We start from the raw sequence: 59,364 nt of genomic DNA, 5'->3' as shown, positions 1-59,364 counted from the left end.
CCTAGCTGGGAGGACATGCTGCAATTGATCTCGGTCAAGCTAAGCCAAAGGTATCGTCAACCGATGTCATTTGCAGATCTGCTGCACACCTAGTTGTAGTGCAACCCCTCTATGGGAGAAGCTCACTGTTGTGAGCGAAAGAATGAGAATCTAGTAGAATACTAGGGGCAAGAGCCCATAACTTCCTGTTTATCCATCAACCACCCAGGGGAGGGATAAAAAAAGAAGAAAGATTGAACAATAGAGAGATGTGCACTGAGAGAAAAAGTGAGGAAAATGGCTTTTTCAGAAAACAAGAGATTGAGTGCCAGAGTGATGTGAGGATCAAAAATAAGAAAGGGTGAGAAACAATACCCAAAGAAACTGGCTCCCCGTCAACCGAGAGGTCTCTCGCCTTTGGAACACATCTGAGTGTCGTGTGTTGTTTTGTTTGTCTCGATTCTTGTTTTGAGTCGTTTCATGTGTCAAGAGATGTGTTTGTGCTGCTTGTACCTTGTTTCTCCCTTTGTTGAGTCGTGGTGCGCTGTGTTCAGTCGTAGGCGTAATACCCGGTTAAAAACTCATTTTTTTCAATTTCAAAAATAAATCGTTTTGTGCTCAGAGTGTTGTGCCGTTCTCTGCATATGTGCAAAACAGGATTTCTTTCGTTCATAAAACTACAGGGTTCAACCCAGTTCATGTGAGAACAGTAAAACAAGGACCTATCTGAAGCTACATAGGTTCTAGACTACAAAGCAAAAGAAAGAGCGAAAATTTGGAGTATCTTAGCGTGTTTCGACTTCAGCAAATTCTGAGATTGCATTCCGGATATACCTCCTCGGGCCTTGTCAATGCTCCGATGTATGAGTGTGCCTCTACCTCAAGCTCAAGATCAAGTCTGCTTCAAGCCAGAATGGCGATTAGAAGTGCTATCCCCGAAACACCATTTCCTGCCAGGGGCATCTTGGTTGTGCTTTGCAATGAGTTCCTAGGAGACCAACTGCGACGGTGGAAACTAGAGTTTGAATGGTCGATGCCTAGAACGCAAAGGTTCGGGATTTCTGAGACTAAAGTCTGGTTTAAATATCTAGAGATGTGTCCCCAGCTTGAAATCTATATGGAAGCCCCATAGGTTGAGGTAGCGTGTATGCGCCCCAATTATGGATACTGAACCAACCTAGTCTGTCACCCCGTTGGAGAATAGGGAAAGTTGTGATCAGGAAGAAAAGTGGCATCCGTGGCTTCTACATGCAGAGGTTACCCCTTGTTAGCATTTCAGAACCTTTGAACTGTGACTTGAAGGTAAGTGTTCGAAGAACACAAGATAGGAGTTTGAAGAACGAAGGGGAGATCCCCGTCAGAGCAGAGCGGTTCATCGCCACTCACCCCATGAGGTGCTTTTTAAAGCACCGCTTTATTTGTTTATTACATTCCCTAAATATCATACACTACATTTCTTGTAACGTATATCATATCATCGCACTTATTGCATTTGTTTGCATCTGGTGTTATCTTGTATCATTTATCTTTTCACGCTGTGCAGCGTTTAGATCTTTATCCCCCAGGGCTTTCTCAGGTTGCGTCGAGCGCGCTCCTGATTGCTTGTTTTTAGTCCTCTTCCCACGAGTTCAGCGTGGTTAGAGTGTGCCCTTTCTCACACGATTTCGGCGTGTTTGGAATTTATCTCAGGTCGCGTGGAACGCGCTCTTGATTGCTTTTCAGACCTCTTCTCACGCTTTCAGCGTGGTTAGAGTGTTCTTTTCCTCACATGATTTCAGCATGTTTGGAATTTATCTTAGGTTGCACGGAATGCGCTCCTGATTGATTGGTTTTTCTTCGAACCTCTTCTCACGATTTCAGCGTGGTTAGAGTGTTCTTTTCCTCACATGATTTCAGTATGTTTGGAATTTATCTCAGGTTGCGCGGAATGCGCTCTTGTTTAATTGGTTTTTCTTCGAACCTCTTCTCACGATTTCAGCGTGGTTAAAGTGTTCTTTTCCTCACATTATTTCAGCATGTTTGAAATTTATCTCAAGTTATGCGGAATGCGCTCCTGATTGATTGGTTTTTCTTCGAACCTCTTCTCACAATTTCAGCGTGGTTAGAGTGTTTTTTTCCTCACATGATTCCAGCATGTTTGGAGTTTATCTCAGGTTGCATCGAGCGCGCTCCTGATTGCTTTTCTTCAGACCTCTTCTCACGGTTTCTTCGTGGTTAGAGTGTGTCCTTTCTCACACGATTTCAGCGTGTTTTGAACCTGCCTTTCTTCCTCTCGCGATTTTAGCATTTTTGGAATTTATCTTAGGCCGCGTGGAACGCGCCCCTGAGTGGTTGTTCTCAGACCTCTTCTCACAATTTCAGCGTGGTTAGAGTGTGCCCTTTCTCACACGATTTCAGTGTGTTTGGAATTTGTTTTCCTCTTCTCACGATTTCAGCGTGGTTAGAGTGTGCCCCTCCTCACACGATTTCAGCGTGTTTGGAATTTGCTTTCCACTTCTCACGATTTCAGCATGATTAGAGTGTGCCCTTCCTCACATGATTTCTGCGTGTTTGGAATTTGTTTTCCTCTTCTCACGATTTCCGCATGGTTAGAGTTTGTCCTTTCTCACACGATTTCAGCGTGTTTGGAATTTTCCTTTCATATTCTCACAATTTCAGCGTGATTAGAGTATCTCAGGATGCGTGAAACGTAACCTCGTACGGTTTTCGATTCTTAGTTTACCCTGAGCGGTGTTTTTTTTCCTCGTCATGTGTTTTGGTATGGTTAGAGTGCTCTTTTCCTCACACGGTTTCCCCGTGTTTGAAATCTATCTCAGGTTGCGTGGAACGCGCCCCTGATTGGCTTTTCTTAGGACCTTTTCTTACGATTTCGTCGTGGTTCGAGTGTTCCTTTCCTCACACGATTTCAGCGTGTTTGGAATTTGTTCTTCCTCCTCTCACGATTCCGGCGTGGTTGGAGTATGTTCTCCTTTTCCATCTACTGTACTATCTATTGCATCCATTGCATTGTACTTTGTCTTGTTGCATTCAGCATGTAGGATCATGATCTTTCCTCAGCAGATCATTCCTCACTTATATCATCCCACCCAATTAATTGTACTCTTCATTCTTTCTACGAAACACACAGTTCTGCATGTGCACACGCCTATTCCACTAAGAGAATTGTGGTTTGAGGGCTCCGGCATCTTTTCTGTGTTAAACGTAGTTTGATTTTGCATCTCCATCCCTTTATGATATTTGTGTGGTTTTGCCCTACTTGTGGTTTGATTATTTCATTACACTGTCTATCATTTACACTGTTTTGTTTCATATCATTTGCATCCTGCCCCTGAACTACGCTGGTTTGATTCCTTGCAAAGAGATACATAGGCAGTTTGCGAGCGCAACCATTTATTTATCTGTTTCTGCATTTACATTTTGTTTGTTTTGTCCAAGTCTTCGGCCTTGTCAAAAATGGGACATCTTTGGGCTTTGACATTCACTCACATCATTTCATGACTCTAAGCTCTGTCAAAGAGGGGCAACTGTAGACACCCCATTTTTGACCACCCTTAAGACTTGGGCGCTACTGATGGTTTACTTGGTGATGAAAGGTGTGCAATGCAAGGGTTCAATTTCTTCGGCAAGGAGAGAGTCAAATCCAAACCTTACACCCCATTTTTTGACTAAAACTATTTTGACCAAAGATTTTAGACCTTAAAACCCACTCTTTCAAAATATGTTTTGAAACAAAGTTCTTACGATGTTCCGACGCTCACATTTTGTTAAATGTTGCGCTTTTCGGTAAATCGAGCAAGGACAAAGTGGAAATGACTGAAAGAGAGGTGAACTCTTCGATAAAATCTTTAAAACATCTTGTTTAGAGGTTTGGGTTTGAAGAAAATGGGAGAGGAGAGAAGAAACCCAGTTGGGGGAGAAGATGGGCATGAACCTTTAAGAGAGAGTCGAGCAGCCCTTACTAAATCAGGCGTATCCTTTTGTATATTTTGATTTCAGTTATGAGACCACCACCATTGGAAAGAGGACTTATGGGGCTTCATTTTTCACTCAAGAATATCTTAAAGCTCAGTTCAGATGGGGGAGATATGGTTGGTTGAAGTTAGGCATCAATCCGGTTAGACCGAAACTGAGCAGTCTTCACTAAAAGAGAGATATCTCTTAGCACACTTTGAATTTTGATGTGAGGCTTCCACCATTGGAAATACGACTTTCGGGGCTTTAGTTTAGACACAAGAATGACTTGAAAAGGACTCTAGATAATGGAATTATGCCTGGTTGAAGTCGGGACAAGGGGCTAGTTTTTGCTGCCGACCCCTATGGGAGTGTGCTGGCCACAAATGGAGCGTGCCGGCCATATGCCGGCCAAAAATGATCCTTGCCGGCCATTTGAAGTGGCCGGTGAGTGAGAAATTTCTAGGAAGCCCAGAATTGATAGATATTTCCTCTCTAGTTGTTACACACTGCTTCAGATATTTCAAAATTGATATTTTCGACCAAGGCTCTTCTTTTTGCTATATATGAAGGCCATTCTCAAATATTGAAAAGGTTAACAAGTTTGAGAGCTTCTCACACTAAGATCCCTCTCTCTCTACAAAATTTTGGAACAAAATTTCAGCCTCTTTCTTTAGGAGCCTCTCTCTCCTCTTGTTTTTGAGCCTTAAGCTTAGAATTCTCTACACTTTTGCAAAGAGACCCTTAACCAAAGTTGATCATCTTTGGGCAGAGGTAGCTTGGGACTTTATTTGAGCTCCAAAAGGTGGTTTTAGCTCAAAATTAGGGGCTGTTTTGCTGCTGTGCTACAAAGGTCATCACTTATCCCTTTTAGCTTGTTTTGCATACTAGCTTCGCCATAGTTTTCAACTACTTTGGGGCTCTTTTTGGGGTGGTTTTGAACTGAAAAAAACTCTGTTTTTCAGTCCTGAAAATGGTAGTTTGAGCCCCTTTTGTGTTAGGGGGTTGTCTCTCTCTTTGCTCTTTGGTTTGCAAAGCCTTTTGAGCCACTTTTCAAAGCTTTTGAAACTATCTCTTTTTGGCCCTTTAACCACTAAATTCCAGAGGAATTTCAGTGGTGGAAAGGTGGTTTTAAGGTCCCAAATAGGAGGGAGTGGTCCCCCCTCCTCTTGTCTTGTTTGCATGTACTAATGGCCTATCAAATGAGCATGCTTTTCTACCCTTTTGAAGCTTGGTTTAAGCATGGTTTTGCGACTGATTTTCCATGTTATAACTCTGTTTGTGGCTGGTTTGGTCATCTCTTGCATGCATCTTGCACTTGTAGTGTAAACTTGCTCACTAGCCTAGTGTACTTGATAGTTTAGCCTATTAATCTGGCATGTGTATGCTCCACTCTAACATGTTTTTGGCTTTGATTTAGCATGCTTTAGAACTGTTTTGAGTGGTCTTGGTCTTTTGAGGCTTGCCTTGTATAGCCATAGTGTAGTTGGCCTTCACTAGCTTTGTGTTTAAGGCTCTTAGCATGCTTTGCTTGAGTGATTTGCATGATATGGCATCATTTTACATCTGATTTCAAAGCATAATCCTCTGTCACACACTCACATATTTCACTCTTTACATGCTTTCAAGAGTCATGCCTTATGCCTTGCTTGTGAGCCAATTTGTGTGCATGTTTGTCTAGTCTTTTGAGCTTCATTTCAAGCATGTTTAGGCTATTGTTTTGGCATGATTAAGCTCTGTTCATAGCTCTGTTCATGGCTGGTTTGGTTGTTTGAGCCTTGTATGGCATGCCTTTAGTGTAATGCTTATCACTAGTTTCAATGCCTTTGACCTTAACATGCTGTGCATGGGTTGCTTGCATGGTTTAGTGTCTTTAGCATCTTATTTCAGCACTGAAATGTTTGCCATATCACTCCATTCTTCACTTGTTGCTTTGTGTTGAAAGAGGTCTTTGGCCCCTTGTTGGCTTGAGCATGGAATTGAGGCTCTCATGTCTAATGGTTTTAACCTTCTCTTGAGGGTTTCTACTAACCAAAAGCATGAGGCTTCTTTCATGTTCAAGGTGCTTGTGGCTGAGGCCATCTTTCCCATTAGAGCGCACTCACATTACACTTAACCGGTTAAGGAATGGTTTGGTAATGTAAATGTGTAAACAAAATCAACCAAGTAAAACATGCCAAGGTAACACATGTTGTTTGCATTGCATTGTGTTTCGATCGGGCGTTAATCCAAACACAAGAAATGTGAGACGTTTCATACTTCAAGTGATGAAACGTGTCACATTTCTTGGTCGCCGACCCTCTTGACCATGCATGATAAAGGTGGAGGCCCTTCAAGTCTTGTTTTTGCATTCACCAACATTGTGCAAGCTTGGCTCTTTGGCCATCATGCATTGAGATGCGTGATTGGTGGCTTGAGAGCGGAGTACTACGTTCCTTTGAGCTTGAGAAATGATAAGGAGAGTAGTTGCACACACATTTCCATGCAAATGCATTGTTGTGCCTTTATTGATCTCTGTTGCAGCAAAGTTGGGATTCTGGAAAGGGAAGTGGCCGGCCGGCCACTTGCACTAGCCTACCGACCACTTGTACTAGCCAGCCGGCCAGTTGAGGTAGCCTACCGACCAGTTGAGGTGGCCGACCGGCCACCTGTGGCAAAATTTTCCAAAATGCTCCTGTTTTGGGGCAGATTCAACCTGAAAGTGCGTTTGATGCTCTGTGGTCACCGTAAGTGCAAACGGAGACAACTCACGGCAAGGCAATGCATTTTCGGGCGAAACAAACCAAGCATACATCTCTCCCTCGCCCTCGAGGCCATTTTACTGCTTTACTTAGTAAATTTGCCAGTTTTTTAATTAATTAGTTAATGCGCTTAACTAATTTGATTCATCTCTGTAATATTCTAATTAGCTTAGATTAGCTAGTCATTCAATTTCAATTGTGTTGTAATAATTAATTAGCTTAGCTTAGCTAGTTAGCTTATTATTCGTACCCTCTGTCGAGAGGGCAAATGTTGTACTAAGTGTTCATGCGTGTGTGAATGTCTTGCAACCCCACGTCTTTCTCCCTTTTATTTACCCGCTTTCAGTGGTTAGATTAGGGCATATTTCGATTAGCATACCTTATGTTTGCATGCGTGCATCATTCATTCGTCTTGCATGCACCGGGCTTGGCGCATCATTCAAACTGCATTGTATTTGAATACACTTTCTTGAATACGTGTTTCAAAGCATGTTATCAAGTGTTGCATTCATATGCCATTCTAGATAGCCGAGCCTATTTTAGTTGCATTTTTGCATGTGTTGCATTAGGCATTTTAACATAGCTAGGATCATGCATTGATTTCTAACTAGTTTTTTGTTTTGGCTCGGAGTATACTGTAAGTGTTTATGCTTTAGCATCCTTGCATGTGTGTAAGTGACTACCATGATAGCATGCTTGCCATGAGGCTATGTGCTTAAATGATTAACTGCATGAATGCCTGTGGATGAAGGCTTTATTACTTGAATTGGAACAATTCATCAAAATGTGAATTTTGAGCCCACTTGAAGTGGCAAATCATCATGTTTTAAGCCCACCTTGTTTGGTGGCAAATCTGCGTTTTAGCCTACTTGCGAGTAGCATCTTCAAACCACTTTCGAAAAACTAACATGAGTTGTTTTGTTCCAAATCGTGCGATTTAGTCTATACTTGTGCGTTGTGCGCATCACATAGTAAGTTAGCTAATAATCAGGTAAGAACACATGTGTTTTCAAAACAACATATCATGCTTAGTAGAGGCCGATCCTTTGATCGGGCGAGCAGGGGTGCTCATTTCATGACCTTCTCCCCTTGTACCGAAGTTCCCGAGCCGAGGAAACTTTGGTGATGATGGACACGTGGCCTTTGGCGCGAGTCAGGGTTTCCTAAATTTCCCCAAAAAAAAAAAACATTTAGGTGGCGACTCTGAAATATGGCAAAGCAGTCCATGTTTGGTGCTTTTTGATTAAAATCGATTTTCTAAAATGATTTGCCAGATTTGGACTCTTTGGTGATTTATCAGTCTTACATTGCACTTTGTGAGATTAGATTCAGAACCGCGACAGGAGTCCGAACTGTAGTAGCTAGAACCCAATTTGCGCCCTCTCCGAAAGGGGGGCTACACGGAGAGAGTTTCAGGTGGTCTATAGGTTGAGCACTTAAAGTAAACAATGTAACACCCCCTTTCGAACTCATTCAATTGTAATTCAAACTAGCCGACTTCACCCAACATAGCCCACTCCCGAATGGCCACACTCGCCAAATTACTCACGGTTTTTCGACTCAAGGCGTTGGCCACTACATTGGCCTTCCCCGGGTGGTAATGTACCTCAAAATCGTAGTCTTCTAAAAATTCCATCCACCTCCGTTGACATAAATTCAAGCCCTTTTGGAAAAACAAATACTTCAAGCTCTTATGGTCAGAGAAAACCTCGAACTTTTCACCATATAGGTAATGCCTCCAAATTTTCAAGGCAAACACTACTGCGGCTAATTCTAATTCGTGGGTAGGATAATTTTCTCATGGGTCTTCAACTGCCGTGAACCGTAGGCTATGACCTTTCCCTCTTGCATCAAGACACAACCAAGCCCATCCCGAGACACACCACAATAAACGGTGTAACCCAAGCCTCTTTCCGGAATGATCAACACCGATGTCGTGGTCAACCTAGTCTTGAGTTCTTGGAAGGACTTCTCACAAGCCTCACTCTATACAAACTTAACTCCCTTTCTAGTCAACCTAGTCAAAGGTGCGGCTAATCTAGAGAAGTCCCTCACGAAACGCCGATAGGACCCTGCTAATCCCAAGAAACTCCAGATCTCAAAAACGTTCTTAGGTTGTTCCCAATCTTGCACAGAATTTATCTTCGAAGAGTCTACAGTTACTCCCTCTCTTGACACAACATGTCCCAAAAACTTCACCTTGGCGAGCCAAAATTCATACTTCTCAAATTTGGCATACAACTGATGCTCCCTAAGCAAGTCAAACACTATCCTCAAGTGAGTCTCATGTTCCTCCTCCGAAGTCGAATAGATTAGGATATCATCCACAAAGACGACCACAAAGTGATCCAAGTACTCCCTAAAAATTTGGTTCATCAAGTCTATGAAAGAAGCTGGTGCGTTGGTCAACCCAAAGGGCATCACAAGGAACTCATAGTGGCCATAACGCGTATGAAAGGCCATTTTCTGGATGTCCTCCTCCTGAACTCTCAACTGGTGGTACCCCGACCTCAAATCTATCTTCGAGAAGCAGCAAGACCCTCTAAGTTGGTCAAACAAGTAATCTATTCGGGGTAAAGGGTATTTGTTTTTTACGATAACTCAATTTAATTTACAGTAGTCAATACCTAATCACAATGACCCATCCTTCTACTTTGCAAAGAGAGTCGGCGCCCCCCAAGATGATGTACTAAGGCGAATGAAACCCTTGTCTAGAAGCTCTTGGAGTTGAATCTTCAACTCATGGAACTTCGCAAGTGCAAATCTATACGGCGCCATAGAAATTGGTGTCGTTCCAAGCACTAAGTCCATGGTGAACTCAATCTCCCGGTGGGGTGGCAAACTAATAAGGTCCTCGGGAAACACGTCCGGGTATTCACACACTACCCTTGGCAACTCAACGCGAGTTCCGCCACTCTTATTATCCAGGAGAGTAGCAAGAAGACCACTAAGCTCATTCCTACTACGAGGATCAAAGACTGGTGCTAGAACCCGATCAACCCGGTCTCCCAGAAAGTCAAAATAGTCCCCACTCGAGGTGCACACTGTGACCCTCCGATAAGAACAGTCAATCACTACCCGATGCGAAGTTAACCAATCCATTCCTAGAATGACGTCGAAACTCAACATGTCTAGCAATACAAAACCAAATGGGAGTCTACGCCTGGCAACCTCTATCTCACAACCCTGACAACCCTGATCTAGATGAACTGTACCCCCAACTGGAGACTCTACTCTGAGTGGAGGCGTTAACTGAGCCACTTTTAGCCTCAATGCAAATGCGAATACAGCAGATATGAATGAATGAGACGCACTCGTATCTATCAACATGCTGGCTAAAGAATTACACACAATAAAAATACCTCTCACTACCGAGGATCCTGGCAACTGCTCTGGCGCGGTAACTGCATACACGCGCCCCTATGGCCTCTGCTCAACCTGCTCATCCCTTGGAGCATAGGCCTGCTGTACTGACTGAGCCAAAGCGGCTCCTTGATGAACTCGTGATGCCTGAACTGAGTGAGCCTACTGGTGGCTCTGTGTCTGCCTAGACCCTGAAGTGCCAGACGTGCCTCCCAACTAAGGGCAAGCTCTCTTCATATGCCCTGACTAACTGCACTAAAAGCAAGTAGGCCCCTGACCCCTACTCTGAGACTGACTTTGAGATCGGTTAGGTGGTGGTGATGGAAACATCTGTTGTCTTCCTTCCTTTTGTGAACAAGCAAAGGCCTTGTGACCCGGTTGGCCACACTTGAAACAAGAAAACCCGCTCGGTGCACCCTTTCCCGAGCCTGCGCTAGGCAAAGGATAAATAAATCTAGACTGCTGTGACTGGGACTGGGATGAAAAGGTACTCTTACTCTTCTTGTTGGGCCTAAAGTCCCCCTATGACCCTTGGCCCCTAGACCTCGAATTCCGAAGTAGCCTCCACAATAATCTCCACATGTGTGACTGCCTACACAAGGCGATCATAATCTCGGATCATGTTCCCGGCAACCTTGAATAGGATCTTAGTTCTCAATCTCTGCTCAAACTCGACGCAACGGCGCTCTTCCGTGGCTACCAATTCCGGTGCAAATCGGGACAAGCTAGAAAAGGCCATATCGAACTCGGCCACTGACATGTTAAGCTGCTTAAGGTCCTTGAACTCCTGTCGCAACCTCTCTCTAGTGGTAGGAGGTAGGTACTTGTCTTGGAAGGCCACTACAAATGCCTCCCATGTTGGTGCTATCCGACCCTTGGCGTACTTCCACCATTGCCCTGCACCCCCTTTGAGGTAATAACTCGTAAGAGTCACCCTCGACTCACTATCTTCTATATGAAGCATCTCAAAAGTATTCATTGTTTGCTCTAGCCATTCATCTACCTTCTTTGGCTCGGGGCCACCATGGAATTCATCCGGCTTGGCCCGCAAGAACTCCCTCTTGAGGAAGCTCGCCCTTGTTTCTGTAAATTCTCCCTTGTTTGGGTCTCCGCCCTAAGCATGTTCATGGACTCTATCAATGCCCCCGCCATCTCCCGGGCTAAGGCCCCCGTTGCGGCTTGGCCGACTTGCCCTGGCACTTCCGCTTGCCCCACTTGTTCGGCCATGTTAGCTTGGCCTAATCCCTCTTCTTGTACCGGGACCTTGTGGACCGGTATCTCATGTACACTCCGACGACCTCGTCCTCGCCTTCCACTCCTTCCATCTCGAGTTCGAATTCTTCTCGACATCCAATTAAGGAACAAAATAGATGACTTACACATGATTCCAAATGTGCTCGCAACTTGCCTCGCACGTTAAACTAATACAATTATATACATTCTAACACACAAACAATTTAGTTCACTCCACATAAGCAAGTAGTCACGTAAACACATACGAATTATCCTTTAGTGATGAGATTTATCCCTCAAGAAATTGAGAATTCTTAGTAGAATGAGTATTGATCAGGTACCCTTCTAATAAGACCTCAAGGAATCTAATAGGCGCAAATAGCATCCCAAAAGTTTAATCCCATACCCACATAGTCACATAAGCATGCTATCACATTATCACATAGACAAAACATTTCCTAATCATGCGAAATGAACCCATTGTGGTACAACAACCACTTCCCGCGAGCTCTAAGTATTCAAACCAGGTAGCTCTGATACCAAGTCGTAACGCCCCTAAATTTTTCAACATGAACTACCCATATTTAAAAGCATTCACTAAACAATGATAGTAATCCTTCCATCTCTAAATATTAGACATGAGAGTTTATACAAAAGTTTCACATGCGGATATACATTCAATGATCAAAATACACATGAATCTATAGCATGTGAAACACCTAATCTCGAAACAATAAAATGCCCTTAAGGGCTTACATCTTCCAAGGCAATAGCCCAGTTACACAAAAGTGGTCTTTCGGACCCATACATGTTAGCCCTTGGCTTTACAAAAGAAATCACAATACAAGAAGAGCCATGTGCCCTTTACAATTATCCGCACCCTTAACTTGGCAAGATCACCACGTCTTTACCTGCACCAAATCCCATAGGGGTGAGCATAAAGCCCAGTAGAGAAATATCAAACAAAATATATACATGTATGTTAGATGGCCAAAATTGAATGCAAGTGCATATGCGATGCAATACTCTTTTCAAAATATTAATCATGTCTTTCTTGAGAAACACCATGCATTTCATTTACAATTGCAATCTCATTAATTTTCCAAATTTCAACTTTTTAACCACAAGGGGCGGTAAATACGACATTGGTAATCCCTACGTTGGTGTCTGCAAATAGACTTTACGAGTACTACCAAACTGTCATTTTTACCGGTATTAACAGGAAGGCTCGACACCTATCCGTGCGGTTTTCTAGTCTTTCACCAAGGACACTCAGGCCAACTTATCAAGTTCAACTATACCCCCTATCCGGACTTACCACATATTTACCCCATACACATTACCACTATTCTCATTACAATCCTTTCTCATTTATGGAATAAACATCTTCAATCCAAGTTTACATTGCATAAAATTAAATAATAAACAAATGGATATGCAACATCAAGATTTTCTTCATGCCATACAACATTTATCATTTCTTCTCTTTAATGCTCTTTCACAAGATAGTTTACATGTTATCAACTCATAGTAACAACACTTTCCCATCATGCACAATTATTTGTTATTTCATAACAATACACATTCAAAGGTTTAACAATAATGTTGAAACAACACCTCATTCCTCATGTATCAAATAATTTTCCATTCTTGCTAAACATATGATGAAAATTCACTTTCTTAATACAAAACACGTGATACTCAAACATATTCATCTTTATCAAAAATCCCCAAAAAAAAATTCTCTAGGGTTTTATGTCAAACACCAAGACAAATCTTCCCCTCTATTTTGAGAGGGTTTTCCTTCAAGATGACATCCTCCTATTGTGTGAGTAAAATCCTCTAGAAGATAGTTTAGGAAGAGAGAGATCAAAACCCATCTTGAACTCTAGCATTTATGAGACAAGACTAAACTTTCAACATCATTAATGGAGCTTTAAAATCAACCAAAATTAGCATAAATATATATATATATAGCTCAAGGAAATTTCCCTACCTCAATGTTTTGGAGAAGATTGGAAGAAGAAACCCTAGAATCAAAAGATGAGAGAGCTTGACTTCCACCACACCAAATGGAGCTCTAACCCTTGATCTTCAAGATTAGAGAGAGAAGATGATGATTCTTAACTCAAGATTTGCAAAGATCAAAATCTATGGGTGTTTGAGGAGGTTTTATAAAGAGAAGGTGGAGAAAAATAGGGTTTAGAGTGAGAGAGATATGTGTGGAATGGGTGATACATTCGGACCAAAAAGATACAAAAAACAGAGTTTCGACTGCCTAGATTGCCGCACGTGCGGCGCCCATCCCCGCACGTGCAGAACGCCATTCCCGCACGTGCGGCCGTCACCCCCGCACGTGCGGTGACTCTGCCGCACCTCAGCTTGCACGTGCATTTTAGGCAATGTGCAAACCTCAGGACCTCCCCTCTCCCCGCATGTGCGGCCCCCACCCTGCACGTGCGGACCTGGCCCAGCAGTCCAAATTCTCTGGTTCGATTCCCGGTGCCCCGAACTCAACCGCGCCCTCCCCGGAACGGGTGAAATTCGATCATCGATCAAAACATGAAAGAGAACTTTATTTGAAACAAATTTTCCGACGTTTTCAAATTCAACGAGAGCAAAAGAACGAAATGAAGGAGAAGTAAGAGAAAAAGAGAGAGGGAAGCCAAGACCCGATCGTCACAGGCCTCCATTTCTTTTTCTCTTGATAATTACGTCACCATTACAATGCCTCATAATTTGGAGTCTGGATTGTCTGTCACGGTTGCTTGTGGCGCTTTCTGCGACGGTCCAAAACAACGTCGTTTTGGACTCTCTTTTTTTTTTTTTTTTTTTTTCCTTTTTTTGCTTTTCAGCTTCTTTTCACTTCATCATTTTTACTTCATCCCGATGACCGACTCATCTTTTCGATTTTGCTTAAAGTTCTGTGGTATTTTGGCCCTGTGAGCTTTCTTCCCCTCTCTCTTTAAGTTAGGGCTTTGATTTTGCAAAGAAAGTTACCTCCTTTTCTGATGAGCAGGTTGTTGGAGCTGAAATTGAGGGTCTATAATGGGTTTGTGATTTGCAAATTGTAGGGTTTTGGGTTTGGTTTGGTTGGTATGCGTTTGTGTTTTTCGAATTTGCGGATTGCTTGTGAGCTTTTTTGACTATGGTGACATGATGGTGTGTGGAGCTCTTATTGAGGAGGGGGGGAGTATTTTGAAGACAAAAAAAGTTGCTTTTGAACAACAGTTTAGGGCTCAAGATTATGACTGATACAGTAAAGGGTCGAGCAAAGAGACAGAAAGAGAGTCTGGTTTTGCTTAAAGTTCTGTAGTGTTTTGGCTACTTGTGAAGTAAAAATATGTTGGAAAATTTGATTTTTTTATAGGCTTATTTTGGGCCAACTTTGAGCCCAAAATTGAGTGGGGTCCACACGTCTTTTGAGGTGGGTCCAAAGAGGTGACGTGTTCTTTGCCACGTAACAAGTCACACGGTGAAGACGGTTTGTCAAAACCATTTATGAGTGAATGGGAACTTGACGTCATTTTTGGGTTCGTGAAATGAACAATTAAAGAATTAAATGTGGGTTTCCTTGTAAGGCTTGTCCCACATTGAAACTTTAAGAGAGCTTGTGTATGTATATAAGCTCTAGGTGACAACACGTGAGTTGAGCCCCAAGGGGCACCTCAAGTTTGTAGAAGGGAGGAGTTATGGACAAAGTGAACCTTAGCCCAAACCACCACACATGCGCACACGCACCGCCGCTGTCGTCATCAAGCCGAGCCGTGCCGGCTGTGGGTCGGGTCGGTTCTAACTTTAATTTTTTGGACAAAATGTATTTGAATTTTTTCAAATTCTTGCAAGAAATTATTTGAATTTCAAAATGGAAATTTAAATTCAAATTTTTGTCCAAAAATTGTGCCAACTAGATTAATCTGTCACCGGACAGATTTTGTTCTTCCCTTAACAGATTTATAACTACCAGCAGTTTCCAACAGATAGAAACTGCCTAGCAGTTATCTGTTCTTCAGTTACTGCATCTGTTCATTCAAAATTCAGATATGTTCATTTGAAATTGAACCTGTTCGGACAGCCACAATTTGCCTATAAATACTAGCCATTTCCAACAGTCTTTGGCATCCAAAAAATATCCATAAAAATTCTTTCCTTCCCAGTTTTGCTCTTTGATTGCATTGTTCTTCATATTATTTTTTAGTAAAAAAATAAGAGAGTTTAGAACGCAGGTTTTGTTCGCCATACAAATTGTTTGGAGTGCTACTACAATTTGTGAAGACCATTGTATCCTAAGAAATAGATGCCTTTTATCCGTAAGTACCGTAGCGGGGCGAATCTGTCTTAAGGACAAAGTGTCACACACTCTACTTGATCTTTTAAAGTTTTGTTCGGTTCGGTAAAATAAATTTTGTAAGTTATATATTTTTATTTATTTGATTTGGTTTCAAATTATTTATTTTACACGGAAGATTGTTCCAACAATCTTAAGATAGATTTGAATAATTTTGTTTATATAGAATTTTTCGTTTGTTTCCTTTTTTCTTTCTTCTTCTTACAGAAATTATTTTTTGTGGTTTTACAAAATAATATTCTGGTTGAAAAAACAAATAGTTGCAATATATTGTTTGACAGATAGTAGTAATATACTGTCTATTTTCTTTGATAACTAGTAGTAATATACTGGTGTCATTAACAATTCAGAATATTTATTTGTGAAGTTTGTTAGAAATTAATTTTGGTTTTCAGAAATAATTTCTGAGTGTTCATTAATTAAAATTCTGTTTTCAGTATTTTAATTTTTGAAGTGTTATAGAAATATTTTTCTGTGTGGAATTAATTTGTTTAAATCAAATTTTATTTTATTTTTAAATTAATTGGAAATGAAAGTTACAATTCTTGTTTCTTTTATTTTTACAAAATTTAATTTTGTGATTTTGGTTTAAATTTTATGTGCAGTATACAATTCTAATTATAATTTTATTTTATAATTTATAATTCATGACTGCTAAAACTAATGCTCAAACAAGTACTGGTGTGGTGGCTGCCATTGCTCCAACTCCTTCTCCAGTTATGACTGTACCAGTTAATCACGGCGAAAAGTCAGAGAAGTTCTCACGAACTGATTTTAAAAGATGGCAGTAGAAAATGTCGTTCTATCTTACTATTCTCAACCTCGCACATTTTCTTCGTGAGGATGCTCCGGCAAGTGGTTACTGCGGTCGATGTTTGAAAACATGCAGATTTCCTTTGCCAGAACTACATCTTGAACAGACTTGACAACACATTATATAATGTCTACAGTCCTATCAAAACGACAAAGGAACTTTGGGAGTCTTTGGAAAAAAAAGTACAAAACAGAAGATGTTGGCTTAAAGAAATTTGTGGTTGGCAAATTCCTAGATTTTGTGATGGTTGATTCTAAGATTGTGATCAGCCAAGTTCAAGATCTCCAACTCATTCTGCATGACATTCATGCAGAAGGCATGTCTCTTAGTAAATCCTTTCAAGTTGCTATCTTAATTGAAAATTACCACAAGGCTAGAAGGAATTCAAGAACTACCTCAAACACAAGCGTAAAGAAATGTCTTTAGAGGAATTGATTGTGCGCTTGAAGATTGAGAAAGACAACTGTAATTCAGAGAAGCAGACTGGTAAGCATCCAATGGAGTCAAAGCAAATATGGTGGAACATGCTCAAAAAGCCAAGAAACAGAAGTATTCTGGAGAAACTTCCACACAAGGCTCTAAAGAAGGAGAAACTAAGAAGTACAAGTTTAATGGCAAGTGTTATATCTGTGATAAAGAGGGACATCGGGCCAAAGATTGTCGTAGCAAAGGCAAAAGCAAAAGAAGAACAAGCAAGAAGCCTGCTCAAAGCCTATATGACCGAAGTGGACAAAATTCCCAATGGTGTTGATGACATAAATCTTTCTGTAGTTGTTTTCAATGCAAATCTTGTCGGAAATCCTAAAGAATGGTGGGTGGACATTAGTACTACTCGCCATATCTGTGCCGACAAAAAGATGTTCACATCTTATTTTACAGTGGACAACAATGAACAACTTTTTATGGGCAACTCCTCAACTTCTAAAGTTGAAGGACAATGAAAGATTATTTTGAAGATGACATCTAGAAAGGAACTCACTCTCAACAATGTGCTGTATGTGCCGGACATTCGCAAGAACCTTGTTTCTGAATCTTTGTTGAGTAAAAATAGGTTTTGGCTAGTTTTTGAAAGTGACAAGCTTGTGCTTATAAAAAACGGGATGTATCTTGGAAAATGTTACATGTCTGATGGCTTTTTCAAAATAAATGTAATGACTGTTGTACCTTCTGTTATTAATAAAAATACATCTTCTTCTTACTTGCTTGAGTCTTCCAATTTATGGCATGGTAGACTTAGACATGTTAATTATGGATCTTTGCATAGATTAATTAACATGGAATGTTTATCTAAATTTGACATTGATTTAAACCATAAATATGAAATTTGTGTTGAGGCAAAATTATCTAAATCTCCTTTTCATGTAATTAAAAGAAGAACGGAACCACTTGAATTAATTCATAGTGACATTTGTGATTTTAAATCAATTCAAACTAGAGGTAGGAAAAAAATATTTTATCACTTTCATAGATGACTATACTAGATATAGTTATGTTTATTTAATTCGAACCAAGGATGAAGTTTTGGAAACTTTCATTCAATAAAAAAATGAAGTTGAAAATCAACTTGGTAAGAAAATTAAGAAACTTAGAAGTGATAGAGGTGGTGAATATGAATCACCTTTTGGTGAGTTTTGTAAAGAACATGGAATAATTCATCAAACAACAAAATGGAATTGTTGAAAGGAAAAATAGGGCTTTAAAAGAAATGATGAATGCCATGTTAATAAGTTCTGGATTACCTCAGAACTTGTGGGGAGAAGCAATACTTTCTACTAATTATATACTTAATAAAGTACCCCCGAAAGAAAGTGAATCAAACACCTTACGAAATGTGGCATAGGAGAGTATCATCCTACAAATACTTAAAAGTGTGGGGGTGTTTGGCTAAAATGGCTATTCCTAGTCCTAAAAAGACTAAGATAGGTCTTAAAACAGTTGATTACATTTTCATTGGTTATACCAAGAATAATAGTGCATATAAGTTTTTGATTCATAAATCAGAATATTCTGAAATGCATGTAAATACTATTATTGAATCTCGGAATGCATCTTTCTTTGAACATGTATTTCCAAATAAAACTGGATAAGAGACTAGTACTAACAAAAGATCCCATGATGCCATTACTAGTCAAGATCATGAACATGATCAAGAACAAGAGCAAGAGATAAATCAAAATGAGGAAGAGGAACCTAGGCGTAGTAAATGTGCTAAAACCTCAAAACCTTTTGGTCCAGATTTCCTAATATTTTTGTTAGAAAATGAGCCTTTAACTTCCAAAGAAACTATCTCCAGTCCTGAAGCTCCTTTATGGAAAAAAGTTGTAAACAGCGAAGTTGAATCCATCCTGCAAAATCACGCTTAGGAATTAGGCCTTGTTTGGCAAGTTAACATTTTTAGTCAAAAATCCAAAAAGTTACTAAAAAAGCCAAAAAGCCTATAACCTATATCAAAAAGTCAAAGATTCCCTTTTCTCTCTACTTTTTGCACATCTTTTCATAAAAAGCCAAAAAGTCACCCCAAACATACTAGTTTTTTTTATCTCATATTTTAGCCAAAAAGTCAAAAAGTTACTAAAATAGCATATTCCCAAACGAGGCCTTAGTGGATTTGCCACTAGGTTGTAAACCTCGTGGGTACAAGTGGATTTTCAAAAGAAAAATAAAAGCGGATGGATCAATTGACAAATACAAGGCAAGACTTGTGGTCAAAGGTTTTAGACAAAAAGAAGATTTTGATTACTTTGACACATACTCACCGATTACTAGAATAACATCCATTAGAATGCTAATTGCTATTGCATCATTGTACAATCTAGAAATTCATCAAATGGATGTGAAAATCGCTTTGTTATATGGTGAGTTAGATGAAGAAATTTACATGGAACAACTAGAAGGATTTTCTATTCTAGGAAAAGAAAAGAAAAGAAAGTGTGTAAATTGGTTAAATCATTATATGATTTAAAACAAGCGCCAAAGCAATGGCATGAGAAATTTGACGAGGCAATGATGTCAAATGGATTCAAAATTAATGAATATGACAAATGTGTTTATATTAAAAATACAAACAAAGACTATGTTATAGTATGTCTTTATGTGGATGATATGCTCATCATAGGTAGTAATAATGACATAATTAAAACTGCCAAGAAAATGTTGAATAAACATTTTGACATGAAAGATATGGGGATTGCTGATATAATTCTTGGTATGAAAATTACCAAAACATCATAAGGTTATGCTTTGTCACAATCACATTACATTGAGAAAATACTTTACAAGTTTAGCAATGATGATGATCATCTTGCTAGAACACCTATGGATGTTAATTTGTTTCTTTCTAAGACTGTACAAGAAAGTATTTCTCAATTAGAGTATGCCCAAATTATTGGAAATTTAATGTACTTGATGAACTGCACTTGCCCAGATATAGCTTATGCAGTAAGTAAATTAAGTAGATATATAAGTAATCTAGGAGTAGAACACTGGAAAGCAATTATAAGGGTTCTAAGATATCTCCGATTTACTCGTAACATTGGGCTGAATTATACTAGATATCCAGCAGTACTGGCAGGATACTATGATGCAAACTAGATATCGGATACTAGAGACTCAAAATCCACCAGTGGGTATGTCTTTACTCTTGGTGAGGTGGTTGTATCTTGGAAATCTTCCAAACAGACTTGCATTGCTAGGTCTACTATGGAATTAGAATTCATAGCTTTAGATGAAGTTGGGGAAGCAGCAGAATGGCTTCACCACTTTCTTCAAGATATTCAAATGTGGTCAAAACCGGTGCCTGCTATATGCATACATTGTGATAGTCAATCAACAATTGGTAGAGCACAGAGTCATATGTACAATGGTAAGTCACGACACATTCATCGTCGACATAACACCGTGAGACAACTACTCTCTAATTATAGCGATCCTGGGTTTTACCCTTGTTGTGCAGTGATCCGGACATGTGTCCGTGGGTGCTGGTGGTTGTTTATTATCTCGTTTGCATCCTTTTACTTTGTATATTGAGTTACAGGATGTGTTGGGCAGGTTTGTTACAGGTTGGTTGTGTTTGGGAGCCTAGTGTTGCTACCCAGATTTTTGGACCTTAGCTCGAGCGAGGAGTTGGTCGCTCGAGCGAGAGTGAGGTTCGTGTCTGGTGGGTCGAGCCAGGATGGCTTCGCTCGAGCGAGTGTTGCGTCTGGTTCTGGACCTGAGAGTTGCCATTCTTGGCTCGAGCGAGCTTCCTTCGCTCGAGCGGTCTGGGTTTTTCCTCGCTCGATCGAGAACATCTTGGCTCGAGCGAGAGTTTTCTGTGTCTGGTCGCTCGAGCGACGAAGGCTTCGCTCGAGCGAGCGTGTTTTATATCAGCGGACAGTAGCGATTTTGAACTTCAGTTTTTCATTTCTCTTTTTGGTCAAACCTAGATCCGAGACCCTCTCTCTCTACACTTGCACTCTCTCTAAGATTTGATCTCCCTAGAGTGTGAATCTAGCCTAGAGCCTTTGTTAAAAAGATAGAGGGCGTTGAGAGCTTTGATTTAATCTGAAAAAGTTTGGATTTGGAGCACGTTGATCTTCGAGTCTTCATCTCCTTTTTGGCTCAAACTTCAAGGTAGGGATATCCTACTCCTCTCTATGGATTTTGTCTTTAAATTTTAGTATTTTGAGATGTTGGGGTTGGTTTCGTAATTTTGTAAAAGTTTGGGGCTTTTGTGCAATTTTACAAAGGTTGGGGGTTTTATTTATAATAAACCTAGATGCATGTTTGGCATAGAGAAATGGAATAAATGTTGAATCATTGATGAAAATGGGACCTAAGGGTTGAAATGGTAATTATGGATAACGACCTAATTACATTGTTTGATTAATTGGGATAATTAATTGTGAGAATTGAGGAAATGAAATGTTGATTGAATATCCATTGTGCATTTATTTTCTGTTTAGAAATAACTGCTTTGGGCTATCGGTGGAGGATAGTCGTGATTGTTGTAGACAATGCATGATGATTAGGCAAACTGAAACTAATCAATGGAATGTGTCATGGAATTTGACGGATTGATAGAATACATTAAGTGCATGTATTGAGTGATTGTATATAGAACCAATGTGTTTGTATACGTTATGTGTAGAGGAGGAGATGGGGGATGTACTCCGCGGTTTAGGGGAAGATGGGGGATGTACCTCTAAACCGGATAGGATTGGGAGGAGATGGGGGATGAACTCCGTAGATACAGCTCATATGCTTGTCTAGTGAAGTGTGGATACAGCTTATATGCTTATCTGTTGACGTGTGATATGCTTATCTGTGAACATGGGATATTGTTGTTATACATATCTGTTGAGAATGTGGATAGAGCTTATATGTCTATCTGTTGAAAAAGGGAAAATGAAAAGTAACTTGGACTCATAAGTCGTATGACATAAATATGTGATTTATGTGAATGTATCAGTATTGACCATCTATCAATTGCTAATCTTTTAGTCATTGTTCATGGTTGGTTTAGTATATTTCTGCTGGGCTGTGGCTCACCCTATATGGGAATATCATTTTCAGGTACAGGTAGCATGCCACCTCCAAGGACATAGCTTGGGAGGCTAGAGGCGGGCACACTTTCGTTAATTAACTTTTGATGTATTACATGTAAACTCAAGCCAAGGGCTTAACGTGTACGAGTTAGTGCTCTTTTGATGTAACCAAGTGTTAACTTGGAAAGCTGTAAGCCCGTAGGGCATTTTGTTTTGATGTTAACATGTAATACTTATGTAATGAGACGCTAATGAATAAAAGAATGTGGTTCGTTTATATGTCAATGCATGTCTTATTTGATGGGTTTAATGTTATTATTTTGAGGGCGTTACAACTTGGTATCAGAGCGTACCGGGTTCGAATACTTTGGGTACGTGGGAAGTGATTAGTATCACAATGGGTTTGTCTCGCTTGATAGAGACTTAGATGTAGTATCATATGCTATGTGCTTAATTGATAACATGCTTATGTGACTATGTGGGTATGGGATTTAATTTCTAGGATGTTGATTGGATCCTTTAGTTTCTGGAAGTCTTGTTGGAAAAGCACTTGATCAATGCTGTTTCTAACCGGAACTCTAGTAACGTCTCGGGACTATCATTATCCGGAAATGAAATTCGTAAGTGCTTATGTGTTTATGTGCTTATGTGGAGTGAATTACAGTTGTCCATGCATTAGGACGTGAGTGTTTAGCTTCGGCACATTTATGAATGTGCTAACGTTCTGTGTTGCCTATATTAGGATGTCAGGACGAGGAAGAGGAGCTAGGCGTGGTAGACCTGCGAGGCAGGAGGTACCATTACCGGAGGAAGTTCCGGCAGTGCAGGAGGGAGTTGGGCAGGCCAATGTGGTCGAGCCAGTGGGTCAGCAGACTATGGGTGCCTTGGCCAGAGAGATAGCAGGAGCTTTGGGTATTCTTAGAGCTGGGAATCAGGCAGCTGAGGCAGGGCCTTCTTTCTTGAAGAGGGAGTTTTTCCGGTCTAATCCGGATGAGTTTATCGGGGATCCGGAGGAGCCACTGAAGGTTGATGAGTGGCTAGAGCAAATGTGTAAGATGTTCGAGATGCTTGGCATCGAGGACGGAGCACTGAAAGTGACCTTGGCATCCTTCCAACTGAAGGGAGATGCGGGTCAATGGTGGAAGTATGAGAAGGCTCGTGTTGGTGGTACCTGGGAGGCGTTTGTGAATGCTTTTCAGGAGAGGTTTTTGTCTGCAGCAGCTAGGGAGAAGCTGAGGGATCAGTTCAGCCGGCTTAAACAGCAGGGCTTGTCAGTGGCCGAGTTTGAGGCTACTTTTACCAGTCTGTCCAGGTTTGCACCGGAACTGGTGGCGTCCGAGGAACGCCGTTGCTATGAGTTTGAGCGGAAGTTGAGGCGGGGCCTCAAGTTGAGAGTTGGTGGGTCTTACATCCGAGAGTATAGACACCTGGTAGATGCCGCTGCTCATATGGAAATTATGATGCAGGAAGAGGAGGAAGAACAGAGGGGCTCCAAGAGAAGCCAGGATAGTCAGAGTGATGGCAGGAGGCAGAGGGGTTATAACCCTCAGCAGTCTCAGGGTGCAGTCTCTAGATCGACCTTTCCAGTGCCGAGTGCAGGCTCGGGGAGAGGCAGTCAGGGAGAGTTTACTTGTTATAAGTGTGGCCAGCTGGGTCACAAGGTTTCAGTTTGCCCGCAGAAGGGTGGGGGTCAGAAAGCTGCTTCATCTTCAGCTAGACCGCAGAGTCAGAGTTTGGGCAGGGGGCAGCCCTTGTCTTGTTATCAGTGTGGACAGCCTGGGCACCTGAAGAGGTTTTGCCCGCAGTTGAGTGCCACTTCGGGAGCGTCTGGTTCTAAGCAGACGCAGGGTTTTCAGTCAGCTCAGTCTGTGCAGGCCTCGAGGGCCAATCCGGGAGCTTCGTCATCCTAGTCTGTGCAGCAATCTTTTGCTCCGAGAGGTGAGCAGGTAGACCAGGGGCCTACGGGGCGCGTGTATGCTGTTACCACGCAGGATTTAGTACCGGCTCCATCAGTGGTGAGAGGTACTTTTCTGTTTTGCAACTCGGTTGCTAATGTGTTGATAGACACGGGTGCATCTCATTCTTTTGTATCTGCTGCATTTGCATCTGTTTTGGAATTGGAGTTAGCACAGTTAGCATCTCCTATTTGTGTGGTATTGCCTTTGAGTGGTGAGTTGATTCTGAAACTAGGTGTTAGAGGCTGTGATATAGAGGTCGCCGACTATAGGGTTCCTTTTCCGTTTGTTGTCATGCCCATGAAGGGTTTTGATGTTATTTTGGGTATGGACTGGCTATCGTCATACCGGGCTGTTATCGATTGCTACCGCCAGAGGGTCACGTTATGTACCTTGAGCGGGGAGTGGTTCCATTTCTTGGGAGACCGGGTTGGTAGTATTTTGCCACCGGGGTATGATTCGCGAGGGCGAAGTGAGCTTAGTAGTCTACTTGCCAGCTTTGAGAGTGGTGAGACCCAGCTTGTGTTGCCGAGGGTGGTTTGTGAGTATTCGGATGTTTTTCCCGAAGATCTTGTTAGTTTGCCACCTCACCGAGAGATAGAGTTCTCTATTGATTTAGTGCCTGGTACGGCGCCGATTTCTATGGCACCTTACCGTTTCGCTCCAGCAGAGTTGGTTGAGTTGAAAGTTCAACTCCAGGAATTGCTCGATAGGGGTTTTGTTCGCCCTAGTGTTTCACCGTGGGGAGCGCCGGCCCTCTTTGTTAAAAAGAAAGATGGTGCCTTGAGATTGTGTATTGACTACCGGAAGTTGAATCGGGCTACGGTTAAGAATAAGTACCCTATGCCCCGTATAGATGACCTGTTTGACCAGTTGAAGGGTTCCCGTTGTTTCTCTAAGATAGACTTGAGATCGGGTTACCACCAGTTGAGGGTCAGGGAAGAGGATATTCCTAAGACGGCATTCCGTACGCGGTATGGCCATTACGAGTTTCTGGTGATGCCATTCGGGCTTACCAATGCACCGGCACTCTTTATGGACTTGATGAACCGGATTTTCCGGGAGTTCTTAGATCGGTTTGTGGTCGTCTTTGTGGACGACATCCTTATCTATTCGTCTTCTGAGGAGGAGCATGAGGCACACTTAAGAGTGGTGCTTGAGTTACTTAGAGCCCATAGGCTGTATGCCAAGTTTGGGAAGTGTGAGTTCTAGCTGAGGGAAGTCAAATTCTTAGGCCACGTGGTATCCGGGGAAGGGGTGTCAGTTGATACATCCAAGGTTGAGGCAGTGCAAGATTGGGCACAGCCTAAGAGTGTGTTTGAGATCCGCAGTTTTCTGGGATTGGCTGGGTATTACCGTCGGTTTGTGAAAGATTTCTCCAGGTTAGCGTCATCATTGACTAGACTGACTCGGAAGGGAGTCAAGTTTGTGTGGAGTGAGACTTGTGAAAAGTCGTTCCAAGAGCTGAAAGTTAGATTGACCACCGCTCCGGTGTTGATTATTCCGGAGAGAGGGTTGGGTTACGCGGTTTATTGTGATGCCTCACGAGAGGGTTTAGGTTGTGTGTTGATGCAAGAGGGGAAAGTGGTAGCTTATGGCTCACGTCAGTTGAAAATACACGAGAAGAATTACCCTACACACGATCTAGAGTTAGCAGCAGTGATCTTTGCCTTGAAAATCTGGAGGCACTACCTTTATGGTGAGAGGTTCGAGGTATTTTCGGATCATAAGAGTTTGAAGTATCTGTTTACACAGAGAGACTTGAATTTGAGGCAGAGGAGATGGATGGAGTTCATCGAGGATTATGATTTTGAGTTGCATTATCATCTGGGAAAGGCCAATGTTGTGGCCGATGCCCTTAGTAGGAAATCCATTAGTGATGTAGCTTGTATAACCATCCGGGAATGGGAGATGTTGGGAGCACTTGGCGAGTTTGATTTGCTACTGGGCGAATCTGTTGAGGCTACGGCCTTGTTTTCTGTTGTTGCGCAGCCTACACTTGTGACACGAGTGTTAGAGGCACAGGGAGGTGACCTTGAGGTAGAATCCCTCCGAGAGAAGATCTCCAGTGGAAAAGTTGAGAAGGGTTTGACGGTGTATCCCGATCTGAGTGTGAGATACCGAGACCGTCTGTTTGTACCGGAGTCTTGCCGAGAGGAGGTACTCTGAGAGTTTCACCATTCGCGCCTTGCGGTGCATCCGGGAGGTACTAAGATGTATCAGGATTTGGGTCGCCAGTTTTGGTGGCGGGGTATGAAGAGAGATGTGGCTGTTTTCGTATCGAAGTGCCTTACTTGCCAGCAAGTGAAGGCCGAGCATCAGAGGCCAGCGGGTTTGTTGCAACCCTTGCCTATTGCCGAGTGGAAGTGAGAGCATGTCACTATGGACTTCGTTGTAGGTCTTCCGAGGACTCAGCGGGGTAGTGATGCTATTTGGGTGGTTGTAGACCGGTTAACAAAGTCGGCGCACTTTATTCCTATGCGCGTGGGAGATTCGGTAGATCATCTTGCCGATTTGTATATTCGGGACGTAGTGAGATTGCACGGGGTCCCAATGGCGATCGTCTCAGATAGAGATCCTCGTTTTACTGCTAGGTTGTGGCAGAGTTTGCAGAGTGCCTTGTGCACTAAGTTGACCTTTAGTACGGCCTATCATCCTCAGACTGACGGGCAGTCCGAGCGTACTATTCAGATCCTCGAGGATATGCTTCGGGGTTGTGTCCTGGACTTCAGTGGGACGTGGGAGAGGCACTTGCCATTGGTAGAGTTTGCCTACAACAACAGCTTTCAGTCTAGTATCGGTATGGCACCGTTTGAGGCCTTGTATGGCCGACCGTGTAGATCTCCAGTTTGTTGGGCCGAGGTGGGTGATGCACCTTTGTTGGGTCCGGAGTTGGTTAGGGAGACGACGGAGAAAGTTGAACTTATCCGTAGGAGGCTCGTTACAGCCCAGAGTCGACAAAAGAGTTATGCCGACCGTAGGAAGAGACCTTTGGCGTTTGAGGTAGGTGATCATGTCTTTCTGAAGATATTACCTAGGCGAGGTTTAATGAGGTTTGGGAAGAGTGGGAAGTTATCCCCTCGGTTTATTGGTCCTTTTGAGATCCTTGAGAGGATTGGCGAGGTTGCTTATCGGTTAGCCTTACCGCCGCAGTTGTCCGGAGTGCATGACGTATTTCATGTGAGTATGCTTCGGAAGTATGAGCCAAATCCATCACATGTGTTGGATTGGACCGATTTAGAGGTAGATGAGGATACCTCGTATGAGGAGAGACCGGTTCGGGTCTTGGATAGGCGGGATCAGGTCCTGCGTGGCAAGACCATTCCTTTGGTGAAAGTCTTGTGGAAACATCACGGAGTGGAGGAGGCCACTTGGGAACGTGAGTTGGAAGTCCGTGAGAAATATCCGGACTTGTTTGTTGATATGTAATCTTGTATTTAGATTTTGAACTATTGTTGAACTTAAGAGCTTTTATATATGTCTTAAGTTGTGAAACATTGAAAATGTTTTGGTTTATTGGAAGTATGTTTTGGGAACTTGCCTCATATGGAAGTTGAATGTAACATAATATATGTTGAATATATTGTTGAAATTGGAAAGGATAGTGCATAATGTTAATGCATATTGAAAGTACATATGTTGTTTACATATTGTGAAATGTCTCTTGTTAAAGGGATGAGATGACCGGTAATGGGTCGAATTGTTGAATGCTAGAATTGTAACATTGTCTAAAATGAAGGAAAACTTGTTTTTGAAAACTTGTGCTTAATTTCGGGGACGAAATTCTTTAAGGGGGGGAGGTTATAGCGATCCCGGGTTTTACCCTTGTTGTGTAGTGATCCGGACATGTGTCCGTGGGTGTTGGTGGTTGTTTATTATCTCGTTTGCATCCTTTTACTTTGTATATTGAGTTACAGGATGGGTTGGGCAGGTTTGTTACAGGTTGGTTGTGTTTGGGAGCCTAGTGTTGCTGCCTAGATTTTTGGACCTTAGCTCGAGCGAGGAGTTGGTCGCTCGAGCGAGAGTGAGGTTCGTGTCTGGTGGGTCGAGCCAGGGTGGCTTCGCTCGAGCGAGTGTTGCGTCTGGTTCTGGACCTGAGAGTTGCCATTCTTGGCTCGAGCGAGCTTCCTTCGCTCGAGCGGTCTGGGTTTTTCCTCGCTCGATCGAGAACATCTTGGCTCGAGCGAGAGTTTTCTGTGTCTGGTCGCTCGAGCGACGAAGGCTTCGCTCGAGCGAGCGTGTTTTATATCAGCGGACAGTAGCGATTTTGAACTTCAGTTTTCATTTCTTTTTTTGGTCAAACCTAGATCCGAGACCCTCTCTCTCTACACTTGCACTCTCTCTAAGATTTGATCTCCCTAGAGTGTGAATCTAGCCTAGAGCCTTTGTTAAAAAGATAGAGGGCGTTGAGAGCTTTGATTTAATCTGAAAAAGTTTGGATTTGGAGCACGTTGATCTTCGAGTCTTCATCTCCTTTTTGGCTCAAACTTCAAGGTAGGGATATCCTACTCCTCTCTATGGATTTTGTCTTTAAATTTTAGTATTTTGAGATGTTGGGGTTGGTTTGGTAATTTTGTAAAAGTTTGGGGCTTTTGTGCAATTTTACAAAGGTTGGGGGTTTTATTCATAATAAACCTAGATGCATGTTTGGCATAGAGAAATGGAATAAATGTTGAATCATTGATGAAAATGGGACCTAAGGGTTGAAATGGTAATTATGGATAACGACCTAATTACATTGTTTGATTAATTGGGATAATTAATTGTGAGAATTGAGGAAATGAAATGTTGATTGAATATCCATTGTGCATTTATTTTCTGTTTAGAAATAACTGCTTTGGGCTATCGGTGGAGGATAGTCGTGATTGTTGTAGACAATGCATGATGATTAGGCAAACTGAAACTAATCAATGGAATGTGTCATGGAATTTGACGGATTGATAGAATACATTAAGTGCATGTATTGAGTGATTGTATATAGAACCAATGTGTTTGTATACGTTATGTGTAGAGGAGGAGATGGGGGATGTACTCCGCGGTTTAGGGGAAGATGGGGGATGTACCTCTAAACCGGATAGGATTGGGAGGAGATGGGGGATGAACTCCGTAGATACAGCTCATATGCTTGTCTAGTGAAGTGTGGATACAGCTCATATGCTTGTCTAGTGAAGTGTGGATACAGCTTATATGCTTATCTGTTGACGTGTGATATGCTTATCTGTGAATATGGGATATTGTTGTTATACATATCTGTTGAGAATGTGGATAGAGCTTATATGTCTATCTGTTGAAAAAGGGAAAATGAAAAGTAACTTGGACTCATAAGTCGTATGACATAAATATGTGATTTATGTGAATGTATCAGTATTGACCATCTATCAATTGCTAATCTTTTAGTCATTGTTCATGGTTGGTTTAGTATATTTCTGCTAGGCTGTGGCTCACCCTATATGGGAATATCATTTTCAGGTACAGGTAGCATGCCACCTCCAAGGACATAGCTTGGGAGGCTAGAGGCGGGCACACTTTCGTTAATTTACTTTTGATGTATTACATGTAAACTCAAGCCAATGGCTTAACGTGTACGAGTTAGTGCTCTTTTGATGTAACCAAGTGTTAACTTGGAAAGCTGTAAGCCCGTAGGGCATTTTGTTTTGATGTTAACATGTAATACTTATGTAATGAGACGCTAATGAATAAAAGAATGTGGTTCGTTTATATGTCAATGCATGTCTTATTTGATGGGTTTAATGTTATTATTTTGAGGGCGTTACACTAATGGAATTATTTCCTTTGAATATGTGAAGTCTAAAGACAACATAGCGGATCCACTAAAGGGTTAGCAAGAGAGTTAGTTAAAAATTCATCGAGGGGAATGGTACTTAAGCCTATTAAATAAGAGTTACCACAACGGTAACCCAACCTAGTTGACTGGAGATCCCAAGATCTAGGTTCAAAGGGACAACCGAGTTGTGTATAACTCATAAAGATCACCGGGGAGTCAAACTCCTACCCACTTCTATGATGAAATAGTGATGTCTGCAGCGTTTTAAGTTAAGTAAAATTTTAATGATTCTTATACATAGGTAAACCTAGTAGAGTATGGCAGGATACTCTTCATAAGAATCACCTATGTAAGTGTGAACTAGGCCGGCTCTATGAGATTTGTGAAGGGCTACAATTCTCTAGAGCACTCATGAAAGAGCAGGTTGTTCAGGGCCAAAATGAACACAATAGTGAGAACTAAACTGTGTCTGGTGATATACTGTGTGAGTTTTATTGTCTTGGTTTACACAAACGGATGAACAATTCATGACATCATGTTCACTGGTTAACTAGTAAATCCGATAGTGTCTTACAAGGGAAGGTTCGAAGCCAAAAACTACCTATCATTTGCAGAATATTTTAAATTTCTCTACTCTCTATAATTAGATCATGTTGTTGCATTTTCTCTTCGTCAAATTCAATTCATGTGGGGGATTGTTAGAAAATTTGATTTTTTTAGGCTTATTTTGGGCCAACTTTGAGCCCAAAATTGAGTGGGGTCCACACGTCTTATGAGGTGGATCCAAAGAGGTGACATGTTCCTTGCCGCATAACAAGTCACAGATGAAGACGATTCGTCAAAACCATTTATGAGTGAATGGGAACTTGGCGTCATTTTCGGATTCGTGAAATGAACAATTAAAAAATTAAATGTGGGTTTCCTTGTAAGGCTTGTTCTACATTAAAACTTTAAGAGAACTTGTGTATGTATATAAGCTCTAGGTGACAACACTTGGATTCGGCCTCAAAGGGCACCCCAAGTTTGTAGAACGGAGGAGTTATAGACAAAGTGAACCTTAGCCCAAACCACCACACACGCGCGCGCCGCCATCCGGCCGAGCCAAGCCATACCAGCTGTGGGTGGGGTCGGTTCTAACTTTAAGTTTTTGGACAAAATTTATTTAAATTTTTTCAAATTCTTGCAAGAAATTATTTGACTTTCAAAATGAAAATTTAAATTCAAAATTTTGTCCAAAAATTGTGCCAACCAGATTAATTTGTCACTAGACAGATTTTGTTCTTCCCTTAACAGATTTATAACTGTCAGCAGTTTCCAACAGATAGAAATTGCCTAGTAGTTATCTGTTCTTCAGTTACTGCATCTGTTCATTCAAAATTCAGATCTATTCATTTGAAATTGAACCTGATCGGACAACCACAATTTGCCTATAAATACCAGCCCTTTCCAACAGTCTTTGGCATCAAAAAAATATCCAGAAAAATTATTTCCTTCCCGGTTTTGCTCTTTGGTTGCATTATTTTTCATATTATTTTTTAATAAAAAATTAAGAGAGTATAGAACACAGGTTTCTTCACCGTACAAATTGTTTGGAGTGCTACTTCAATTTGTGAAGATCATTGTATCCTGGGAAATATATGCCTTTTATCCGTAAGCACCGTAGCGGGGCGAATCTGTCTTGAGGGCAGAGTGTCACACACTCGACTTGATCTTTTAAAGTTTTGTTTGGTTCGGTAAAATAAATTATGTTACTGATTTATTTTTATTTATTTGATTTGGTTTCAAATTACTTATTTTACACAGAAGATTGTTTTAACAAAATAATGAAGTGAAAAAGAAGCTGAAAAGCAAAGGGAGGGGAAAAACAAAAAAAAATATCTAAAATGACGTTGTTTTGGACCACCGTTGAAAGTGCCACAGGCGACTGCGGCAGACGATCCGGACTCCATAATTTGCAAGTGTCAGTTTGTTGAGCAAGAAAACCAACAATTACGTAATAATTTGATACTTCACATTTAAATTTTTATTAAGAAAATTTTATTCTTACATAAAATTTATATTAAAAAAAGGATAATGTTCGAGATATTAATTTTTTTACTAAATAAATGACCAAAAGTTTCGCATGGGTGTAGGTTCCACACCCATATGAAACATTTAGTTATATATATGATAAAAAATTTGGAACCTATAACATTTTCTATTAAAAAATTAATAAAAATAATGTAACAATACCATATTAAATCACATCATTACATATGAATTTTTTATTTATATGATATTACACTTTTTATTATCAGAAATGATACATTCTTCTAATTTGAGAGTTTTAAAAGAGTACAGATGATGTGAAAAATAAAATAAAAAATTAAGACCAAAACGTCATATCAAATAGGAATCACACACCAATTAAAGTTATTAGAGCTGGTAATTTAAACCTCCCAATATTTTTTCTTTTAAAATTATATTATAAAATTTTAGATCAATCAGCTATGGGAGAGAGAGAGAGAGAGATCGATGCGACGAGCTTCACTATTGATGAATTCACAATCTTGGCTCAACAACAAGAACATTCTCCAGAAAGAAAAAACAAAAACAATCGAATGCAGCTTTTTGCAGATGACGAGATTCTCACAATGTTTGAGTACGACAAGAATGTAGGAAAACAAACAAACAAAAATTACAATTCAGTAGTATTTTTAAAAAATAACGATAAATTTACATAAAAAAATTATGATTTTAATTATTAATATTTATAAAATTTATACTAATCTAAATTTTTTTTTAGTTAAACATACACTAATTTGTAATTTTCTTTAATTTTAGTCTAACCAAGTTCTCTTTGGGTTGGAAAAATGCTTTAGCACTCTAAAATATCACTTATAAATTTATTTTGAATAAGGTAGGTTATTAGATGTAATTATTTCATGTTGAGATCTCACCATGACAGAATTTGAGGGGTCTCAACATCACAGAACTAATTTTTCAGGGCCTACCATGGGTTCTATTTCGATGATTTGAATCATCCATTTTGTATGGTCTGCAATATATAATATCTATGAAAAAAATTAATTTGATCCGATAATCATAACATTTTTTATTTTATTGCATTTGTGTTTGAAAAAATAAATAACAAATATATTTTTGAAATAGACTATCTAGTTTTTTTATAGACAAATACGATAAAATGAAAAAAGTTGCGATTATCTGATTGCCATATATTTTTTCATGAATAATATACATTGCAGGCCCTACAAAAGAAACGGTTCGGATTATTGAAACCAAACCTGTGTTGAAACCTATGGGCCCCTCAAGTTCTATCAAATTGAAATCCCAATATAAGAGAAGCTCAACTCCTGTTTAAAAATTAAACAATTAAGACTCAACTCTTACCATATTAGTGTTGATAAATTTATGAATAATATTTAAAAAATTTCTAATATTACTCCTTGAATTAATTGGTCCAGTTTTTTTTTTATTTTTTATTTATTTTTATGGAGAAGGTTCAATAATCTGGTCTAACAGCAAAACTTATTGGAATCAATTATATAATATTTATCATTATACCCTTATTTCTTGCATTGAATTTTGTCGAAGATTGAAGGGATAGATCAAATAGGAAAAGATAGAGAATAATAATAAAATATTATGCACTCGATTCCCATTGAATCGTTTCCTTTTAGACAGATTCATTTTTTGCACATAGCATTATTAATTACGGTTATGCTACAGACCCCCACTGGGGTCGACCCCCACTGACCCCCAGTGGGAGGTGGCAGCCCCTCATTCGTCTAAACATAAAAAAAAAAAAAAAAAAAAAAAAACAATTTTTTTTTTAACCAATGGGAAGCCACCATTCATGACCCCCAGTGACCCCCACTGGGGGTCTGAGGCATTTTTCTATTAATTATTTTACTATTACTCTGTATTGCACTTTTTAAAAATATTATTGCAAAAAATTAAAAAAAAAAAAAAACTCTAAAGAATCTTTTAACGATTGACATAATCCATAATTTTATTTTTGGTAATTTGATAATTAGATTTTTAGATTTGCCTCTGATGTTGGTATAATTAATGTGGAGCAAGCAAAGAATGGAAATCACGGTGACAAGATTATCAAGTAAATTGTTAAATATCAAAATTAGTTCATTATTGTTTTTTATTCAAAAACTATTTAATTTAAAAAATTTTTTAAATGACAAAATTAAGTCTTATATTTTCAACACAAACGTATCAAATATTAATACTTGTCATTTGATAAAAGGATTTTCAAATTGAAAATACAACAGAATATCTAAATGTTTTTTTAATTGAAAATACAAACAGAATATCTAAACAAATTGAAAACGTAAAATCTTAAAAATTACTAGGGGTGCTTGCGGTTTGGTTGCGGCCAAAGGAATCTCAAATCCGTCATCTGTCCAAAATTAGGCCGATTGAAAAAACTAATCTACAACCCTCCATTCATCATCACGTATTTATCTAAAATGCGACAAATTAATTTAATTTGATCAATTTTGACGAATCGAAATATCAACTAAACACCCCACTCTTATATATATATATATATATATATATATATATATATATATATATGTGTGTGTATATATGGTATCCACGGTTGAAACACAAACATTCCAAAAAACCTTCTCTCTCTCTCTCTCTCTCTCTCTCTCCATCTATCTATCACTCTTTCTCCCTCCGGCTCCTGTCTTTCTCTCCTCAAACATCTCTCTCTCCAAACTTCTCAAATCTCAAAATCTCTCTCTCTCTCTTCCTCTTCATCTCCCTCTCTCTCTCTCCCTTCTCTGTCGCCGCCAGAAACAACATCTCTACCACAAACAACAACTCTCCACTATTGTGTAGCGTCCACCGCTGTGCCGTCTCCGATCTGAGAACCTCTCTTTGATCTCAACCAGCCGCTACGCCTCCGTTCTCCATCATCGAGAGCTTTGGCGGCGGATGGCGTAGATCTAAGAAGTGTAGCCACTGCCTTTCACGTCGACCATCCTCTTTCTCAACTAGGGTTTCAATCTCATCAAAACGACTTTCTTCTGACCTATTAGGGCCACAAAGATGTCAATGCTTGGTCCACTTTTCTCTCTGACATTGCAGTGCTAGTGGTGCCGTACAACGATGTTGCTCTTAGCCAGAATCAGGTCGTCGACATTTCTCACAACAATTGTCTTTCTAAGAGTAATCTTGAAAACGTGATAAAGCATATGCCTTGGATGCCAAGGGTAGTTTATAAATTTATTTTTAGTTCCATGCGGAAGCCACTACTACTACTATAGAATATAGTATTATATATTATTTTGAATGCCAGGATCAGGCCGTCAACGTTGCTCATTGCAATTGTCTTTCTAAGAAAGATAAAAGGCCAAATTTGATGATATTGATTTTTCTTTGGATTAGATCTGGATTTGTGGAGATTAAGATCTTTAGTTATATTTTTAAAGTTGTTGATAATGATGATATAAATGTATATGTGATTGTTGTTGATGAGGATGAATAAGTAGAAAAAACATATAAGATCTATGTGTTTTGAATTTAGACAGACCTGTATGATGAATTTCAACAGGTAGGGAAATTAGACCTTGAATTTCAAACAGCTAGGAAAAAATAAGACAATAATTTCAACGGATAAAGTTTTGAATTTTAACAGATAGAAAAAATTAGAACAAGAATTGTAACAAAGATTTGAACATATAAAAAATCAACAAATAGATAGATAGAATTTAGGGGGAAAAACTTGAGTAGTTGGGGAAAAATTGAATAGAAAGTCAAAATATTTGAATAGGTAGACAAAATATTTGAATAGATAGACAAAAAATTTGAACAGATAAAAGAAAAATTTGATAGATAATCAACGAAAAATCAAACAGATAAAAAAAAGTCAAGGAGTAAAATTGAAAACAAAATATGTTTCAGGACTTCTCCCCAAACAATTTCACAAAATGTAGATCTCTTACCAGCAAAAAAAATATGTGCCGGACCTAATGCGTTATACATTTCTTAGATTAGATTTATCACCAATTTTTTCTATTTTATATTGTTTAATATTTTTTATAAGCTTAAATTATGTATTACTAATTATGTAAATAATTAGTTATGAAATTTGGGAAGCACCAAAGACTAAATTAGTTATAGTTTTTATTTATAAGATGAAAAAAATATCAATATTAAATAATGTTCCGACCATGTGGACGATTTTAAATTATTTTATTTTATTTTTGGACGGCTTTGGAAAAAAGGACCAAGTCCAATCCTGAATCGAGTTGGGTTTCGAAAATGATTTCAAATATTAAATATTATTATTTTTTTTGTCTCAAAATAATAGTATTTTTTAGAGAATTTAATTTTTTTTGATAGTACAATTATTACACTTTAAAAGAATTAATTTTTCAAAATTATCTTTTGATGATACATCTTTTGAGAAATATCAATTATCATAATTACATTTTTTATGTTGTTACGAATTTAAAAGAATGACAAAATAAGAAAAATTTATATTATTTTAGTTTTTAATTTTTTAAAAGAGACTAATATTTTAGAATAATAAAAAATAGAATAAAGAACTAATATTTTGAGACAATAAAATATATAGGGCTATTTTAAAAAGATAATTAAAAGTCATCTTGTAATTTTTAATCCATTTTAAATCATATCACCTCTAACATTTTTTATATAATTTATCATCGTCTCAAAACCGTCCATAATATGAGTTTAGCTCAATCTTGCACAAGTTTGAGACCGTCCATAATATGAGTTTAGCTCAATCTTGCACAAGTTCAGCCCATGTCAGGCTAGATATGTTATAATTTATTATTATATTTATGTTTTTTTTTTTTTTTTTTAATGTGGTCGGTTGTGGGAGATCAGTGAAATTTATGCCTGAATAAGGCGATTTCCAGTGATCGTGAGGTGATTTCTGATTATACTCCGACAAAGTTCAAACACTCTCATTCTCATCTTCTCATTTTAGATCCAAACTCTCAAGAGGGAGGGGAAGGTTCCGAATCAGGATCCTTTTTCTACTTGACTTCCTACTTGTTAGGTCGTTGGGCCAACTTTTAGGCATAATTTTGATAATTTGAACTGTTCATATATTAAAATTTGTTGAGTATATCATATTTATAAAAAATCAAGTTGATCGGATATCAGAAAGCACGTGTTCGGAAAACTAACTAAAAATTATTTTTTTTAAAAAATTGATAAACAATTTTTCGAGCACATGCTTTCTGATATCCAATCAATTTGATTTTTTACAAATATAATATATTTAATAAATCTTAAAATGTAAACGATTCAGATTATCAAAATTTGACTTAAAAGTATATCCAATGACTCAACAAGTAGGAAGTCAACTAGAAACCTGATTCGGAGGTTCCGCCGTGGTTTCACACACCGACAGTGTTCTGGATGCCATCGGTTCCCATTTTCGGCGACGAATCTATTTCACTGGCCCTCTCCTCCCGTCTTTTTCTGACCTCTTTACCACACATCCCTTACATGTCCTTTCTTGACTTTCTTAAGTCAAGATCTCACAGTTAACCTCTCACCACTTCAACTTCGTTCTCTGCGGGAGTTTTTTAGTGGGGTTAACCCTTTTTGTTGTTGACCTTTGGATCTGTGCTTGCACGTTCAATTTCTCTTTTTCTAGTCTTGTCTCAAGTTGATTATAACAGTTGTTTTCCATATTCATGCTTGATTTTGGATTTTGAGAATGTTGAAAAAAGGGTTTCCGGGTCCCTCTAACTTTCTAATAAAAAACTATCCAAAGTTGAAAAAGGGGAACGAGTTGTAGAAAGTAGATCATCTTCAGCAAGTTTTTTTTGATGTAGCAAAAGTTGCTTGGGAGGAAAGGGCCAATCACTTGGATCCATTGGGTGTTGAGTTACTTAAATCATCTCTTGGGGAATCTTCTTGGTTAGATACAGATGATTTCAAACACCACTTTCACCAAGTCGTGACTGAGTTAAATGAGGATGTCGATGAGCTTGGATTTGACATGCTCAACAATTTCCTATCGGCACACAAGGAGATGGAGGTGACATCGGAAGAACAGAGTGGGATGGAGTTCACCTCTAGCTCTTTTATAGAGCATCTAGATGAATTAAAGAAGCACATCAATCTTATGCCTCAGAATATGCAGTCTTCATCACACATTGCCAACTCTGTTGGGGCACTAAACATTAGCAATACTGAGGAACATTCATCTACTACTGAAGCACCCTTGCCATCTGATATTTTTTCTTCAATTCCCTCAACTAATTAAAACTCAAATTCAAGTCCTTTTCCTCCCACTAATAAGAAGGTACAATATTGTAAGAGATCTTATTCGCGGCACTCCAAACTAGTTCGTTTGGGTAGGGACTATTTGCTATTACATCGACATACCTCCTCTTGAATTGCAATAGGGCATAGGTTTTAGTTCTTTCATAAATCTGGATTTGCCATGGTGACTGTAAAAATTCAAGACCCAGTTGCAATTCCTCATCATTCGGGAGAGAAGCCAGTTCTGTCATCGCTAGATATTCCAAATTACTAGTCAGATGTACATGCAACGGTGGACGAGGTGATGGATGATGCAAGTAATAAGCTTGACAATCTTCAGATTACGAGTATGGACTTCGGTACTCATATTCTAGCCGCCAATCAAGTCACCAATATTGACACTTTCTAGATTGAAAATCACATCAATGTCCCAAACAACTTTGTCAAGACTGAACAAAATAGCCAAGGCCACTAGGAAAAAGACTTCAGATAGTGATGCCGATTTTAAACGACATCCTATCAAAGCTATGGGCTAAATTAAAGTTATTAGTTTGTTGTTACAAAGCTTTGTGCGTAGAAAGAGGAGAAGGCAACATATCATGGAGAATAATTTTAGCTATCCAACTCTCTTCAGAGCCACACAAAGATGAAATGTTACGGTTTAAGTAAGGGTAGAAAGAGGAGAAGGCAACATATCATCGAGAATAGTTTTAGCTATCCAACTCTTTTCAGAGCTACACAAAGACGGAGTGTTACGGTTTGAGTATGGGTAAAGAGAGGAGAAGACAACATATCATCGAGAATAGTTTTAGCGATCCAACTCTCTTCGAAGCAACACAAAGATGGAAAGTTACGGTCTAAGTAGTTTATTTCATTTCTCTGTCCTAATATTTGCAGGTGATGGTTTTGCAGGTTTGAGTAGTTTTTTTTATCTCTTTAGAGTATTTTTAGGAAGATGGTTAAAAGTTATTTTTTAGTTTTTTTTTTTTTTTATTTTTTTTGTGAGAGAGAGAAGTAAGTTAAAAGCTGGGAAGTGGCTTGTAACCCACTTCCCAAAATAGGCCTTTGGCCTTCTAATCGTTTGTGCTGCTAGGTGTCTGCTAGGGATTTTCATTATTGGTCTTTTTGTAATGTTATATTCTTTTTGCAATATTATGGAATGAAGTTTTTTTTTTCTTTTTGTCCAAAAAAAAAAAATTAATTGTATCCATTTCAATAATAGTTGTGGGTTTGTCAAGAAAAGAAGGAAATGGGGTGTTTGTTGTCCCTCACAGTTATTGCAGTGAAGTTATATGGATCTATTTTGGAAATTGTTTTGATTAGAGTATATTAAGTAAATTATATTTATAAAAAGTTAAATTAATCGGATATCGTTAATTATTTCATCAAATTACATTTATATCTAAAAAATAAATGACAATTGTGATTTAAAGTATAAAAATGAATACAAATATTAGTGGATAAAAAGATTTAACGATATCCGATTAATTTGATTTTTTACAAGTAAATTTCACTTGATATATTTTAAAATATAAACAATTTAAATTATCGAAACAAATTATGCAGTAGGGTCATATTGGCACACAACAGTGAGAAGTGTAGCTTAGTGCAGGGAGAAGTGTAAGTTTAATTGAATTCGGGGATCATCACATTACAAAGGCAAACACCCCTAATTTGATAGAAATATATAATACCCTTAATATTTGATAAAAATACATGAACATTTTTTGAGTTTATGTAATTTTTAAAAATAAATTATTAATTAATTTTATTGATTATAAGAAATGATAACAACATATCAATAAATATTATCAAATTTAAAAATAAAAATAAAAAAACAAATATTATGAAGAATGCTTATTTTTTTTTGTATTTTCCATATTAAAATTTAAATATGCAGGGAAATTAATTGCAATCGAGGTCCGAATGACTCAATTTTAATAACCTGTTTGGTTCATAAATTGATAAGATGTGAATGAACTACAATTATATTTCATAAGAAGTACTATAAATTTATTCTTATCAATTCAAAAATTACCTAGGAATTAATTTTTACTATGAAAAATGTTAGCGATTCCAAATGCTTTATTAACATTTCTATCAAATGTTTTACATAGGTATGAGATCCATACAATGTAGGCCCCACACTTATGTAAGACATTGAGTAAAAATATTGGTAAAATATTTAGGGTTCCTAGTATTACTCACCATCCACTATACTTCACATAGATCCCACTTGGATCCCATACCACAAATTAATTTTCACCACACAATCACTCACCCAAAAAATAATTCTGAATAAATAAATCTGAGGTAGCAGACTACTCCATATTTCACACATCTTTTATTTTTTTCTCTCTAAATCTCTACCTAAATTTATGAACTGAACACAACCGAGATTTATGACATTCATATCTATATAATATATATCTATATATATATATATATATATATATACTAGTGTATCATCCGTGCTATGCATGGGTTGTTTTTATTTGTATATATGTGAATTGCAATTTTTTAATGTTTCTCTTTTTTCTTTTTTTTTTGGCACAGAGAAAAAGAAATATAACAAATGCAGCATATCTTCAATCAATTATTTTATGTTTGTTTTTATTCAAAATTTAAAAATAATGTATGGGCAAAATTTATAACAAAATTAAGAACAAATTTATCCTAACGACATTTTTTTTACTTCTATAAAAATACTTTAAAAAATAAATGTGAAAAATGTAGTCAATATAATATCATACATTAACTAAAAAAAATGTGATTAGCAATTATGCTCTCATAAATTTACTATAGTTTTAATTTCAGATTTAAAAACATTTAAACACACCTGATGTTTTAATTAGAGGTATAACCAAATAAATCGCTATAGAATAGGAAGACAACCTTTATTTTTCATTACAACAATTATGTAACTAAATATATAATTTTAATGTTTCGCAATCTTCCACATGTCCAATTCTCTATCAATATTAAAATTGAATGTATGAACCAAAAAAAGAAAACATTTGAGAAGATAAAGAGATGTGGTTTGAGACCTTTTAATTGCTAAATTCAATTAATCAATAGTTATTAGGTTTCAATGGTCGGGCTTCTAATATTTGTTAGCCTTTAAAACTGAGTTATTTGATTTCATTTATCACTACAAGAATTCACACATTTGCCGACCACTTTTGCCGACTAAAAAAATTTTGGTCGCAAAAAATGACATTCAGCGACCAAATATTAATTAGTCGCGAATGATCATTATTTTTGGCGACCAAATATTATTGGCCGCAGAAGGTTATATTTTGGCGACCAAAAAATGAGTTGGTTGCAGAAAGTGGTATACTTTTGCTGACCAACTACAAATTTGGTCGCGGAAGGTTACATATCTTTTGGCGACCAAAAATTTGGTCGCGAAAAACTTATTTTCAGCAACCCAAAAAAATTAGTCGCCAAATTAGTACTTTTAGCGACTAATATTTTAGTCGCCGTTGATTGAGATTTGGCGACTAAAAAAATTTATCGGCGAAAGAACCTATTTTTGTGACTAATTTGATCATTTGGTCGCCAAAAGTTTGGGGAGAAATTTGAAACGTGGGGCGGGAATTGAATTTCAGAAAAAAAAAAATTAAAGCCTGATCTCCCTTGTCTCTATCTAAAAAAAGCCCTAATCTGTGTCTCTCTATGTTGGCCCGCCCCTCCCTCTTTCTGTGTTCTCTCTCTCAATCGGTGCCCACTCTCTCTAGCTCACCGAAGTCCCTCACCACCATTGCTCACGTCGGTCGCACATCGCCACCGCTACAAATCGCCATCGCCAATAATTTTCTACTTCACACTGTTGATGCATCAATCGAACCCAGATTGGGGTAATTTGGTTTAATATGGTGATATGTAATAAGTTTCTCCTAGATCTAGTAATCAATTTCCTTTGTTGAGAAAGAACCCAGATTGGATGTCTCTCTCTCTTTCCTTTCTCTCCATCGGCATCAATTTTCTTCCCATGAACGAAGATCAATCGAAAACGACGACATCGATTCGCCAGGTAACTAATTCGTACTTCTAGAGAGAAATGAGATAGCAATTTCATATTTGATCGAACAATGGTTTGGAGGAAATTGATTCACTGAACTGCATCATTCTCTCTCTCCTTCAATTTTGTCACAAACTGCATATATATATATATATCAGCTACGTGATCAGAAGGAAGACTACAGATGATTAATCTTCATATATATTAATCTGATAGATTTTACGTGATCAGAAGGAAATTGTTTTCACCGAGTTCGACGTCTTTTTCGTGATACAGATGATCAATTGCTTCTCTTTCAACCTTTTGGCCTCTAACCTAGGTAATAAATTCCCACCTGAACAATTTGATCTCTTGTTCTTGAACTTCACAACGATTTCAATTCGTTTAGGGCTTCACATGTTTATTAAATCAATATTAGTGTTGTTGGAGATATGGGTTTTATTAAATTCGTATCAATTTTGATTGGATTCGATGCTAAATTGAGGTTTGATTGAGTTGTCAAGCTATTACAATTCAAGTATTAATGCACCAAACCAATTGATGGTTTGAAAACACCTATATGGTTCCTGGAATTGTATAATGCATACATACTAATGAAATTTTTTGAAAGAAGTTTATGCCTTGGTTCTAGATGTGTTGAAAGGGTACAGTATAATGGTTCATGATTACGAATGGGTGTGACTCTCTTTTTTATTTTATTTCAATATCTGCATACCATTTGGAGTTTCATAATTCTCTGCGGATGTACTGTCTGTTTGCCTAAAGTACTGAACTTTTATTCTCATGTGTATTGTAGGGGCTTTTTGGTAGATAAAAAGAGGGGGTTTAATTGTTAGGGGCTATGTTAATATATTTAAAGCTCTTCTATGCAATGTGACTCAGCACGTGCACCTGCGCCTGCTGATTGATTGATAAAAAGAGGGGGTTTAATTGTTAAACTTTTGGGGAAATGTATGGAGTGGATTTTTGGCTGTTGGACCAGGTAAAAAGAGGGGGTTTAATTGTTAGTGGATTTTTGGATTAAGGGAAAAAAAGAAAAAATAGATCGGGGCACAATAGACTCCAATCAACTTTGATCGAAGCAACATTGAAGAAGTGAAGCCATTGTCAATTGAGAGAGAGAGAGGCAAGGAGTTTTTGTCGAGAGAGAGAGAGGAAGGAGTTTCTCAGGTGCAAAAAGGCATCATTGATTGAAGAAGAAGCCATTGTTGCTTCTTTTTTTTTTTTTAATCAATCCATTTAGTAGGCTGCTGCAGTCACATGGGGCAGATGGCAAAGATCATTAGGCCCAAAGTATTTGATTTTATTTTAGATAAGAAACATAATGGGCCTGCCCACACTTTATCACTGTGTTTGGGCCTCAATAATTCTATAACGAAAATATATAGTGGGTTTGCTTTGGGAGTTCTTCATATTACCAAACTCTAATCCAACCAGTTTCACATAGTCCAAACCAAAATTCCGCAGTAATATAACAAAAGAAATCAGATTCAGCACCCAAAAAAATACAGGATGAAGAAGGAGAAAAAAAAAATCATAATAGGAAGAGACACTTGTTAACGTTTTTAATACTTTTGTTGTATCCACATACCCATATCTAATTTTTGGATAAATTTTAGCCAAGTCCACGTATCCTTTATTTAGAGATTTGATGTATCCGACCCCGAGATACATATCAGTCAACTTTCCACTAGCTGAGCAAGGTGGTTTTTGATGAACTACAAACCATGTGAATGTGATTTTCAATCAACACTTAAACTGTTATTCTGGTTGAAGGATTCCTTGGAAAAGGTCCAATGAGGTGCTTGTTTTGCTGGCTTTCAAGAGGGTAGCCTGGTTATTGAAAAGGTCTAATTAGGTGTTTGTTTTGCTGGGTAGCCTGGTTATTGTGCCAGTGCTTAGGTAATTTTTTAATGAGAGTAATACTATTGGTTTTGATAAGATGATACTGCATTCCTGTAGGAGGTTCAAATTTTCTTAGACATGTCCAGGGACATATTAAGTTAGGTCCAAACAATTTCTATTTTCCAAGTGTATGCAAGGAACACCGCCTGTTTGTTGGCCTTGTGAGCAGTCCATGGAAACATGGTAATTGAATTGCTGATGTAAAATTATTGATTATAATGCATGGGCATGAACTAGACCTTTGTAAATTCAAAAGTTTGGACTTTTGCAATGTTAAAATTTGCAATCATATAAGGACCAACTGGATCAGTTTACTCGATTAAGTGAATGCAAGAGATCTTGTATTACTTTTGGATTTCCTTGGATGGGTTGGGCAAATGAGGCCCTCCCCTTCTATAGGTTTACAAAGAATATCCCAGAACCCAAAGGATTAAGAGTATTGTAGATACTACTCCCACCTTCTCTAATAGACTATTCTAGAATGTACATGAATACTATCTATATGTTTAGAATTAAGTACAAGTCTTTATATTTGTCTGCAAGACTCTAGGGGACTCTAGAAAGTTCCATTAACCTCTAGAGCCTTCAAGTGCCTTGTAGAGCCTTCTGGTGAGGGATGGCCTCCCAAATTCCAAGGCTGTGATACTAAGGTTGTTCTTTTGTGTCTTTGACAGTTATGACTTATAATAGTAACAATAGTTATCTTGTTCATTATTTACTATTGAAAGTTTATAGATGTTATGTTAAATCTAATGCTTTTCTAACCAATCTTGTTGTTTGGTCAGATCCAATTGAGGCTCGCATGAAAGCATTTTTTGGTAGAGCTTTATCCACCACTCTTGCAAATATAACCTTTGACGCCATGGAAAATGTTGATGAACTTGAGGTATGGTTGTCCTGAGTTGTTTTCTTCCTCTGCATTTCTTTTCAACATATCAAAACATAATTGCAACCTCTTGTTAGATTTTCAACGAAGTAGTCACTTGTAAGTCATAATATAATACACATTTCAGTTGCCTCATCCTATTTGTGCACTCATCTCCATTGGGTTAAGAATTATTCTCTCCATCCCATATTTGTTTTCCACTATAGAAGTCCAAGTTTTTAAGGAGACAACAATTTAATGCATCACTCAAATTGTAAAGCATTAATTTTCTAAACTATCCCTATATTACATACTAGTAGATCCATTCACACTCATCTTAAAGGGATAATTTTATAAAAACATAAGATTATGTACCTTGACCCCCCTTTTTTTGGATAAGTAATTAAAGTACCATGACTGTTCAAATGGACAACTGTTTTGGGACATTGTAAAATGTAAAGGTGGATAAAAATGCAACTTAAAAGTGTATTATACACACCCTTTCATTTTCACGACACTATTTTTGCTCTACATGCAATTTGTTAGTAACTTCAGAGTTTCTTTTCCATTTATTTTGTTGTTCTGTCATGCTGGTCTATTCTTTACCTTTTATGTGCTGAACCATTAAGAGATTTTTACTTAGTTAATGTTTTTCTCGTCGATCATATCTAGCTCTATAAAATTTGCCTTGCCATTTTGATTCACCTCCATAAGATTTAACAAGGAATTCCCACAATCCTCATGATAGGTGTATCCTTCTCGTATTCCAGACCTTTTGTCTGAGAGCCCGTTGATTGTATCAGGCAGATACAAGGGATATTTTCCTGAGACTCTCAAAGCTAGAGGGATTCTTGCAGATATGAGCAATTTTGTTGTAGATCTGAAGGTACAAAAGGCAAAAGACATACAAGGTAAGGTTCTGACTAATGAGATTATTATTTTTGTGTTATCCAATCTTCATTTGTGTTGTAGTTTATTTTATTGTGTTATTTTTGTTTCGAACCTCAATATAATTGATAACTCGTTTCTGGTAAACTAGATACTGTAGAAATTAGTATATAGCTTGGTGGCTGTGGCTTTATTTTTATGTCCCAGTACAATAAGTTATAATACCTGCTTTTGATTATGGGCTAACCTAATCATGTTGATCAATTTTGGAGCCTTCATTTGTTGGATTTCACTTGTATATTTGATTTGGTAATGGTTTAGTTACATATCCCATTCAATCTAATTGATTAGTTCACCAATCTGGGAGGAATAATCTCTCATCATATTGCAGCAGGGACGTTGGACATATTAGCAGGTCTATTCCATCTTATCATTTGCCTGCTCCAAGTGTTTTTGCCAATTAAGTTACTGTTTAGCTTTTTGGGTTCATTAATACTATTAGTTAGGTTGGGTGTTGGAACTGGCTAGTTCCTAGAGCTGTCCACTTCTGTCTTGTCTACTCTGCTATATTGTTCTATTGGGCTCTTTTTGTAGCTGTTATTCTTAGGTGAAAACCCATTCAGTGCTAAATCACAAAACATGTGGACATATATGTTGTTGCATCATTTATGTGCTAATGGGTGTTGCTCTATGTGACAGGTTCTTGCAAAGCAAAAGATCGATTTGCTCACAGCCCAGGCATGGTTCTCAGAGAATAAAGAGCTTGAGGAGAAGGTTCGCTATTTGATGTTATACCAATTCTTTTTGTAATCACAAAATACAGAGCGTTGTTATAGACTTTTTTATGAAATGCCTACCTAGTTCTTTTCCGGTCATTCAAGTGGCGGTGTTGAGTAATGAAATGATTATATGTAGGATTATGATCACCTATTGATCCATGTCTAGTCCTACCTCATGCTACTTGTTATTTAATGCACTGGAAGTCTCCTTGTGTCCCACTAGGTTTGTGTTCTTAAATACAAGGTCAATTGCTTAAGCTATTAGCCTTTGATTTGCAGATAGCAAGAATGAGCGTAAAATATGGTATTGTGTCGGAGTATACCTGTATGATCTTGCTCGAGACCGAGGGAAGAATGACACAGAATCAACTGGAGCACTGGAGGTATGCATTTATCTATGACCTTAGAAAGATATCTCTACTTGCCTATAATCAAAATTGTGGGGGGTTATCCCTTGGGGGTGGGGGAAACACAAGTATTTCACTAAGATATTTTCAATCTATGAAGCACGGACACTTCAAATTAGTCACCATAATCATGTCTGACACTTGCTGCACACCTATGTGCTTCGGACATGCTGCGACACATGTCAAACACGCTGCATGTTTCAATTTGTTATTATTATTTTCCTCATTGGATATATTAGAGACACATCATGGACGCACGTTTCATTTGACTTGTGGTTATTTATTTTTTATGGAGGATCCAATCATTATTAAATTAAATACTCACATTTGTGATGTATTGATTTATGATTGATAAAATAGTGTTTTGTAATCAAAATCTTACGATTCGTGATTCGGTTCACGATTCGACTCGCAATTTTTGCAAAATCGATATGAGGGAAAAAACAACGGCTTCACTCCATCCTGATCCATCCTGATAAAAAGAGGGGGTTTAATTGTTAGTGGATTTTTGGCTGTTGGTCAATGACTTGATCTATCAATAGAGAATCGACAATTTGAGAGCACTGGTATAACTTTCTTTCCTTTTTCCATATGTATTGGATAATTTTTTTTTTGAAAAGCAAATATATTTTGGATGTATTAATACATATATACACATATTTACTACATATTATTATTCCTTGTATAAGAAAAAAGCTGGACTTCCAGATGCATAATTCTCACTCTTTAGTTGATTCTTTAGTACTTTGATTTATCAAGACGAATGTGCACTAATCTTACATTTTTTAGTAGCTTTATATCCACCTCCAGCTTACACGCCGGCAGTGCAGACAATTCCAGTGGAGAATGATATTAATAACAATACAGTAAGTCCAACACTTTGAGTTAATTATGCTTCATAAGTTCCATTTTTTTTTTATCTAATGTGTTTTTATTTTGCAGGTTTTTATTGGAAACCTGGACCCCAATGTCACAAAAGAGGAACTGAGGCAAATATTTTTGCAGTTTGGGGAAATTATCTTTGTGAAGATCCCCACATCAAGAGGATGTGGTTTTGTGCAGTTTACAGCTAGGTTCGTCAGGCTTGTGGAATTTCTATTTGAATTGTTGGAAAAATTTAAAACGATAAGTTGAAAATATGAAAGATGTCTTGATTTATGTTCTCTCCCATCGAAACATTTTTTTTTTCTCTTTACTTATCTCCTCTCTCTCTCTCTCTCTCTCTCTCTCTCTCTCTCTCTCTAGGATGAGGATGGATTTATATTCTGTTTAATTTGACCATATGGTAATTGAGTTAAGTTGGTGACTTTATGGTCTCTTGTCCATTTTTCCCATGATATTTTGCTTTATTGCATAAACTTTACGTACTCCCACTTATTTTACCTCCCTATTTATTGTCTTATCATATTGCTTTATATTTCTTTGTGCAGGGCATCTGCTGAAGAAGCAATCCAAAGGATGCAGCGAACAATGATTGGTCAACAAGCGGTCCACCTTTCTTGGGGCAGGAGTCCAACAGCTAAACAGGTGAATCTTCTTTTTAGACTGCTCTAGTATAGTATATTGACATGGCAGTAATGGAGGAAGGAACTACATATCGTTCTAGGTGATGAAATAAGGACTAGATATCATTCTAGTAGACATGATTCATTAAATTCACAAGAACAACCTTGAATCGACAAGGAAAATAAAAAAGAATCTGAAAATAATATTGATTGAATGAATAAGTTACTCATGTCGTAGTCTTTACGCATGTATTTATTATAACCTAAACCTAATACATGTAGAATAAGTAATTCTAAAATAAACTAGGGAACTTTAAATTATTACAAATTAGGAAATCTAAGAGAATAATCCTAATCAAAATTAAATTCCGAAATAATAAAAATATAAAAATTTTGAAACTCTTGTTTTACATCATTCTCTCCCTTTAGGAAAAAAAAACCTCACCCTCGATTTACTATGAATCGAAACTTCATACGTTTGAGCTTGTCTGCATCTATTTTATAGTTAAGGATAATCTTTTCACATACTTGACTTTGAAAAAGTGTAACTCCTCTTGGGATGATTGTTGAATGCATATGTCACATCAGAACTGTTCAACTTAGGATTGAGAAATTTTTTTAGACATTGGATGGCCGGAGCCAAAAAAAAAAGGGAAACAAAAACAACTAAAAGGGGGGCTGTTATCTCAGTATTTGCGACCTGATTGATAGATGAGGAAATAGCTTCCTTGGCCAATAGATCTGCGCATCTGTTAGCTTCTCTCCAAACCAACACCAGTTGACACTGCCGTTCTTTATGCACGAGCTCTGCAATGTTATTGCAAATATTTAATTGGGTTTCATCAAGTGCAGTTGCTGAGTTACTTTGAGAACCTCGGCCGAATCCATCTCAAAGACTCTTAAGTCTCAACCCAAGAAGCATGGACACAGACACACTATACGACACGGACATGCCGCCGATATGCTAATTTTCAAAAAATGCAGGACACGACACGTGAGGGACACGTATGAAATATATAATTTTATATATTTATTATGTGTTATATATATATATATATATATATATGAATATATTATTCAAAGATAATAAAAAATGCAATATATAAATTTATATAGTTTTTGTTTTGTTATTGTATCTTAAGTTGTTTTGTTCAAACGTATAAATAGTTTTACCTGTGTCTAATCATGTGTTTAAGCGATAGACATGTGTGTTCTCCAAGTGTCCAACGAGTGTCCGGGTCTTTAAAAAAAATATTCAAGGACTGAAGCACTTTGGGGCTTTTCAAGGTATGTTGTAGTGAAGTTTGTTGAGGTTTTATTATCTTTGTTCGGTAGTGCTGTTTGATAGTGACATAATTTTTCTTTGTTCCCAGAAACATTTGAAGTGGCTAAAACAATATCGATGGGGCCATCATTGAAAAGTGGATCACAAGTTGGGAAAAGTGGATCAAAAGTTCACGAACCAGACGAGCACCCTCCCCAACATATTTCTTAACAAGTTCACGAAGCTAAATTGTACAAGACTACTTGGCAGTATGAGCATTTTTTGGAGGATTAAATATTTTTGGATGGATGTTTATGGATAACAAACATTAGTAGTTTTATTTGTTGATAGCTGCGCATGGATAACAAATAGTTATGTTTCAAATTGTTATGCTAGATGGATGTGACTTGTGAATGAAAACTTAGAAAAGTTGTATTGTGTTGAATGTTAATGAATTATGTATTGTGTCGAATGTTAATGATTCAGTTAATTTGAATGATGCTTTAAAATTATAGGTTTATTATGGATTGAATGAATTATTAGGAATTACAGGTGTATCGTTTTCCTGCTTTGGCGACCAATTTATTAGTTGCGACATCCAAAATAATTTTTTTTTGCAAAAAATGACAATTGCCGACCAAGAGTTTTGGTCGCAAAAAATACATCTATTGCAGACCAAAACAGCTCTTTGTCGTGGAAACTCACTTTTGCCGACCAAAAGTTTTGGTCGCGAAAAGTAACAAATGGCGACCAAATTTTTTGGTCGTGGAATGTCACAATTGGCGACCAAACTTTTTGGTCGTTGAATGTGATAATTGGCGACCAAACTTTTTGGTCGCGAAATGTGTCAATTGGCGACTAAGATATTTGGTCGGGAAAATATCACTTTTCGCGACCAAAGTGTTTTAGCGACAAAATGAATTATTCGCGGTAATTACATATTTAGCGACCAAAAATTTAGTCATCAAATTCAACTTTTGCCGACCAACCAAAATTTTGATCGCGAATTACTTTTGCCGACCCTCAATTGGCAACCAAAGTAGCGACCAAAAAATTGGTCGCAGATAACTTTTACCGACCAAAAATAGACTTTTAGCGACCAATTTTTTTGTTGCCAAAAGTGTTAATTCTTGTAGCGTATATTCACTTGATAATTTGAGAGTGGACACGTGTTAAGTCTTTACATAAATACAAAGCACTTTTTTTAGCATTATTAATGAAATGCACAGTGTAATTTTTTTCTCTTTTTTTCCTACAATTGCAACCTGTTATTTTTTTATATACAAATTATTTTTTTTTAGATTTTTTTTATAGAAATAATTTAACAATCTCATCTATGAGAGAAATTGAAAAGGGTGCAGCAGTAGGTATGTGAGAAGTCAAAAAGACTTGTAGGTTGAGAGAAATTAATAAATGCTGAGGCTTTTTTTTTTAAATCAAAAAATTAGAAAATTAAGATTGAGATATTGGAACTCCCACAAGGTTTGTGGGTTTATATAATATATAGATGTATACACACATATTGAAAACATACAGTCAGAGTGAGAGGTGTCAGGACCCTCTAGAGTTTGTTTCCTGAAGTGATCCTAGAAGTGGAGTGATCCAACGGCTCAAAATGAAACTAACCAAAACAACGTCGTTTTGGTAAGTAATTTCCAAAAAAAAAAAAAATTTGCTTTAATTCAAAATGTAAATTATTCCCTCCAAGTATAGCAGAGCTGTGTATCAGAAGGCAGGAGTGCGAGAAAGAAAGAGAGAAAAGAGGCGGGAGTGTCGTCCAGTCGTTGCCGCCGTCCAGTGGTCGGTCGGATATCAATTTATCAAAAAAATCAGGTGAAAAAGACATCAAGAAAATTCAACACAAGGGGCAAAGATGAATTTTTTTTTGATGTTTACCTTCTGCAAGATCTTGAGTTCTTCACAAGCATTCCACTTCATCTTCTTGATAGCATAGATCACTACATCAATACAACCTTTATACACAGACCCTTGAATCACCCACCTCTCATCAAACCCATCAGTTGCTTGTCTCAGTTCTTCAATCCCAAACACTTTATACTTATCCAAACAATCTGACATATCAGCCACAAATTTCACATCCAAAGCCTTTCCTCCCCTAACCATTTTCTCTCCCTCTCCACCTCTCTCCACCATCCATTTCCTCTTCTTCCATTTATTTTATCTATAACCAAACAACCCACAAACCAAAACCAGCAAAATCCCACAAACCCCCAACCCAATTCCCAATCCAACCAAAACCCCTTTTTTCCCATTCTCCCCAGAGGTTGAATTAACAAAAACACCACTAAGTTATGTCAAATTAGGAAGTTTTGAAACAGGTACAAAGATAGTTTCAAAGGATTGAATCTGATGATTACCATTGACATCAATTATTGATTGTGTTGTTGAGCCAAACATTAAAGCAATGGAAGTGAGGTTATCAGAGGGCTGGAAAACATAACTGATGAGAAAATTGGCTCTGTTTTACAATTGGGTTGTGTTTGGGCACTTGCAAAACACCAGGGAAATTGCGGTGACACCGATTGCAAGGTTGGTTGGGATTAGATTTGGGTTGACAATTTGGACAGATTGGTAGGTTGTGAGGTTTTGAAAATTGTTTGTGGAGACTAAGTAGAAAGTGTTACCTTTCTTGATTGTGTAAGTGAGATTTGCATAGGAAAAACTTGTGGTGGTGTTGATGGTATTGCAAGAACAAGTTAGGGGGATAAAGAGGGGTTGGGAGGGGTCGTGGGATTGGAGATGTTGCTGGGGTTGGAGATCATGAGGCGGCTTAAAGAAAAGGTTCTTTCTCTCTCTCTCTCTCTCTCTCTCTCTCTCTCTCTCTCTCTCTTCATCGTTTTGCTTCATATCAGATCTGCAAGAAGGAATTTTGAATTAAAACAATTTTTTTTTAAATTACTAACCAAAACGACATCTTTTTGGTTAGTTTCATTTTGAGCCATTGGATCACCCTACTTGAGGGATCACTTCAAGAACAGACTCTAGAGGATCATGATACGAATGAGAGAGAGAGAGGGGGGTTTCTCCTCTCATACACTGCTCTTCCAAAACCTCTCTTTTCTCTCTCTCTCTCTCTCTCTCTCTCTCTCTCTCTAGATGGGTTTGTAGGTTGGTTGTATTTTGTTTGCGCTACTGAATCTTGTCCTCCAACAAACCCATGTTGGAGGATGCGACTTCTTCCAAGGAAAGTGGGTACCCGTGTCCGACCCATCATCGTACCCGGTCTACGACTCCACCACATGTCCATTTATAGAGAGAGAGTTCAACTGCGAGAAAAATAGATGCCCTGATCGAAACTATATCACTTACACTTGGCGACCCCATGACTGCAACTTAGCAGGGTATGTAATGTATTATATTTATATGTAATCTAACCCCCCCACCCATTACCCATCTTCATTATCTTCTCTAACCTTTCTTTCTTTTTCTGTGATCATGTACTGCTCGTCTGTGGTAGCTTTCTTGCTTATGCATCTACATCACCGTTGAGGGCCTCCATTCTCGAATTTATTAAGTGTTACATCATTTTCGTCATAAATAGGGACAAATTTATGATGCACACTTTAAATCTATAACCTGTAAATAAAATAACGAAAGCAAGCACGTTGAATCTAACTCATCAAATTCTTTGTTTTTGCCCTTCATCCTAATAGATAATGGCAATCTCACCTCTTACCCATATCTCTATCTCTATTGAACTAGGCAGATCATGTGTTTGCTTATGGTCTATTCATGTGTCCCAGGAGATGCACCATAAGCCATAACCGCTGGAGTAGCCAACCACAAGTTCACATGTGCCCAACGTTGGTCGGCTATATGGTGTTGCAACTCTGTTTATGAAGAGGTAGATGTCTTTGTTCGGTGTCCTTAGCAGTAGAATAACAGGAGAGCTACCTTCTACTGTGGCTATGGCTGTGTCAATTTGAACTAAATCACTGTCTTCGTTGTCTTGCAGGGATGAAGATAGGTAAACAATGAGATATAAATACTCTTTGTTCTGTGATAGTTTTTATCTTGCTACAATCTGGCATATAATCTTTCTGGCTTGTTACTTGTTTGTCTTCTGTGGAGATATGGATACCTGATTTGTATGGTTCTATTTTTATTGGTGTTTGTTAGTACAATAGACAAATTATGCACACTATCTGCTTGACAAAATGTCTAACTAGCTGCCTGATAAAGATTTATTTGTTAGTTTTCAATAAGATTTCTCTTCAATTATATACACCTAGCTACTTTCAAATAGTTTTTTTCTTTTTTTTTTTTGGATAGCCATTACAAGTTCTGTCTATCTCTAATAATGTCTGAAAATATCCAAGTGTTGTATTTGCATGTCTATATAAACATCAGTCATTGGTGGATTAAAGAAACAAAACATCACACCTAATTTTTATTTATCGTTAAATTTTACATGACATGTGAGCCTATGCATTATATGTCAAAATTTTCGTGATATAGTATACAAAAAAGAGTAAAAGATTGTTGGTATTATGAATTAATTCACTTGGTATTCCTAATCTCATATGAATAAACTAATAGAACTATTCAATGTGCAAACTTCACGAGGCATATATGTGAAAATGTCTCACATATTGTCATAGAATTTAACACGTGTTATCCAAATATTAAGTTCGGTGACATTTCAGGTGAATTAATGAAATTAAATTACACTACAAAAAACGTGAAAATATTATATCAGTTGTCTTTCACTGATTTTTGTATCTGTAACTTTTCATGTTGTAGTGATGCATATAGCGATAAAAGAAAACAAAAATTAATTAATATTAATTCACACATGACATGTACTTACATTTGATAGTAAACATGAATAACCATTTATTTAGAGTAATGAAATCCACACTCCCAAGAAAAGTTAAATTTTCTCAAACTTGTTTCTCAAAGTTTATTGATGTTTTTTTACTGACAAGAAGAATAAATGTTTGTCTTTACTTTCATGGTTTCTTATCAAATAAAAGGAATAACCTACTGTTGAGTGTTTTTGATTGCTTTACTCACAAATTTCGAGTAATTAGCAGAATGCTTATTTTGATTGGCAATGTAGGATTTCATGGTTTGCCATCTTTGTTGAGCCCATTGATCGTCAATTGTGAGTTGCAGGTAGATAAATTTGTTATCGTGAAAGAAAAAAAAAGATGAAAAAAATTGAGATTTCTTAAAGAAGAAACTAAGGCAAAACAGAGAATAGAAAGATTTAACTGCTGAAAAAAGAATACTAACAATTCCAAAGAGAGAGAGAGAAAGAGAGAGAGAGAGAGACTAATACAGGCATTCTCTTATTAGTTTAGTTTACTACTATATCACAAATGGCATTCTCTCCTTGGTTGTTGCCATTTCCTGTTATATTACAATGTGACTTGCCTCCGTTCAATCCATGATCTTTTCAAATTTGATTGATACAAGCTGTAAGCGATGTGCACATGCCATCTTTTTCATTTTCTCTGACTGCTACCTTCAATGAAATCTTCTAAAACCAAAGGAGCCAACTGAATCTTCAAATGTTGGTCGTGTATTTGGAATAGAGCTGGCGCTTTAAGCAGTTGGGCATTTCTTGAGCTATGTTTAGAGCTTAAGCAGAGAGTCAAGTTCTCTGGTGCACTGTCTATTGCTAAAGCAAGCAGAACAGTTCTAGTCGCATTTATTGTAGCTATGTTTGGAGCTTTCATCAAGTAATTAATTTGCACAAAAATATGGGCATCATGAATCAATAAAATTAGCATTGTTTGTTTTCGTGGAGGCTGAGAGTAAGGGAAGAAGTGTATAGATGATGTTAGATTAATCGTGTATCATTATATAATTTTATAGATTATTTCCTGATATTTAAGTACTATATGGTTGAACAATAGAAAATAAACAAGGAGAGTTGTTGAATTGTACAAGACTATGACCGCCCAAAAAAAACAAAAAAAAAAAGGAGTGAAGAAGAAGTGTAAGAAGAAGAATCTTGTGCCACTCATTCGAAGTACTAGTTCCACTCTTGTAACCAATTAAAAATGAGGGTACTGTTAATAGGTGGGTTAATAAAATGTAACTTATAAATTAGTGTAGAGGTAAGAATCTCTTTGAGGATACTAATTGTCATTTTAAGTAATTAGCATGGCATCTTTAGACCTGTATCATTTTCCTGGTAGTGATGAAAAATTGATCCAAGAATACAAGAAGAAATTTTCATACTAATCTGAAATTAAACAATGTCAAAAGAATTGACATTTCCAAAAACATGATCAACCCAGTTCAAGAAGCAAAAATCCTATAGCTAAAGCTCGATGAAATGAAATTATCAAAGTTGTTTCCATAAGAATTTTTTTTTGCATGTGATGTGTTCCTTTTTGGTGATAATGAAATTTCTTGGACAGACATAATTTATAGCAATCCCGGTTCTTCCTCCTTTGGTTGTTGTATCCGGACTTGGTTCCGTGGATGTCAGTTGTGGTTTATATCTTGTTTCATTCCTTCAATACTTGTATTTGAGTTATAGGATGTTTTGGGCACGATTGTTACAGGTTGGGTGTGATTGGGAGCAGATGGTTGCTGCCCAGAATTTTGGTCCTTCGCTCGAGCGAGCCTTTTGTCGCTCGAGCGAGCTCTGTGTTATAGATCCTTCGCTCGAGCCAGGGTTCCTTTGCTCGAGCGAGAGTAAAGTTTTGTATCTGGTGGCTAGAGCGAGAAGTCCTTCGCTTGAGCTTGCGTCTGCGTCTGGTTCTGGACCTGAGGGTTGCAATTCTTCACTCAAGCGAGCTTTCCTTCGCTCGAGCGAGCGAGGTCTATGTTTTGGGTTTTTTTGCTCGAGCGAGCATTATATCACTCGAGCGTGCTTCTGGGTTGCAGACCTGAAGCTTTGAATTGTTGGCTCGAGCGAGACTTCCTTCGCTCGAGGGAGGGTTCTTTGTGTCTGGTCACTCGAGCGACCAATCCTTCGCTCGAGCGAGCCTGTGTTATATCAGTAGACAATAGCGGATAAACACTTCACTTTTTCATCTCTTTTGATTTCAAAACCCTAGATTCAGCTCTCTCTCTCTCTCTCTCTCTCTCTCTCTCTCTACACTTAACTTCTCTCTAGGGTTTCATCTATGTTTAGTGTGTTTCTACCCTAAGTTCTTTGTAAGAAAGGTAGAGGGTCGCAAGGGCTTTGTTTCAATCTGAACAATAGTGGATTTGGAGCACTTTGGTCTTTTCTCATCTACTCCTTTGGGCTTCTAATTTCGAGGTAAGGATACCCTACTCCATCTTATGAGTTTTGTCTTTAATTTTGGTCATTTTGATTAGTTGGTGATGTTGGGTAATTTTGGGAAAAGTTAGGGTTGTTGTGTAATTTATGAAAGAGGGGTTTTCAAATAATAAAACCCATATGTAGGTAAGACATTGAGAAAGGGAATTATTGTTCTGTTATTGATGAAAATGAACCGTAGGGTTGATATTGTGGATTAGGGAAAAAAGCCCTAGTTATGTGATAAATTAATTGGTATAATTAATTTGGGGAAATATGAAATTGAATTGGAAATTGTGAAATCGGGAAGTTATGAGATTGAATGGTGTAGTTGGATTAATTTGTCCCTCACCTACGTAAATTTTGATATTATATTTGCTTAATGCATTTATTTCCGATTTAGAAATAACTGCTTTGAGCTATCAGTGGAGGATAGTCTTGATTGTTGCAGACACTGTATGTTGATTAGGGAAAATTGAAACTGATCACATTGAATATGTCGTGGAATATGATGCTTGGAATAATACATCAAATATGTGTATTGAATTATTCTTATATATGATAATTGTTTATATACTTCGAATATGTGTATTGTGTGGGAGGAGATAGGGGATGCACTCCACGGTTTGGGAGGAGATAGGGGATGGACTCCTAAACCGGATATTATTTGGGAGGAGATAGGGGATGTACTCCATTGATACAGTAAATATGTGTATCTATTGTGAAGTATGGAAGTTTTTTAATATGTCATTGATACAACAAATATGTGTATCTATTGTGAAATATGGAAGTGTTTTGATATGAGTTGTTATCTCATTTAAAAAGGAAGTGCTTTAAAATGAGTCGTAGTCTCATTAAATTGTTGGCCAGGTTCTGAGCCACCTCATGAATTGAGGACTGGATAAGTAAATGAAAGGGAAATGTAACATGGACATAATTGTCATGGAACTGTATTGTGATGTAATTGGTTTATAAGTGTTAACCATCTATCAAATGCTATTATTTTAGTCATTGCTTATATTTGGTTTAGTATATCTCTACTAGGCTGTGGCTCACCCTATATGGGACATCATTTTCAGGTCCAGGTGATGTGCCACCTCCAAGGACATAGCTTGGGAGGTTCTGGGAGTTGAAGACTTTTTTTGTTGGTTTGTTATCTTTTAATGTATTACATGTAAATTCAAGCCAAGGGCTTAATATATATTTGAGTTAGTACTCTCTTCTTGTAACCAAGTGTTGGCTTGGAAAGTTGTAAGCCCGGAGGGCATTTACTTTTGTTGTCAACATGTAATACTTTTGTAATGAATACTCTAATAAATGGAAAGATGTTTATTTCTCTTATGTCTATGCATGTCAAGATTGTTGGGTTTTATGTATTATTTTGAGGGCGTTACAACTTGGTATCAGAGCGTACCGGGTTTGAATACCTTGGGTACGCGGGAAGTGGTTAGTGCCACAATGGGTTTGTCTTGCTTGTTAAAGACTTATGCATGATGTTATATGTTTATTTGATAACATGTTTATGTGACTATATCGGTATGGGATTTAGTTTCTAGGATGTTGATTAGATCCTTGGGTTTCTGGGAGTCCTGTTGGAAAAGCACTAGATCAATGCTGTTTCTAACTGGAACTCTAGTAACGCCTCGGGACTGTCATTATCCGGAAATGAAATTCGTAAGTGCTTATGTGATTATGTGCTTACGTGGAATGAATTACTGTTGTCCATTATATTAGGACGCGAGTGAATAGCTTCGGCACATTTATGAATTAAATGTGCTAATGATCTTCGTTACCTTTATTAGGATGTCAGGACGAGAACGTGGTGTAGGCGAGGTAGGCCTAGGAGGTAGGAGGTGCCTACACCAGATGAGATTCCGGCGTAGCAGGAGGGTGTTGGTCAGGCCAATGTAGCCGAGCCTGTAGGTCAGCAGGCCATGGGTGCCTTAGCCCGCGAGATGGAAGGAGCGTTAAGGGAATCTTTGGGCATTCTCAGGGCTGAGAATCAAGCCCAGGCCCATGTTGTTGAAGCAGGGCCTTCTTTTCTGAAAAGGGAGTTTTTTCGATCTAACCCGAACGAGTTTCTAGGGGATCTGAAAGAGCCACTTAAGGATGATGAGTAGCTGAAACAGATGACGAAGACGTTTGAGATGCTTGGCATCGAAGACGGAGCTTTGAAGGTGACCTTGGCGTTCTTCCAGTTGAAGGGAGACGCGGGCCAGTGGTGGAAGTTCATAAGGGGTCTTGTTGGTGGCACATGAGAGGCCTTTGTAGATGCTTTCCAGGAGAAGTTTCTGTCTCCCGCTGTCAGGGAGAAGTTGAGAGATCAGTTCTGCCAGCTTAAGCAGCTGAGTTCATCAGTGGCTGAGTTTGAGGCCACATTTACTAGTTTATCCAGGTTTGCACCTGAGCTTGTGGTGTCAGAAGAACGTCGTTGTCTCGAATTTGAGAGGAAGTTGAGACATGGACTCAAGACCAGAGTTTGAGGATCCATGGTTCGGGAGTATGGGCGTCTA

General features: G+C 38.1%; 2 protein-coding genes and 1 long non-coding RNA gene across 4 annotated transcripts; 2 read left to right on the top strand and 1 right to left on the bottom strand.

The window, feature by feature from the left end:
• Positions 1-9,320: 9,320 nt before the first annotated feature.
• LOC145798309 (uncharacterized) lies at positions 9,321-10,001 on the bottom strand. The gene has a single exon (XM_082885823.1). It carries the CDS (start codon positions 9,999-10,001, stop codon positions 9,321-9,323), a length of 681 nt encoding a protein of 226 aa, XP_082741949.1.
• A 31,589-nt stretch (positions 10,002-41,590) lies between these two features.
• LOC145798308 (uncharacterized) lies at positions 41,591-45,801 on the top strand. Its single transcript, XM_082885822.1, has 4 exons — positions 41,591-42,004; positions 42,269-42,311; positions 44,683-44,783; positions 45,511-45,801. Exons 1-4 carry the CDS (start codon positions 41,915-41,917, stop codon positions 45,799-45,801), a joined length of 525 nt encoding a protein of 174 aa, XP_082741948.1. The 5' UTR covers positions 41,591-41,914.
• Positions 45,802-46,101: 300 nt separating this feature from the next.
• LOC145796753 (uncharacterized) lies at positions 46,102-50,050 on the top strand. 2 transcript variants are annotated; one of them, XR_014337262.1, is made up of 7 exons: positions 46,102-46,424; positions 46,709-46,812; positions 47,629-47,702; positions 47,779-47,909; positions 48,267-48,442; positions 48,474-49,628; positions 49,715-50,050. It is a non-coding gene; the product is annotated as an uncharacterized LOC145796753 (long non-coding RNA). The 2 variants fall into 2 exon arrangements; XR_014337261.1 differs by having other exon boundaries at positions 46,111-46,424; positions 48,474-50,050.
• Positions 50,051-59,364: the final 9,314 nt, after the last annotated feature.

This window comes from Camellia sinensis, chromosome 8 (assembly GCF_055761805.1).
Source record: "Camellia sinensis isolate YWXY chromosome 8, ASM5576180v1, whole genome shotgun sequence".
Lineage (NCBI taxonomy): Eukaryota > Viridiplantae > Streptophyta > Magnoliopsida > Ericales > Theaceae > Camellia > Camellia sinensis.
This window is presented reverse-complemented; position numbering and strand designations above follow the sequence as displayed.

Excerpts from the sequence above, each read along its gene's own strand:
- LOC145798309 (XM_082885823.1), bottom strand. The coding sequence starts at position 10,001 with ATGTTGATAGATACGAGTGCGTCTCATTCATTCATATCTGCTGTATTC.
- LOC145798308 (XM_082885822.1), top strand. The coding sequence starts at position 41,915 with ATGTCTCTCTCTCTTTCCTTTCTCTCCATCGGCATCAATTTTCTTCCC. Across the intron at positions 42,312-44,682 it reads CCTTTTGGCCTCTAACCTAG|ATCCAATTGAGGCTCGCATG; the intron begins GTAATAAATTCC and ends TTGTTTGGTCAG. Across the intron at positions 44,784-45,510 it reads AAAATGTTGATGAACTTGAG|GTGTATCCTTCTCGTATTCC; the intron begins GTATGGTTGTCC and ends TCCTCATGATAG.